The 72,089-nt window shown below is 32.0% G+C and overlaps 3 protein-coding genes across 5 annotated transcripts in view; all 3 read left to right on the forward strand.

Annotated features, from left to right (window-relative positions):
* Positions 1 to 224: 224 nt before the first annotated feature.
* LOC128171062 (receptor-type tyrosine-protein phosphatase alpha-like) lies at positions 225 to 35,184 on the forward strand. Its single transcript, XM_052836823.1, has 27 exons — positions 225 to 303; positions 5,317 to 5,383; positions 13,308 to 13,556; positions 17,039 to 17,290; positions 18,422 to 18,559; positions 21,832 to 21,969; positions 22,260 to 22,394; positions 22,958 to 23,095; positions 23,314 to 23,411; positions 24,217 to 24,332; positions 24,809 to 24,858; positions 25,341 to 25,609; positions 26,369 to 26,456; positions 26,744 to 26,817; positions 26,952 to 26,988; positions 27,560 to 27,657; positions 27,984 to 28,112; positions 28,455 to 28,600; positions 29,331 to 29,466; positions 29,812 to 29,958; positions 30,251 to 30,344; positions 30,645 to 30,718; positions 31,122 to 31,256; positions 31,623 to 31,742; positions 31,921 to 32,060; positions 32,542 to 32,677; positions 33,300 to 35,184. Exons 2-27 carry the CDS (start codon positions 5,332 to 5,334, stop codon positions 33,375 to 33,377), a joined length of 3,267 nt encoding a protein of 1,088 aa, XP_052692783.1. The 5' UTR covers positions 225 to 303; positions 5,317 to 5,331; the 3' UTR covers positions 33,378 to 35,184.
* Positions 35,185 to 36,939: 1,755 nt separating this feature from the next.
* Positions 36,940 to 58,416, forward strand: LOC128171050 (multiple epidermal growth factor-like domains protein 10). Of its 3 annotated transcripts, none has more exons than XM_052836811.1 (13): positions 36,940 to 37,003; positions 44,152 to 44,226; positions 44,664 to 44,891; positions 45,812 to 46,066; positions 46,199 to 46,336; positions 50,808 to 50,945; positions 51,272 to 51,412; positions 52,215 to 52,355; positions 52,709 to 52,846; positions 54,922 to 55,013; positions 55,485 to 55,612; positions 56,078 to 56,127; positions 56,746 to 58,416. In XM_052836811.1, exons 2-13 carry the CDS (start codon positions 44,172 to 44,174, stop codon positions 57,075 to 57,077), a joined length of 1,836 nt encoding a protein of 611 aa, XP_052692771.1. In that variant the 5' UTR covers positions 36,940 to 37,003; positions 44,152 to 44,171; the 3' UTR covers positions 57,078 to 58,416. The 3 variants fall into 3 exon arrangements, with proteins under 3 accessions (XP_052692771.1, XP_052692769.1, XP_052692770.1); XM_052836809.1 differs by lacking the exon at positions 36,940 to 37,003 and adding an exon at positions 38,562 to 38,611; XM_052836810.1 differs by lacking the exon at positions 36,940 to 37,003 and adding an exon at positions 39,931 to 40,018.
* A 3,027-nt stretch (positions 58,417 to 61,443) lies between these two features.
* Positions 61,444 to 72,089, forward strand: part of LOC128171061 (receptor-type tyrosine-protein phosphatase T-like) — a 14,421-nt gene continuing 3,775 nt past the window's right edge. The window contains exons 1-19 of the mRNA XM_052836822.1: positions 61,444 to 61,495; positions 62,991 to 63,230; positions 63,349 to 63,603; positions 64,207 to 64,341; positions 64,728 to 64,865; positions 65,161 to 65,304; positions 65,514 to 65,651; positions 66,203 to 66,300; positions 66,660 to 66,775; positions 67,040 to 67,083; positions 67,339 to 67,607; positions 68,451 to 68,538; positions 68,839 to 68,912; positions 69,037 to 69,073; positions 69,531 to 69,628; positions 69,946 to 70,074; positions 70,412 to 70,557; positions 71,142 to 71,277; positions 71,899 to 72,045. Coding sequence (XP_052692782.1) covers positions 61,444 to 61,495; positions 62,991 to 63,230; positions 63,349 to 63,603; positions 64,207 to 64,341; positions 64,728 to 64,865; positions 65,161 to 65,304; positions 65,514 to 65,651; positions 66,203 to 66,300; positions 66,660 to 66,775; positions 67,040 to 67,083; positions 67,339 to 67,607; positions 68,451 to 68,538; positions 68,839 to 68,912; positions 69,037 to 69,073; positions 69,531 to 69,628; positions 69,946 to 70,074; positions 70,412 to 70,557; positions 71,142 to 71,277; positions 71,899 to 72,045 — 2,484 coding nt within the window. The remainder of the gene's footprint in view (positions 61,496 to 62,990; positions 63,231 to 63,348; positions 63,604 to 64,206; positions 64,342 to 64,727; positions 64,866 to 65,160; positions 65,305 to 65,513; positions 65,652 to 66,202; positions 66,301 to 66,659; positions 66,776 to 67,039; positions 67,084 to 67,338; positions 67,608 to 68,450; positions 68,539 to 68,838; positions 68,913 to 69,036; positions 69,074 to 69,530; positions 69,629 to 69,945; positions 70,075 to 70,411; positions 70,558 to 71,141; positions 71,278 to 71,898; positions 72,046 to 72,089) is intronic.

A 72,089-nucleotide genomic window follows, 5' to 3' on the forward strand; every position in this document is an offset into this window, starting at 1 on the left:
AAACAATCGATTTAATAAAAACTTTTTTAAAAAGATCAAAAGAAATTAGCTCATATATGTAAAGAATTATTGAAACACTTGTTATCGTTCTAAGTATGTACTGTGGAATTATTTTGTGTTCCTCCTTTGTTGGTGATATTTCAGTAAGTTATCTAATGGTGTGTGGGGAAATTGTTTGAGGGTTATACATGTTAAAAAGAATATTGCTTCCTGGTCTTGTAAAACGCTTCTTCACCGGGGGATCTCAGTTGTGATTTTTTTCGTCTTAAAATTTCAATTTTGGATGATTTGACCAATCCAAAGGTGAGTCCATTTTCTCAGTTGTATTGTACTGAAAGTTTTGCTCAATTCATTTCAGTTTGGTTATAAAGACCCTTCTCATAAGTAGATAAAATGTATCAAGGAAACAAATTTTTTTTATAAGCAATGATTTTCATTGTTGTTCTATGTGTATTATTGTTAAAGCTGACTGAGTAATTACCTAACATATATATTAGACACGTAATACAAGTAATATGCGATCAAGATTACTTTAATTTAGTAAGAAGGGCAAGATGATTCAGATAGGAAAGATATATATGTTGTGTGTTCATTTCTGATCGCTGGCAGTGTGCATGAAAAAATGAAAAAAATTTGTGATATTATAGTAGTATTTATTGAATTACATGTACATTTTGTATATATCGATTATATTTTAATTTATATTAAAAATGTCTTCTTTTTTTTCTTAAATTTCCAATCCCAAAATTTTACAAAAATCAATAACGTAAACATTTACGACTTTTCTACACTTCATTCAAAGACCCCCCCCCCCTCCGTTTCAACACCCCCCCCCCTCCACCCCCTCCCCTCTATAAATTAAAGTACATGCGTTATTACATCATTGATAGCTGTTTTTTCAATAAAAATGGATCACTTAACTTACCTTGTCATGGGTCATATTCAAAAGTGTTTTGTTTAAAACCATTTGGATTGTGCACACAAGTACTATTCTAAAGGGGTTATTAAAATAATGATAAACTTGTCGTTTTGGAAATCAGGACTTCAAACAAGCTGTTGGAATACCCATTGGTACCAATTGCGCTCCATTGTTATCAGACCTATCTTTGTATTCATATGAAGCATACTTTATTATAATAAACTTTTACGTGAAAAAATAAAACATTTGCCATGGCCTCAACTCAACATTCAGGTGTATTGACGTCGCATTATAAATCAATAATTGGTACTGCCATATTCACGTCGACTCAAGATACCCCAGTGAGCTTGAAATAAAAAATACCACAGAGTCAGTGAAATCTGTTTGTGGCATCTGTTTTACTTGAAAGAGACATTAACGGTAATCTAACAACAAAACTTTATGATAAACGTGATGGCTTTAGTTTTTCTATAGTCAAACTTCCTTACTTATGTAGCATTATACCTTCATTACCTGCATATAGAGTTTGAATCTCTCGGTTCATTCGATTCGCAACGGCATGCTCTTCATATGAACAGTTTCTTGAGGCAAGAGACTGACATACTGTCCTATCGGAAACAGTTATATTTTACAGGAAACCGTTATATTGCCCTCCCGAAATCGTTACATGTGAATCACCATTGCGTGCAATAATTATGCATATTATTGACGTCCGGTTCAAAATTAAGCTACGCAAACGTATACAGTTCCTCGAAAATCAAAATATCAGAACAGCGTCAGCTATTCAGAGGACCTTACTGAAGTTGTCTTTTTTGAAGAAAAAATATCATTTTGTGAATATACTGTCTATCGCTTTTATAGCGTCGTCTTTGCGTAAAACGATAACGGTCACAAAACATCTCACATTGATTTTTAAGATATGAAGATGTGTTAATTAAATTCACTTTATAATGAGGTAAATACGTTCTTCGACTGTCTTTCCGGGTGAATACCAGGACATATGTAGCTTGGTGACGGTATAGTCTTCAGCATTGGGCGACATTACACATCAGGGCTTACATGTTACTTCGGGTAAATATTCTGGTATGTCGCCACCGAAGCCATGTAATATGTGTATAATATTCGCCAGTTAGATCCCTGTGTTATCTAAAAAATTATGTAGCTGGAGCTCTTGATATACCGGTACATATATTTAATGCAAACTCCATTATCCCTCGTGACTATGATATCATACATGCTTTGCTGTTACGGTTCCAATCTTGCTCAATATAACAATATACAGTCTTAGTTGCATCCTATTATCACTTCAGTGTTATATTCCTTGTTCGGCGTTTAATCTCTCTGTCTCTGTCTCTGTCTCTCTCTCTCTCTCTCTCTCTCTCAGAAAATAAATTCTCTGGAGAGGCTAGGAACTTGTAAGTGTTCAAGTATAAAAGGAACTATTTACAATACATATTTTGTTCTCTGGTTTTTTCTCTTTATTCTATTTTTTAAAGATAAGTTTTTGTAAGTAATTTAAAAAAAAAAACTGCACACGATCACATCATGCTTCTTTTAAACTGATCACTGAGGAAAGGAAAATATGTCATTTAGATAATAATGTATTGTATAATGATGTATTTTTTCCTGCTTCATAGTAATAGATATGATTTAAATGATACATTTATCTATTCAATTTTGCCAAATCCTTTTTTCTAGAATATAGTCACAGACGTATTAATTTCATTATTCTTTGAATTTAAGTATTAATATCATAGGAAAATAACTTTGAATATATGATAATATGGTCATGAACATTTTGTAATTTCATATTGATATGTATACTTTATTTAACAATTTATGAATTATTTTAAACTTAAAACCTAAATCTGAACACAATCTACCCCCCCCCCCCCCTTCCCGTTGATATCAAAGTAAACTTTCCACTTAATACCACCAATTACCTTTAAGCTAGTAATAAATTAATGAGATAGTCTAAATACAGTATTTTAACCTTCTGTGATTTAAAGCAAAACGTACATTCACATATCATGCAAGTCTAGCATTATTCCTGATGATTGTGCTTTGCAAACTTGATGGTTTTGTGTGATTACATGTATCTTCAACCTTATTGATTCACTTTCATTCGCTTTTGCTATCAATCATATTTTGTATTTTTTTTTTCAATTTTGTCATTTCATGCATGATTTTATTGCCTCTGCGACAAAACAACATTTCTTTTTCAAACTGAACACTGCTGACTAGTCTTTGTGGAGTATTGGTGATGTATAGTCTCTGAATATTAGGCTATGCTCGGATGGGGAGTGATGAACATCCTCTTTTTCTTACACGTTTTGTTTCAGCAAAAGTAGCTTCATTGTATTTACCTCCCCGTCCGTAAAAGCTGCGTCTTTGAATATTTAAATTATGTACTTTCAATGAGTCGGTGTACTCCAAATTGATTGACATATACCATCACTTGAATTTACTTTGCAGTAACTGTTATCACTTTACCGAAAGTCCATGTTGAAAAGTCCAAATTTTTAAATGTCTTAAAATACCATAATCTTAATTACATACTGTTTGATTACGGATCTTTCTTCTTTATTTGCTCCTAAAAAATTGGAACTGCTTTATTCGCTTCAAATTGCGCTCTAAATGTGTTGTCTGTGCAAATATATTCTTTCCATTGGTCATTACAGTCGTCAATGTTAACATCACAAACAAAGGATAATTAGTATAAGTATATGACTTAATAGTTCAAGTATGTTGGACCGTTTGGGTTAACGCTGAGTTTAAAAGATATATTTTCCGTCTACTCTGTTACAACCATCGTTGAAGGAAATGCCATTCTTTTCGGAGGCAAAACAAGTATAAAATTATGTCACTTTATAACGCTACACTGTTCAAAAGAATTGTTCATCCTCATCGATTAAACAGATGGCTATAATAAGTGTCTTTCAAAGAACCTGTAACAGTGCTGCTATCGTGAAAGTTGACAAAACTATCCTATCCTATCCTATATCCTGTATCCTGCATCCTATCCTGCAAATAAGCTCTATCCTATCCTATCCTATCCTATACCTTTAAAATATAGGAATGCAAGTTAAATGAAACGAAATTTAAGAATTAAATGATTTTATCAAATAATGTAGTTCTCAAAATGAATAATTAAATCTTAAAACCGAATATTCTTCGAGCGGGATAACTTACTTATCTGTGCTACGGTAAAATTAAATCGTACGCGGGATGGACACAATAACGTAAACAAACAGGTAAGCGATTCGATTTTTGATTTTACTATATTTATGCATAAAAAACAGATAAATAACTTCGATGCACTTATTGAGGAACTGTTTAGTCACATATTTTTATCAAATTATTTTGTTATCACATATAACTGAGCGTAATTATCATTATTCGAGCGATTCGTTCGGCGATAAATGTAAACACGATCTGGAAATAAATAATTCCTTTAGGAAGTTTATATCGTTTATAGTTAAACCACTCGGAGTTATTTTTAAAGTATAAATTCTTAAGCATTTATAGCTAGCTAACATTTATTAATTCGATATGTTCAGGTTAATATCGAACAGAAATATGCGTCCCTGTTATTGGGGATTGAAGAAATAATATGAAACGTGAAGCAATGTCTGTTTCTTGTATACATGTTTATCTTTTAAAATGCCGAATAGGTCGTTTATAAATTCAAGCTTTTATACTTTGCAGACTTTAAATGAAGGAAATACAGAAATCTATTTCTGACATTGTCAAATGTTGCATCGAATTCTCGCAGTACTCCGTACTTGCGTACGAATTGACAAAGATGTAGCGCCTACATTTTAGCGCGCATCAATGTTATTCACCGCGTTCTTGATATAATAATTATTCTTGAATTGTTTAACTTGTTAAACGTATTAAATTGACATTGAAAATACATTGTTCAGCCAATTTTCGTTTCGCAAAATAACTCTGAAATTTATACTCGAATCTGATTGGCTACAGGATGCAGGATAGGATAGGATAGGATAGGATAGAACTTAACTTTTATCTTTCTATCCTGTATCGTGCATCCTGCATCCTATCCTATCCTATCCTTGTCAACTTTCAGGATAGCAGCACTGTATTGGGTAAAGTTACATGCAAGTCCAAGGGATTGTTGACTTGCATGGGTATTTAATTAAAGCCTATACAATTGCATTGTCATATACACAGATGTACTTTCATGCAATGAAAAGCTTGTTGTATCTGTTTTACTCATTCAAAACTTTGTGTTTGTTCGTATACATTCGATCATTCGATCCATGCTGTCAACGACTTTTCCATAATGTTAAATAAACATGAATATATATACAATAGGTTTTTTACACTCCTTTCTGTAACTGTGTATTTATTTCATGTTTTGTTTTAATTTGTAGGTATTTTCGAAAACGATGATAACGACAACATTTCTATTGATCCTACCATCGATCGCATTTACCTATGGTACGTTTAAAATGTTTAGGGATTTTACATATACAGACTGATAATTCGTTTAACGCTTTAGTCACTGGCATGAAATAGGATGTAACAGCCATATCTTAAGACATTCAGTGACTTTCAAAGGGATCATATTATAAAGTATTTAACCTAATTGATCAATGTATTTTGATTAAATGGCATTATATTATCTAAACGCGGCACAAGTATAGGGCATTATGTTTTCCGTATCAAAAATCGTTCTCAAAAAAGGGGAAAAAAATATCTTTATTGTTATAGATACATACATTAAACGTTGTGTCAAATGTTTGCAAATGAAAATAAAAAATCCGATTTTTCTTCAAAATCTTCAAAATTTAAATCTAAAATGATGAACAGAACAAAAAGTGAAAGAGTTTTGTCCAACCTGACTATTTTTTTATGGCACCCCCCCCCCCCCCAAAAAAAAAATAAAAAAATAAAACAAGCATCCTGAGAGTATTGCATAAGCAATACACGTCCCCTACCGGTTTGTGGAAATTGTGAAAACAATGCACTGTTATGCAGAATATCGAAACCGAACATTAAAAAATTGTAATATAAAACATTAGTTTTTCTCAAAAATATGTCAACCAGACGCTACAAAAACTTGATCTGTAGTTTGACATTTTGAAGCTGTTCAGCAAAATTCATATCATTTCTCAAACACATAAAGAAAAAAAGTGTGGAAAACTGAAGTGGGACAGACAGACGGACGGACAGACAGACAGACAGACGGACTGACGGACGCAGAGGAAAGCTATAGTCCCCTCCGGTGAAAACCGGTAGGGGACTAATAAATAGAAGAATTCAAAATAATAATATTGGTAATGACTATCGACTTAACGAGACCTGGTCTATATGTTTTAATGATTTTTTTTTACATGAGTTTCTGATATAATTTTTTTTAAGGATTGAATTTAATTTCTACCTATGTTATACGATATAACACAGTTCAGGGTAGTTTACGCTTTATTAACAGCGAAGCAGTTTATAAAAAGTGTAAACTGTTCCAAGTTATGTTATACTCCTATAACATAGGTAGAGATTAAATTCATTCCTAATAATTTTATTGTCTATTATTAAAATCCGAAAAAGCCCATTATTTAGTTAAAAGATGTTAATTTGTACAAAATTTAAACGTAACGTCAGACGGATTAATATGTTTTGCAAGCGCATCAAATTGTGACGTAGGCAAGTTATGTTATACGATATATATGAATTTTTTATCCAATCAAATGAGACGTTACAACCAGAATTAAATTATTTTAATGTAGAAAAATTTCTTGAAATTTTATGTCAAATCATGGAGAAAGTAATCCCTATACCTGTATTCAATTTGACATCATTTTATAAAAGATGTCAAAAGCTTATTTAATTCCGTTTTTGGGAGAGACTGTTGTGGCGAGCTTTTCTTGAAGTCTTGGAATAAAAACTCCTTTTTATACATTTAATAAACACATATAAATAAATCAACAATACAACACAATATTAGACTGAAAACAATACACACGAATAGCCTACCACATTGTTAAAAATAACTGACACACAACACATTCATATCATATATACACCTCTGCTCACACTTCACACAATCTGACACCAAAACACACTCTCTTCTCTTGCACTGTCTAAAAGTAAAAGCCACCCATCTAACCCCTATCACTTATCATGCTTATTTCCCTTCCCTAACTATACCTTTTATTCCCTGTACTATACTCTATTTCTATTTAACACCTTCAAACCCTTTCTCCTCTCTCTCCTGCTCGCCAACTGTCTTCTGCTAAACTTACTTCCTCTCGTTCAATATTGACAAAAAGTAAACACTCGGACAAAAACGGAAAATGGATTAAACATTAACAAAAAACCTTGATCTTACAAAAACGGACATACATTAACATTACTAGAAGATTAATCAAACTTATAAAAACATGAAAGTAAACATAAACATCTATGTCCATATTAGAAATAAACATGAAATTGTGATATATATACATGTATTCACAACACTCCCACGACCAACAATGTCGTAACGAATTTAACCAGTCTTTGATCTTCTTCCTCGCCTTTTGCGCGGTTTTTCGTTTGGGTCTAATTTGCGGCGGCTCTCTGACATCAGGTTCATTTTTGGATTCGGTCACTGATTGATCTTTATAGGTCATACTCTTGTTACTTGCGGTACTTTGATTTTCCACTGGGTTCTCACTGTTTTTGGTCTCTGTATCTTTGGAACACTCGATCGGAAAGAGTAGGTTCAACGGTCTATTGAGAGTCTTCTTGCTAGGTAGCAATACCTGTCCGGAACGAATCTCTCCATCTCGGCTTATTGTAAGTTCACAAAGGCGTCCTATTTTCCAGCTTCCACGAGGAAGGTCATCTTTAACTAACACCACATCACCAATCTGTGGTTCCTCGCTGTGCTTGACTCTTCTTTCTTTTAGTCTGTATGCTGTTCTTTCTCGTAAACTTAGCAGATATTCATCGCGCCAAGCTTTCCAAAAACATCTAAATGTTTCTGTCCTTTCTTCCATATCTGCAATAACTTCTCGGCACTGCTGATGTTGGGTAAATACTCGGGATCCTCTGTATCTTCTTCATTACTATCTGGGATACCAGTTTTAGGATTCAGTGTCAGGAAGTGAGCAGGGGTAAGAATTATGTTGGAGTTGATGTCATCACCTACATAAACTAATGGTCTTGAATTTACCACTGCTTCTGTCTCTGCTAAAAGAGTTCTTAATTGTTCGTTGGTAAGACACAGCTTCCCAATTGTTTTCCGAAGGCATCTCTTTACTATTCCTATAAGACGCTCGTAGAAACCACCCATCCATGGGGCAAGCTCTACTATGAATTGCCACTTGATATCTTCATTTGCGATATAGCTCTGAACATCTGGATCTCTGACTGTTGGGGCCCAAGTTTCTTCTAAGATATTACTGGCCAACTTGAATTGTAAAGCATTATCTGAAATGAGTTGCTTCGGCTTTCCCCATCGAGCTATGAATCGTCTCAATCCATGAAGGAACTCTTCTGTGGACATATATTGCATAAGCTCTAAATGGATGGCTCTAACCACTAAACAGGTAAACAAGCACACCCATACTTTCTTGGTGACGCCGTCTGTTTTCACATATATTGGACCAAAATAGTCTACTCCAGTGTAGGTAAATGGAGAGGGAGGACTCATTTACTCTCTTTCTAGGTAAGGGCGGCATAATAGGCATTCTGTATGGTCCTCCTTCATGTCTCTTGCAGATTGTACATCTCCGCAGAATTATTTTCACTTCAGAACGTCCTTGTGGAATCCAGTGTGTCTGACGAACCATAGACAGGGTCTGAGATACTCCAAGATGCATGGATTTTCTGTGGTAACTGTCTATCAGTAAAAATGTTACATGACTTTTCTTAGGAAGTAAAATTGGTGTCCTAGCTCCCTCAGTCAAGTGTGCAGCTCCTAGTCTGCCAACACATCTAATGATTCCATCTTGATCTAATGTTAATCCTAACTGGTTAATCAAATTATGTCTCTTCTTTTCTGTTAACGCAAGTTTTACATCACTGTAGCTCTGGGTTTGGATACTCTTTATCCAAAGTGTCTTTGCCATGCTCAACTCTGTCTCAGTCAAAGGACCAGAGGATGACTTCACTCTCTTTAGTCTCTTAATGAATCTCAGAATCCATGCTGATACTCTTATTAGCTTCATGAAGGATGAGAAACGCTTGTCGTCCATGCAAAATGGATTCTTATATTCAGCACTAACAGTCTCTGTGAATCCGTGAGGACCTTCCCCAGCTAATAGTTTTGTCTCATATATTACTCGCGGTTTCTTGTACTCAGTCCCAATTATACTGTCAAAGTCATTTTCACTGGTAGGGGGCTTCCATGAAGGCCACTCATCTTTGTTCTTTTTCAACCATCCGGGGCCATTCCACCAATAGGTATTTCCCTTAAAGTGTCAACTGTCGTACCTCTGCTTGCAATATCTGCTGGATTATCACTTGAGATAACGTATTGAAATTCAATGTCACTGCAACTCTGAATTTCTTTAACTCTGTTTTCTACAAATGTTGTTAAAGGTTTTTTAGTCTTAATACAGTGTAAAACACATTGCGAATCTGTCCATAGTATTTTCTCAGATATTGCCAGTTTCAGTTGATTTTCTACAAAGTTTATGCTTCGCACACCAAGACGAGGCATGGGAAATTTTCTTTTTGGGTGCTAAACGAGTCTTGGAAAATACTAGGTTACAGATGCTTGAAGTGTCAGTGGTCATCTGCAGGTAAACTGCCGTGGCAAATGCTTTCGCTGACGCATCACAAAAGCACAAAAGTTTGTAGGAAACTTCTCCTGGGAGCCCACAGTATCTTGGAATCTGGCATTGTGGAATTTCTCTTAAATCTGCTGCTATCTCTTTCTACTGCTGGATATCTTCTTCTCCATGTTGTTCATCCCATTCAAGATTTTTCTCCCACAACGCTTGAAGAAATAGTTTTGCCTTTAAAGTACCTGGAGTGAAAAATCCAAGAGGATCAAATATTGATGCAACTCTTTGTAGTACTTCTCGTTTGGTCACTGGTACTGGCGTGTTTTCATAATTCCCAACTGGGACTGAGAGTACATCTTCTGTAAGACTCCAGATTACTCAAAGTATCTTCATCTTCTCTCTTGTTGATTGATCTTCAGGAGGAACAAGTTTTGTAGAACCGTCCACTTTTCATGTGAGCCTTTTTGTATTTCAAGCTGCAGTATGGTTTCCTTTGGTAGTTTCGAGGTAATCATGGAGATAAACACATCCTGGTTGACATCCTGATGTAAAGCTTCCAAGCTGCGCATGTGTCTCTCAATGTCATCATGTAACTTACGCAGAGCTGATGTGTCATTGGTAGCTGACTGAGTATTGATGAGTTCAACATAATGTTTGTTGATAACTGATTGCACGTCTCCAAATCTGTCCTTCAGAATAGAAATAGCTACATCATAGTTTTCATTTGAAAGTGAAAGTCCAGATATGGCTAGTCGAGCTGTTTCTGTAAGTTTGCTTCTGAGATAATTAAATTTCTCAATGTTGGAGAGCTTATGGTTCCTGTGAACAGTAGCTTCAAAGGCATCCCAGAATTCCTTAAACTTAATTTTATCTCCATTGTAGGAAGGTAGTTCTAACTTTGGAAGTTTAACTGCCACTGAGTCTGCCACTGGGTTGTGTTGATGGAGTGACAGCTCTTGAAAATGAATAATTTGTTCCTGCATCTTTGCTTGTAAATGAATAAGGTGATCTAGTCTTGGGTCTGTCATATCAGGAGGTTTCTTCAGAGTTGTGAGTTTTTCTTGTAGTGTTTTCTCAAGAATGATGAGCTGCTAAGAGCGATCATTTGCCTCATTTAATAAAAGGAACACTTTTCCACTGATTTCACTGAATTTCTCTTGTTCACCTTGTTTAGTCTCTTGGCCCTCTATCACCATTGACCACTTCTCCATCGTTTCTTCAAGTTTGGCGCTGAACTCCTTTATCCGTCTCACTGATGTTTCAACATTTCTAAGTAGAGCTGTCGGATCTTCCTCTGATACATCTATCGACACAAGTTTATCAGCCTTTTTAATTTCTGTCTCTATAAGATTTCTGTACCTGGTACAAAGTCCTTTCAAATAGGTTGCTGACATCTTTCTTCTGTAGTCTTGAACACTTAAAGGCTCCTAGAATCTTCACAGCGGGTTCCGGCACCAATCAATGTGGCGAGCTATTCTTGAAGTCTTGGAATAAAAACTCCCTTTTCCTTTTTATACATTTAATAAACATATATAAATAAATCAACAATACAACACAATATTAGACTGAAAACAATACACACGAATAGCCTACCACATTGTTAAAGATAACTGACACACAACACATTCATATCATATATACACCTCTGCTCACACTTCACACAATCTGACACCAAAACACACTCTCTTCTCTTGCACTGTCTAAAAGAAAAAGCCACCCATCTAACCCCTATCACTTATCATGCTTATTTCCCTTCCCTAACTATACCTTTTATTCCCTGTACTATACTCTATTTCTATTTAACACCTTCAAACCCTTTCTCCTCTCTCTCCTGCTCGCCAACTGTCTTCAACTTACTTCCTCTCGTTCAATATTGACAAAAAGTAAACACTCGGACAAAAACGGAAAATGGATTAAACATTAACAAAAAACCTTGATCTGACAAAAACGGACATACATTAACATTACTAGAAGATTAATCAAACTTATAAAAACATGAAAGTTAACATAAAAATATATGTCCATATTAGAAATAAACATGAAATTGTGATATATATATACATGTATTCACAACAACTGTAGGCATTCTAGATATATTTTATTCCTCAAAAATGCATAAAAATCCAAAAATTGTTCCTCATATCCTTCATATTTCACTGGTAATGACAGCTTAACGACGCCTAGTACAGAACGAGTACGCACGCTTTCGCGCAGCGTTTCATTTGTATTGTGACGTCGTCTTTTTGCTCTGTTGACGCCATGGCGTGATAGTTTCAGCTGCAGATATTCGGCGAAATTCGTTGAAAATAGCTCGTTTGATGCGTAAAATTATATCGTGGAATAAACATAAATGTCTTGAAGTATAAACTATATTTGAGCTTGGGTCGAAAACGTGAATAGGGTTCAGCAAGCCTAGCCCTCTGTCACGTTTTCTTAACCCCCCCCCCCCCCCCCCAAACATAGCTTAATTCATATATTTCAAGACAGTAACCATGTAATTATATATTTTTGACCCTTAATATGTGATGTTATATATTTATTTATTACTTAAATATGTTTAGATATTTTAATAATACTATAAAGATCACCATTTTCGCCTTTGTCAAATAAAAAATAGCCATTATCTGACAAATCTGGGCAATTGGGCATACAAAAAACAACGTTGATAAAACCCTTGGAACAAACCAGGAGGTAAAAGGGTTTTATTATTTGACCATTTAATGTCTTTTAGCAATAACTTTAATATGTAGAACAGAAAAAGAAATCCCTAGGGTAGAAGTTTTTAAAAAAATGTAAAAAATGTGCAAAATTGATACATTTCAAGTAAAATCCCATAGTGTCCTATGTTAAAAATTAACAAACTTTGAGATTACCCCTTAAACAAACGGTGTGGTAAATAACTTATTTTTTTATCTTAAAATAATGAGTGTATCAGTAGAAATTCATGTAAAGATTTTCATTCAAAAATCTAGGGCAGAACAAATTAGACCCGGCCTCGTTAAAACATGATTTGTCATCGTGTTTACCAAAACTTTTAGCCCCGGTATAACCTATCAAACAAAGCTAATGTTATCAAGCATCATTTAAAGAATTTATATCTTAAATCTTATAATCTTTCATTTACTAGATCTTGACCTTAAGAATGTTGTCGATCGGTTAACCACAACTTGTGCCATTAAATTACAAATCGTGTCATAGAAATGTCATTAGCTAGTAGTAAGTATTAAACTAGGGATCGCTTGAATTTGCTATTTAATGCATTAATAAGTATTTTAAAGGATTGCAGGATTTTTGACGTCAAAACGTACATATTGCTAACCTTTTTGTTTAAACGACTTTCATGACAGCCATAAATGTGCTGCGAGTGATTATATAATTTTACTTTTATGGACTTCATTGAAGGTCGATATGTGGTCATTTAAACACATATCATGTGATATCGACCTCAGACACAAAAAGTGATATCGACCTCGAAAGTTCCATACTTGTATACTTTACGTTTAATACAACGGAATTGTTGATGTGTTTTAAGTCACTGACATTATTTTGTATAGTTTATGCAATATTCGTCTGGTAGGAATTGACACTTAGATATGACCTATGGGATTATTGTTTTAAGATATTTGATCTGTGTTTTTTTTCTCCAGAAAACATTGCTTTATACAAGAAAGCTAGCCAGTTACACCCATACAATACCCGTAAAAGTAAACTCTCGGCGGAGAATGTGGAGGCGTCCAATGCGGTTGATGGATTATATAAAGACCTGTCTGCTTTTGGACACCAGTGCGTTGTCTCTGCAGATAACCAACGTGAAGCTCGGTTGCATGTTGACCTTCAAGCCGTTTTAGGCATCCATCACATCACAATATATTACAGAACAGACAATGTAGCTTGGGGTAAGATTCAAGTGTTCTCTCTCTCTCTCTCTCTGTCTCTCTCTCTGTCTCTCTCTCTCTGTCTCTCTGTCTCTCTCTGTCTCTGTCTCTGTCTCTGTCTCTCTCTCTCTGTCTCTCTCTGTCTCTCTCTGTCAGTCTCTCTCTGTCTGTCTCTGTCTGTCTGTCTCTCTCTCTCTCTCTCTCTCTCTCTCTCTCTCTCTCTCTCTCTCTCTCTCTCTCTCTCTCTCTCTCTCTCTCACCTGCAGACAAATCACACACAGTGTAATGCAGCCTCCTATCGTAAATCTGGAATTTTTTATACGTCGATTAATTTTCAAATCCGATTCATCAAGCTATATATTTTTTTTATGTTTTAAATTTTTGCAAATGGTCATCGGTGCTAAAAATTAAAGCACTCAAATATTAAATGTCACACATATTGACATGCACAGTGTCAGCTTACATTTGGATCGTATAATACCGCAGCACTGTTAAGGCTTACTATGAAAATAACAGCGGATTGAAGCGTTCATAAAACAATGCATCTTTTATTACAAAATATGTATGTAAAGTTACTTCATTATGATAAAAATGTGATATTTAATGAAACAGTATAGTGAATGCTACTTTGTATGACACTTAGTGTGGTCCCCTGAATTGATAATCACGTGACATTTGTTGATAATTCTCCCAAATGGAGGTCATAAACAAATTTCAATATTACAAGGGCATACCCTTGTTTGAATTAAAAATTGAAATGATAATTAAATTCTACTTTTCCAGTAGATTCAGAAAAGCGCTGCTGCTTTGTACAGAGTTCATCTTTTATTAGAATAAATATCAAAGAAATGAGCTCCAGTTGGAATTAATATGACCTTCGCTTACTATTTTACGTATTTATTAAATCATTCTATAAATTTGTTCGAAGCAGCAACACTTTTAAAAAAATTAAACATTCCCTTAATTCATATCCAAAAGATCGTAATGATATATTTAGCGTATGCTCTTGTAAAAAGCGGAATTAAATAGGCTCTCCGGTGTCAAACACCAAGAACTTGTACATTAAACACTCTAGAAAAGAAATAATACACGCTCTAAAAAATAATCACATGCCGAATCGAAACAATCATAATAGATAAGTTTTAATTGTATAATCATTGCTATGTTAATTTATAAAATTCATTTGTCCATGTTAAAAAAATTGATTGATCCGCCTCTCTCTACACAGAATATTCGTCAAAATTTACAGTATGACGTCTCATCGACAAGTGCACCGCGAGCAGTCAGTTGTTCATATTTATCGTTGTTGGACTTATTTGACTACAAAGCTGCACGCATAGGTAATTTTTAAAGTAGTTTAATATGTTTTCGTCCCCATAACAATCGGAAATTACTTCATTTATTAGCATTTTTGACGACTTGTTGTTGTTTTTTTTGTGTGTGTGATGTCATAGTTAACATTTTCCATACTTCCTTGTTGGCGCAACCACAAAGTTAATCTTAACAGTGCTGCGGACCTTAAATTTTCTCACGAATCGTATATGTTTACTTACTTTATACATTATCGCGTGAGGGTTGATGCATGCAATTTATATCTTGTTCAAATTACCGATATGTACAATAACAGCGACAAACGGATCAAAACTACTGTCACATTGTGAAAAATAATTATTTAGAGTGACATATTGCATCATTAATTCAGTACTAATAAGTTTAATTAAACCTTGACCGCCGGACATTAGGGTGTCACTTGTAATGAAATCATTTATTAATCTTGAGCAATCCTTTTGATTAATGACATATATCTATTATGTCAAGAGTATGTATTCACGTATGTATGTCTTGCCTATTAAGTGGTCGCTTATTCACATTAATCATCAGTTGGAGAATTGACATTGTATTGTCCATGCCAGCTGCAAAGATCGTGTAGAAACAACAAGTTTGGATCTTTAATAAGTCGTTATTAGATATACCGACTTTTGTATTTCTACCGGTCATATACGGTACAAACCAGGCGGTTATACTACATGTACCTAAAGGTGTATTATGATACGGATTTATAATGAGATTATTAACCCAATTTGCAGTTCACACCTTCACATGCAACGGTTTGTGTACACTACAGGAGTATCGGATGGCCATGTGTCAAACACATGTGATATTTTCCTGTGTAAAGCGAGCGAGAACAATAGGAAAATGGCAGCATTCAGCAAGAAATTCAAAATATTGTACAAATGTTCATATTTCGTAAAATTTGATGTCCTGCCGCTACATTGTGAATGGGGTAAAAAAAAAAATAACGCTACATTCTGCGTAACGCTGGTACATATCAAATGTATGAATAAATCACGCATGCATGCATTGTCATCAGTATACATGAACAATTAAGCTGCCAGTCAATCAAAGAAACCGTTTTGAGTGCAGCCCTTCTTCACACGCTGGTTATAGGAGGTAATTACCTGGTTATATAAACAGGTATTATAAATGACTTCTACCTACGGACACCTGTTCATATAATACGGAGAAAAGACCAGAGTCTGCAAAATGTTGATTTACCTTTTTTTTATTGTTGATAATATTTTAGGATTTTTTTTTTTTTGCAAATGCGGAGCACGCGCAAATTAGCTAAAAAACTATATGCGGTAGAAATGTCCATATTTACGTTATTTCTTTTTTACTTGTGTAACGTGTATAATACGTTCAAACCGCGGAATTCAATTTTCCTAAACGTTTTCTACGTTTCTAATGATTGGAATATAATCAACTCTTAACACTATTAATCAAATTAACTCAAACACGATGATTTTATCTAACTGATTTGAAATATAATTTTCCTCAAGCTATCCTTAAGCATGTTTCGGCACTTGGTCTGAAACCACCCGTTTAAGACCCAGTTCTGAACCTAGTCCAAACTATTTTATTTCTTAGTCTTTGCTCCCGGACTATATAAACTGTTTAAGTGTTTCAAATGGTCCACCCGCAGTATTTTAGGGTCCTGCAAATGAAACATAAACTGTACCTACTAATATATATCCGTATCTGTGCTCTTTGAATGGTGTCTTCTCTCCTCTGCGTCTATCAGCAGACTAACCACGTTGCGCAGACGCGCTTCCTATTTATACACTTTGTCAATTCTGCTGATTCATCGCAGGGTCATCAAAACGTTTGAGACAGCTTATCACATCCAAGAAATAGCTTACGATTGAATATATTTGATTGACCCTGATTGCCTTATTTACATAATCAAAGGAATTTTGATTACACTCGTGAAAATTTCACATTTCTTATTTTATGTTCTTATAGTCTGGAAACAGTGTGTGTAATGGCTCATTATTTATTGATTTGTTTCTTTGGATGCAAAAGCAGTGCTCCACGTCCGAAAAATGAAAAGAATTAAAAGTGTACAATAATAGGTCAATTGGTACATCAATAATTTGTTATCCCATGTATTGCATTTAAATATTGATATCTTATTTACTTCATTTTTCCCATACACTTCAAAGGCCCAGGAAATGGTTTCGTATACAGATTCCTAGGATTTTCTGTATACATATCGAACACGACAAACAAAGAGAATGGAGTTCTTTGTTTTAAGGATGACTACTTCACCAAGTACACTATTCCATCTGTGATAACATTGAACTGTACTCACCACGGTAGATACGTCATCTACTACAACAACAGGACATCAAGACATCTACCACCGGACTACTCACAATATGCTTTCAGCGAACTCTGCGAATTTGAAGTATATGGTGCGTTATCTTTCCGGATATTATATTACATATTACAGACAGTAATTTTTGCCTTAATTTAACAATTTTTCTTTTATTTTTTGATGGTCTCAAAATCCTTATGTTGTCTTATATAAATAGTGCCTGTTTGGGAGGGTAACAGTTGAAATTGACACCCCTAGAAAACCATTGTCAACCGGCGCTAAGCAGATATTAACAATGATTGTCGAGGGGTGTCAATTATAACTGTTACTCTCCCAAACAGGCACTTTTATTTATTATACTTCATTTTAGAGAACATCTAACTGCAATATATAGAAATGATATGGATTCTACGGCGAACCGTACGCGCATAGTTTACGCGCATGTAACAATTTCTTGTTTAAAGCAATAGCACGGATTGTCAACTGCGTCTCAACCAACCAAATTTCAGTATTTCACATGAAAGTATAATAAAATATGTTATCACACCTGATAACACTTGTTTTAACAGAATATCAAATTTGATATTTCCCTTCTTTATATAACCATACATTTGGAACATTTCTTTTGCATTTATAAAATAAAGAGTCTGGGACATTTGTAAACGTTTGTGATGATAAGTATCAAACTGTTAACTTCATTGCAAAGAGGACATTTCGGAACAAAAATCAGTTGTGTGATTTACAGATTTTTTTCATTGAAATTACATTCGCTAAAAATATAGATAAGTAAAAAAATAAGTAACCTTGTTAGAAAATCAAGACAGTACGCATTTATGTTGACAACTAACCACATTTAGTAGTGACATGCAAGTTGTCTTTTGACAGAATTAGTTTTAACATAATTAGTATAATGGCTGCATTATGACATACAATTTAGTCCTAAAGGAAAACTAGACAATAAGAAAATAGATTATCATGGCAAATGGAAAAGAGTATAGAAGTACAAAAAGAAGCAATTTCTTCTTTCAACTGCCGGTCTTTATATTTCTATGTGCCTGATTAAACTTTTTCATATAAACTGATAACAATCATGCAATGAATGATGCCATCAATAGCTTTAAGCTGAATAAAAGACGGGCAAAACTTCTTTCATTAATCCTTTGCTGTAAAATTATGTAATCAAAATGTTTAAAGCAAAATGTCTGATATGTCATCGTTTATTCCATAGGATGTCCTAACCCTATATTTTATGGTGAGAGGTGTAACCTGCCCTGTCCACCTACATGCAAAAACCGTCGTTGTCACATAGAAGCGGGTAAATGTTTTGAGTGTGAAGATGGATATCTTGGCTCGACATGCAACCTCCGTAAGTACTGACGTTGACATCCAAAATCAGATTCATAGCATTATGAGTTTCATCATGCAATTTACATGCCAGTATTATAACAATTCTTACATAATCCTTTCTTTAAAAAAAAAATTACCCCATGGTAAATATACTGAGTTGGGTGAAAGTGGAGGGGTGGGGGTGTCACACTGACACATATGTTTTTCCTTGTTGCATTTTAGCTCATCTGGAGAGTGCTTCCAAATTGCATTTCTAATTACTAATCTGTATGATTTCGTAAACTTTAACATTAACATTTTCCTTAGAAGGACAATTTCTTAAGTCCATGTAGATTAAACTACACTACATGTTTAGTCAGTGTTATTGATTATATAAATCGGAAGTATACTCAAAGATGATTTCTTCCATTATCATGTGACAAATATTTTTTCTAATATTTTTGTTCATCTGATCTAACATCAGACTAATAGCACACATGCACATAAAACTCTTTACATTTTGTTTTTTTTTATAAGTATAGCTTTAATGGCTTCCGTAATTGAGAAGTAGTTTTCTATTTCATTTCTGAATAAAATTTCAAATACTTATAAGTGTCTTCCTAACACATGCGGTGAATACATTAAGCTTCTTTGTTTAGGAAATAACACTCCGCGCTCTTTTCTTTTTATTTTTTCTCCTGGTCTAACTCAAGAAAAAATAACAAAGCTAAAAAGTTCACCGGGACATGGATTTTGCTGGTACGTAGTCAAATATTCCGAGAAGCCCCTTTTTGAACTTGGTTGGTACTTGATCAAATCTTCTGAGAGACCCCATCGGGTTTTTAAGAAGATTAAATCACATACTAAGTTTATATTCCGGGGAACTTTTTAAACTTTACAATCAATAACTTTTATTTACATATTTAAAAAAAAATATTAATCATAAATTTTATAGCAGTCAATTTTTTTTATTCGGTATTTGAATAATTTAAAATACTAGTTTTGAGCATAAAATTAAGAAAAATATGACATATAACTAAATGCGTATATATGTTGAACGTTATAATTGTTTAGAACAAATCAACACGAAAGGGACTTTGATAAAAAAAAAGTTGTGTGTTAATCACATTGACAATAAATCAACACGTAAATATATATTTGTAACATTTATGTTTTGCCTCGGACTAGAATGTCTCGACGTCATTGGATGAATCGCGTCACGTGGTTGCCTCATAAATTTCTTTACAGGGCAATTGTCAAAATTTAAACGGCAACATGGCGGACGTAACGTTATTTAAGCTGATTTTTTACACAAACGTTCAACCATACCTTTAACTTTTAAGCCCCAAAATATTTAGATTGACCCCCCTTTGCCCGTGACGTAATATTATGATCCTACAATAGCATCGAGGTTTGCACAAACGACTGACGAGGAGGGTAAAAAATTAAAGAATTAAGCTATGAATTTAATCGTTATATATTATCTTGTGTTTGTTTACATATCAAACTGTAGGTCCTTGACAAAACAAAACACTTATTAGGTTCGTTACTGACTGTTTACAGAAATTTGTGGTGTCGGTAAAGTCCATAGAAGGCTCGGCTCCGCCTCGCCTTCTTTGGACTTTACCGATCCCACAAATTTCTGTAAACAGTCAGTAACGAACCTTATAAGTAATATTGTTTTCCCTCGGACTGAAATGTCACATTTTCATTGGATTAAACATGGCACGTGATTGCCTCATATATCACTATGTAGGTTCTGTGAGGATTAATATTAAGCAATATGACCGTCATTGGCCGCCGCCTCACCTATTCATCTCGATATTTCATATTATTTAACACAGAAATCGTGTTTAGTAAGTCATTAAAATATTTAGAGTAGTGGCCCTTTGGAATTATTTTTTAAATTAGAGTAGTTGCCCTTTGAATATTGACGTCACATTGTTGTGTCTAGAGCAGAACAAAATGGCAGCGTCTAAATTTGCTCAAATCTCTGCAGAACTGAAGTTTAAAATTGAAGAGCAACAAAACATTGTAAGTAATATGGCTGAAGCAAAGATTTTTTAAGCGTATTTGAAAGGTGGTATTGATAATTTTGAAGAGTTTAAATGAGTTTAATTGGACGAGATGTAAGGCATATTGTACATGGCTTTGCGTAGATCACCGCTATTTGTGAATGAATATGTCGCTTGATAGTCCTCGGGAAAACAAAACACTTATTAGGTTAGTTACTGACTCACTACGGCAATATATTGGCTTCGCCTCGCCATCTATGAGATTGATCAACCCAATATATTGCCGTAGTGAGTCAGTAACTAACCTAATAAGTAATAATATACATCACGGCTTGTTCCATAACTTATCGAAGAGTTTTGTGTGTTTATCTAAGGTAGCAAGGGACAGTTTCGAATAAAGTACCCGTCAATATTTTTGTAATAATGAGAGTTGCTGTACTTGAAGGCTTAAGAGTGTTGCTAAAATTCATGAAATGATTTTTAATGATTATCATTAGTTAGAGGGGGGGTCTGTTGTTGAAATTGATATGCAATATGTAGGCCCCTTATATTAGGTACATGAGAATCAGAAGTAAAATGCGAAACCTGCGGCTATGACTGTTGTGCTGACTTTAATTTGCACAGTGAAACAAGTAGTCAAAGGTCAAATTGACGAATTTTATTATGACGTCACAAACGTTGAACGCTGTAAACTGCAACGTCACAAGCGAAAATCAAAGTTCACGCTTGTGGCTCTTCCATTAATATTAACTTAGGATAAGATAGGAATTTTAAGGTATGAATCACATTTGCAGACAAGGCAAGAAGTTAAAAAATGTAAATATAAGCATTAAATGAAGATTTTTTGAAGTATACACTCTCATAACTGCAGCGGTGTGTGCATACAAATTTTCATAACGCGCTAACGCGCGTTACTCAATTTGTATGCACACACCGCTGCTGTTATGAGAGTGTATACTTCAAAAAATCATGATTCAATGCTATAATGACAATCGAACAACAACGACAAGTATGTATTATAAGCAATAACTATACAGAACTCTTGAGGAGTAAAAATAATTTTAAATTTTCTAAGAAAAATATGTTTTATCTATGATACAATGTTTTAATAAATGACGAAACATCATGAAATAAATAACGCATAAGAAACACATGCGTATACTTTCTATAAACTATTGATTATTTTGTATGAAGTGGTTTAGATATCATGGATGTTTATTGTAAGCACATAATAAAGCCGATTTTTATTACTTAGTAACTCATGATAACACTTTGTATTATAAATACTTACTTGCAGAATGTGGTTCCAACACGTATGGACCAGCATGTTCAAAAAGCTGTGGACACTGTTTGAATGGAGAACAGTGTCACCATATCAACGGGGGTTGTCGCAATGGGTGTGAGGCTGGGTATTATTTAAACATGTGTGAAAAAGGTAAACACAATAAAACTGTTGTATCCTATCAATACATTTATTGATTTACTTGAACTTGCATTAGCTTGCAAAGAAGAAAGAAAGTAAAATCCTTACGATTATAGTTAAAAACAAAATACAAATATTATCAAACATTTAAATAAAACCCAGATGCTTTTGAATATGTCTTTTAATAAAGAATGTCTTCTCTAGAAAATTCCACCATTCAACTATAAAGGACCTTTTTAAAAGATCTTGCTGTATACAAAGTAAACATGTTGGCAGTGGATATTTTTTTTGTATTGTTTTAGAATGTCCTCTAGGGAGATACGGAAGAAACTGTTGGCGAAGGTGCAGTAAAAATTGTAACAGGTCATGTGACAGAAAGACTGGTGTGTGTTATGGAGGTTGTAGAGACGGATGGCAACCTCCTATGTGTAATAGAGGTATTTGCTGTACCATTCTTATTTTAAGCAATTTTTTTTTAACAAATATCTGTTTGTGTTTAAAGTGAAATCGAGTTTTGACTTTCAATCAAAGCATTAGTTTAAGTGTGATTATGTGTAGTGAAATATTTAACACTCTTTTCTATATGTGTATGTATAAATATTCACCAGCATATTTGATCTGCAATTTTATCTATGAAACCTTTACAGTGGCGTGGTCATTGTATTATAATTTTTTAGTTATTGATAGTTATGGGCCCGACTAAAAATGTTTTTACTTCATAGAGAAACCAAGACATCAAATTAAATATTTATTCATGTGACAAGTTCATAAATTATTCTGAAAATAAATATCTTCGTAATTGTTTTAATGAAAATAACAGAATTTCAATTTTGTGCTGATTTTTTCATAAATATTTTAACGGTAATCCAGTAATTAATTACGTAGCCATTTCTAATGTGTAATTATATTGGTGTGTAAATAAATAGTTTTAATATTCTAATCAAATCTGAATAAAATGTATATCTATTGAACTGAATTAAACCGTTTTTATTTATGCTAGAATGTGATGACTCAAATTATGGAAGAAATTGTAGCAAATCGTGCGGTCAGTGTTACAAAGGAGTTCCTTGCGACAAGATAACAGGATTGTGTCTCTTGGGGTGTGCTTCTGGCTATGAAGGAATCTACTGTAACAAACGTAAATAGTAACATTACTAAAATTATATGTGGGAAAGCGTACATATATATATTTAAAAGTCAACACATTAGATTAAGATTTATTATTTTTAACACCCTTATGTAGAGTGATCTTAATGAAAACAAAATTTGATTATTATATGCTTATAATTATATCAGAAATGTGTTGGAAAATATATGTTATAATAGAAATTTAATATGTTTTAAATATACCTGCAGCATGTGACCATACGTTCTATGGACGTAACTGCAACTTGACTTGCAGCACGACCTGTGTAAACCAATCATGTAACGCTACGAATGGAAAGTGTTTAAAGGTAAAATTTTGAAGTCCAGTGCCATTCTTAAAGTACAACTTCGAGTTATACAAATATGTAATTGTTTTACTTATCTAATTATTTTAAAAAGCCCACCTTAGTACAATGAGTTTAAGTGGGTTTTCTTCGTCGATCCAAGTAAAATTAGTTTCATCTAAAAATCACCAGTTCGATTTGATAAGAATTCAAGTAAAATTGATCACCGATCAATGTTATATTTAAGTGTTATATTGTTTACGTTAGTCGGTATGATCAATAATAATTAAAAAGATATACGTTTACATAAAAAAATATAAAATGCCTCTGTTGTCTCACATGGAATATAGCTATTGCGAGGAATGCAAGCTACTGTGGATAACTGCTAGAATGTCACAGACAGAAACTTTCAACCATTTATTTGGGGTTTTTTTCAGAATGTGTGTTCCATTGCTTTAAATGATGATAGTAGATGTATAATGTAGAACTTCTTATAATGTCTTTTTTTTTTCTTTTTTTTTTTTTTTTTGCTTTTTTTAAATGAAGTTATTTTACGATATATAATTTCTAAAAGCTTTCACACACAATACATGTAGTACCTGATAATAAAACATGGTTTAGGAGTCAGCATTACACTATTACACGATATTTTCCCGATACATGGTCATTCAAGGAAAAAATAAATCCTCTTCAAACTCATTATTTGTAATTATGTACATTTCATTGGAATTTGTTTTTACCATCATAAAACTTTGAGAATATTTCAGATCATGTTTTACATATACGGTTAAAAATAAACTAAATACAATGATTTTTTCTAACACTGTAGGAAATAGCTCAAGCCAATGAAGAAAAAAGACACAATACGCCTGTTGCCATTGGCGTGTGCTTTGGAATCGTGGTTGTTCTAGCAACAGCTGTTGTTGTAATCATTGTGTATAAAAGGTAAGTTTTTTTGGAATGAATTGTTGTTGATATTTTCTGTTGTTATAGTTGTTGTTTTATTGCTGTAAGTATACTTGTTTCTTATGTGTTTGTTTGTTTTGTTTTCTATTTCTTTTCCTTTTTCGTTTAAAAGACGTGTTTTTGAATCAAAAATTTGTAATGATAACACATTTAAGTACAATTGCATCACACATAGAACATTAATCATATTTTTATTTTAGAAAGTGTATCTCAATTCTTTCCATGTTGCCTTTTTAAATAACTAACATAAAACATATTTGATTACTTACTTTTCAGACTTGTTGAGCACTTTAGAGTTTTCTGAACTATCAGAATGATGATATTTTCGTATAAACGCATTTTAAATTATCAGACTTATGATATTATTGCTACTAAAAATATGTTTCAGTGTTTCGTCTATATATCACTTAGTATAGATTTTCGACCAATTTTTATACCTTTACATTTCAATATAGAAAAAGACGACAGGATCAGAATCAGCTTCCCCCACACAAACCTAAAAGATGTGAGTGTTAAAGTTCAGATCAGTTTCGTTTTCTATATCTAGGGAATAAGGAATCATTCTTTGAGTATAATAAGGTAATAATTTTAGTCGGGCCGTGATTAAATCCAATAAGCCGGAAGCCATCGTGCGATTAAATATTGAAATATAAATAAGCAAAGCCTGCTGGCGCCTCAATTTGGCGCCATTTGAAGTTATCGGTTATATAGTACAAAATCGATTCGTAGTGTTATCAGAGGCAAAGACACTAAAAAATGTTAATATTATTTGTTTATTCAAATTACTAAATTAACATAGTTTTAAATGTGTTTAAACATAAGATTTGTATTCGCTGATATTTTTCATGTCTGAGTATCTGAGAAGACAAGAAAATTGTTGATGTTGAAACCGCAAATTAATAGATAGACATTTTTATGTATCTTCTTTTTAAATCTGAAGTTGAAAAACGAATGCCTGTTTGCAATAGAGTTTATTTTTTTTGTTAGGTATGCAGTACGAAAATACTGATTTGCATTTATCAAATCTCAACAAAAACAAGCAAGGTGCCGAGAGCTCAGCAAGAACTGAAACGGATAAAGCCTATGTTGACTTGCCTCCTGATGTTGACATCGACGAGAAAATCCACCAAGAGAATCCTTATGGGGATATGTATGTTAATGAGCTATATTGCCCCGACTTCTTAACAAAGGACATCGGTTCTGTCATTATGAAAAAGAAAAAGGCTGAAAATGATGGATTCAAAAGAGAGTATGCTGTAAGTTTTCAAACACTTCTGCTTCTATCAAAGGACGGCACATATACAAAATGAAATGTCTAGCAGCATTTTTAAGAAATATTTCTTAAAGAAATGCCATACAGTTTGTTTTCAGTCATGCCTATATCTAGTAAGTAGTTTATGATATTTTGTCATAGTTTGTTAAATAGTTGCTTAAATGTCTACAGTAAATTCAGTCAGTTAATTGAGTCTGACATGTTAGGAATATGTATTTTACATCATTAAGACTTCCAAAACTCTTCAATATCATAAACACTACAATAATAAAGATTTCTGTTGGTTTTTTTAAAAGGATAATTGCTTAAAGTTGTTTTTCTAAATTAGTTCGTATAATTTTGTAATCTCATGAAATGTGGACTATATAAATCGTAATTAAATAAATTATCCGTTTGAATGGTGTTGCAAATCAGACATACTTTTTTTAACGATCTAATTTGTTTAGATATGAACTCATGTTTAAGCGTGTATGACTTATGTACATATTTTACAATATCGATTGTGAAAGTTGTAATCAATCCTTAGCAGTAAGGACCAGTGGTTAGAAAATGTGGCTTTGTGTAACTGCAAATTCAATTTTAAATTTTGAAATTTTAAAATTTCAGTTTTAATATTCAGCATAAATCATGTACACAATGTTGTTAATAAAAAGTGTCCTTTGTGACAAAAAAGAAATTATGAAAGATGATATCCGACTGGTTTTTTGTTTTTGTTTTAATTTTCATCGTTGTCGTTTTTTAGTCACTACCATACGGTGAAAGATACCCATGTGACATCGGAAAACTCAACGTCAACGTTCCCAAAAACAGATTTAAGGCGACGTTTCCCTGTAAGTATTTGTACAACAAAATTTCTAAAAACTTAGCCGTAGAATACCTAGTATACTTTTAATCTAAAAGCTCCTGATTGGACAATATGGTAAACATTTTTTTTTTTCAGTTATGTATATGTTTTCCTGTTTGATTTTAATTCATGGTGTGACATTTTTATACATTGAAAATTATATGTTCATAACAAATTGAATAACTTGACCACAAAAACTGAACTCTGAAAATAAAAAAAAATGAATATCACTGATCCTTTTATCATTATAATCGACATTTTTAATCAATCTAGATGATCATTCAAGAGTGATTCTAAGGAGGAATGCTGGATCAGCTGACGATTATATAAACGCTAATTACCTTGATGTAAGCATACTTTTAATTTTCTTTCTTTGTTATCTTAAAGACAAATCCGTAAGTATTGTTGGTAATTCAAATTGAGCAATTGCCATCAATGCATGACATAGTTTGTCCCAATTATAAATATATATTTTTTATAGGGAAATGATCGCAAGAACGAATACATTGCATCACAAGGTAAAACATGCATTAATTACGCATTGTATTGATAATAATTATAATTATACAGATTTTCAGCTGTCAGTATTTTAAGCTCCCTTTAAGACAGTACCGACCTAACGAAACGTAAACCCCAACTAAACCCTGGGTTCACTTTTTGGGGTCTACTCTGGGTTTACTCCAGGCTGACTAGAGTAGACCCACAGTAAACTCAGGGTAAACTCAAAGTTAACTCAGAGTGAACATAGAGAGTAAACCCCAGTCAGAAGTATACCCCTGAAAACAGACGCTACATGTGTATTTGCAATATACAAGGGGCACGGAACACAGGCGGTAAGATAGAAGACGGGTCTGCTTCACACTTCTCTGCGTACAATGGACGCCAAAAGCAAAATCCAAGTAAACCTAAAGTACACCTCGAGTGGACTGAACGTATAATCCTAGTGGACGCAAATTTTCAAAAAGTACACCCAGAGAAAACCCCAAGTAGACCTGGGGTTTAGTTGGGGTCTGCTCGAATGTTAGGGTTTGGTACTGTCTGAATGGTATTTTTATTTTACTAATCGAGCAAATGTGATTTTAATTATAGGACCCAAGGAAAGTACTTTGGCCGATTTCTGGGAAATGGTTTGCCAAGATAAAGTCAAGCAAATAATCATGTTAACAAATCTAAGGGAGGGAAGAAAGGTGCTATAACATGATAAATACATGATAGAATGCTCTATTTTTCAACTCTATTTTTCTCTTGGCTCATAAAAAATTGATCGATAAAATTGATATTAAACCACAATAACAAAATATACATTTTGGAAGCAATTTGTGTTTTCCAAATTAATCCACCATATCTTAATAAGATAATTTCTTTTCTTCAAATAAGGTATGTGTGAATTCTGCTAATAAGGAAATTAGTTGAAATGGTCATGTTACTATTTACATTTGAATCAGCATGAACAACTTCAGTTCACTTCAGTTTACTTTTGATATTTTTTAAAGAAGTATTTTACTTTGTTTAGTTGAAATGTCATCAATATTGGCCGAACCTTGGTAATAAAGAAACATATGGCACGGTCTCTGTCAAATCGATGCAGGAAAAACACTATGCCTTTTATATTGTTAGAAAATTTCAAGTGTTTCAAAAAACTGTAAGTGATTGTCTTTTGCACTACTCTTCATTTTTTTATGAAAAAATTAAATAATCAAATGCATTAAAATGATTTTATTTCTTTTAAAGTCTAGAAATGCAGTTTGACCGACATTTCAGTAAATTTTCATTTGATTAATCTAAAAAGTCAGTGGTTGCTATAAACACCATATGTACTTGTCATTAACCATTAATTGATACATAGTTTAGGATCCGTTGACAAAGTATGCATTAAAAAGTCATTATTTCATGTCACATGTTTTCAGCAAATGTAATTTGATGTTGCATTTCATCTAATGGAATAGAAATGATGATACGGTAGAGATATAACTTCTTTTTATAGATGAACCCATTCATGGTGACCCAGTTCCACTATACCACGTGGCCTGATCACGGAGTCCCAGATCCTCTGTGTTTGGTTATATTTCATAGCAACGTTTCCCATGAAAAACCAAATGGAGACCTTGCACCTACTTTAGTTCATTGCAGGTGTGTGAAACTAACTAAAATGGTTTAACAAAATCGCGTTCATTGACAATAAACAGTAAACTAAGTTTTTTGTGTAAACAGTTGTTTATTGAAAAGGTTATGGAAAGGATTTAAAAATTAAATTATGAATAGTTTGATATTAATTTTAAAAACCAGCACATTATCCACATTAAATCTAAAATTTAAAAGTTTCATGCCGAGATTTTATAACTACCTCGGCCTAAGTTTTACAAACTATCCCGAACGTCATCAGCGAATTAGATTAGAAAAAGCCTCTCAATTGTTATGAAAGTCTAAATTCCGGTCAAAACGATTTTATCTCTTTAATAAGCTCAATGCGTTTCAATGGCAGCCCTGGTGCACATCGTGTTTTATATAAATTTATTGAAGATTAGGATTATAAATCATATTAAACAAAATTAGAATATAGGGAATATGACTAAACAAATTGTTTTGAATAAGACAAGTGTATTTAATAATCAACAAACAAAGAGCTCTTAGTAAAAAAAATTAATAATGTCAGTTTTGAAATGTTTTTGAAATATCATCTGATAACGCGTTAGCTTAAATATTTCAAAACATTTCTCGATTTCGGATGTTATTCTGCTACATTTTTTTAAAAAATCGTACTTTTTTTCAAATAGAAGAAGAAAATTGAATCCATATTTGTATGCATATTTTATTTTATGTACATCAGACTTCTTGTGTGACCATTGTTTTGACATTGTAGTGCAGGAATAGGTCGCACTGGTACGTACATTGCCTTGGACTCCCTCTATCATGCAGGGAAAAAATCTGGAAGAGTCAACGTTGCAGAGTACGTGAAGACGATGAGGGCCAACAGAATGAACATGATACAAACTTATGTAAGTAAATTAATGCACGATTCTTTAAACATGCATGGTTGTGAATTTGTGAATTTGTAATATTGTGATTTGCTTTTCATTTTTAACATTTTTTTTTTAAATGTGTCATTCATATAGGAACATGAAAAGGCGCATTATCTAAAGCCAGATGTATCCCTTAACTTCTTTTAAATCAATCATTAAGTTTTCGAACAATTTTTACGTAATTGCTACTCATGTGATAAAAAATCATGCAATATAAAATCTTCATCAAACAAAAACTTCCACAAAAAGTCCGACTGCATTACTAATTTACGCTGACGATAGATGCATGGAAGACATCCAATATTTTTTTTTCACTTTTAGGAGCAATATATGACCGTTTTCTTGGCATTACACGAAGCTTTTAAGGCTACGCCGGATCCTCAAGCCACTGTCAAGTTTCGTCAAAGAGTTTCACAAATGCTAAAAGATGTTCCTGCAAACTATTCCGGGCTTAGAAAGGAATATGAAGTAAGGAAAATTCGGATTTTGATAATTTATTAATTAATAAGTATAAATGAATTAATTTATAATTTTTGTAGTGCATTTTTAATAGGAGTTCAACATGCGTGATTTCCTTCAAAATATATCGACTGAAATTAATTTTATAAATTAGAAATCTTAATTAAGAAATTTCTTATACACAAATAGTTAAAAACTATATATAAATGTTCAATATCGATATTGCATTCATTTTACTTTGTATGTTGTTTTAATTTGGTTATTTTTTTCTCTTTGTTATGTATACTCTCTTTTTTGAAAGCTTTTAAGAAAGATATGTCCGGTGTTTACTAATGATGATTACAAACTCGCCAAACAAAGCATGCCGAAGTTGAGGAAAGATGCTATTTTACCTCGTAAGTTTACTTCTTTTATTTTAACGAATTGTTGTCATGTAATAAGCATTTATTAATCAATGTGCTTACAATGTGCATGATGAGATCATTTTGTTTTTTTTTAATTTAAACAGCTTATAAAGTTTAAATAAATATCATCAGTAAATTAAAAATTGGTTTGCTTACTTATCTTTTATTATGTCAACAAATAATAACGACATATACTTGAAATTAGATTAACCTCGTCTTGTTGCAGAGAAGATTTAAACTTCATTTCCAAATGCAAATGTTACAAATAATTTTTTCATTTTTTGTTAAAAGTTGATAAGTATGGACTGTATCTTTCATCGAACGTTCCTACAAGGGGGAGTTTTATCAACGCTATCGTTGCTTCCGTAAGTTTCCCAGAAAGGCAAACAGTTGAGATCCGTTTTTGAAATGAATTAGGGATGCCATGTGTGTTAAAATAAAGATCAAACATTAGTCAGTACACTGCAAATCGACAATTGTTCTCAGTATTTCAATTCAAAAAGAAGTTTTGACTTTGTTTTAAGTCATAATTTACAATCAATTCAATAAAAAACCTGTATTTCAATACTTTTATATAGCTGGATCCAAAAATACTTCGGATTGAATTTTTATTGTATTAATGCGTAAATTAAAAAAACAAATAAGTAAGCAAATGTTAAATAGTTAATTCATACCACGATTTTTTTTTATTTTCGTATTTACACTAGACACTTTAAAATCAATAAAGTTTCTTAATTGTTCAACTTTAAATGATATTTTTTTTTAAAGTCATACATCAGGGATAGTGCGTTCATTGTTACACATTATCCGCCACAAGAGGACGCTGTTGATTTTTTGCGCCTGATTACTGACCATGAAAGCAGTACCGTGATTTGCATGGATCCTTTGAATACAATTAACTCGGTTGGTTTCTTCAGTTTTAATCTTATTTGGCAATGCATACAAAGTTCCTTAAAAACTGTTTGATAAAAAAAAAATAAATTTTACTGCGGTGTTTTTCCTATTAAAACAATTCGTTTGGGTGGTTTCGCCTTTTTATTTTGCTATCAAACATTAATGATGATGTATAATACATTGAAATATCAACGTAAATAAACTTCCACTTTCCAGGTTTTAGAATTAATGACAGATATAAAAATTAAGAACTGCTTTTATCTTATATCCAAAACATTAAAGTTTAAAGTATAATAAAATGAAAGGTAACAGAAATACTTATTCTGATAAAAAATATTGATTTGCAGGTAATAAACACTTTTTTCATTGTTTTAGAGTAAGTCTTGGTTGCCCTTGCCTTCGTCAGAAAAGATCGTTTCTCCCTACAAAGTGGTTAATAATTCCAGCAAAGACAATAACGTCAAGACATCAGTTATTTCTATTCATAAAAAAGGGGTAAGATAACAATTGCAATTTGAAGAAAGGCAATTTACCATGAAATTTTAAACCTATAATGTTGATTCTTTAGTATTCAATGCATAAGAATCAAGAATAAAAAAAGGGAAGCAATATGAATTCATTTTGAAAATCGAAGATAGTGGACTATACAGTTTTTACAAATATTTTTTTTTAGGAAAAGTCACGCGATGTTACGATAGCTGAGCCCAAATCTGACCCGAAGTCCCAAAATGTAAATGGCACTTCCTCCCTTCGGAGCTTGATCTCGTTCGCACTGAGTTGTCCTGATGAAAGCCCAATTACTGTCGTCAGCAAGTTAGTACTTCACCTTTTTATAAATATAAATTACCATATAATTAACTGATAGTTATTATTAGTTGTTTTTCTTTGGTGATTGTCTGAACTATCTAGAAAACAAGTGATTAATATACATATTTTATTTTTGATGTAAGTTTGGTTTTGGGGCTGAGCTTTATATTGAAAAAAAAATCATATTCGCTGACTCAAAGATTCTAAATCAATAACATCTTCCGAGGGTTCTGAACTTTAATATTCTCCAATATTATCACCAGGGTTTTAAAATAGCTATATATGCAATATATGTCTAATCATTGTCGAAAAGTAAAACAAAATAAATGATTGCACTGAGCAGGGAATCCAAGTAAATGTAAGGTGCATAGTCAGGGCACAAACGATAGATGATCTTTTTAACTATGATAATTGAATCATAAATTTTCTGTAAATTCTTATATTAATTATGGGACTGTATTAAGTGGCCGTATTAATATCGAATCAGGGACGGTGCTTCAATGTGTGGTGTCTTCTGTGCTGTGTTTAACTCCATACAACAAATCACTATGGATGACAACATTGATGTGTTTACAACAGTCCGACAACTACAGACAAGGAGACCAGAGTTCTGTTCGACACAGGTACGTTGTTGTTATAATGTAAAATTTTACATTCATTTTCCACAAAATACATGTTAATAAAAAATTCCTTAATATTAAAATACCAACTTGAAGTGTATTTAATTTCAGATTTTTTTTTCTCCAAATTTGGAAATGTCATATTACAGTATAACTGTTTGTGCTTTGTGATAGCGATGAGTCCATAATTGTAGACATGTTGCACACTATCAATGGCATGCTTCAATATAATCAGTTACATATAAAGAGAAAATTGTGATTTTTTTTAAATCTAAGTTTCTCTTGATTTTCTTGTTATACATGTATATGTGATAAAACCTATAGTTTTCATGGAAATAAATGAATAGATATATTCACTCACTGATAAATTTTCTTGTAAACTATTTCCTAAAACGCAGTTTTCTAGAATCATAAGATTCATTATTATCCTTTATATCAGTAACTTATGTTCAAGGACCAAAAAAAAACAACACAATTCGTTTTTTCCAAAGTGTAGTTAATTGTTTGGGAGAAATGTTTCTCAAACCTGGTGGTTTGCAAATTATGATGAAGCCAGAATATTCCACTTCACTTTGTTTCTGTTTATCTTAATTCAATTGAACTTCCAATCCTCTTCTTTTTTCAGGATGAATATGGTTTGATCTACCAGACTGTTTACGACCATCTGATAGCTGTGTCAGATAATGTTTACTATAACCAGTGATCATTTTTGGCAAAAGGAAAAGATATGAAGATGATGAGCACTGACATTATTTAATATTTTATTATTATTATTATTTTTTTTTTTTTTTGCTTTTTTTGTTCTGTTTATCTACTGTTCTAGCCATTTTAAATATTGTGTATTCGTTGTTTTCTTTGCTTGTGATGGTGATGATAACAGTGATGAGGAGTAGAGTGATGTTGAAGTACAGTGAACATTCTTGCATATTTTTTTTTTATTCAAAACTAATTTTTAAACAGTTGAGATATTTTTCACTTTAAATGAATGTTTACTATAACCAGTGACCATTTTGGCAACAGGAGGATATATGATGAAGATGTGCAATGACGTTTTAAATCTTTGCTTTTCTTGTTTAGTTTATTGACTGTTTTAGTCTGATTCAATATCGTATATTTGTTGGTTTTTGAGCTTGTCGTGGTGATAAAGAGGATGAATTATAATGACAATTCTTATATTTTCTTTAACTCAATAACTAATTTTCAAATCAGTTCAGATTTTGTTTACGAGGGTTGATCCAAAAGTAATGTCACAGATACGATAAAATCGTGAAAAAACCGCGTAAAATGACAAAAATTCGTGCTTTAAATTATTTACCTAATTCAATTCAGACCTGAAGATTTTAATGCATTGTAATTATTATTTCTGAAGATATTATATTTTGTAGAGCATTAGGTACATGTAACGATAGTCGCCGCACGCTAGCGACGTCAGATCTAGATCGTTGGCGTTCTGGTAGAATTTCGTAATTTAATACTCTATATAAATTTGCCCCGGTAGTCCAGCACATTTTTTTCATCAATTGTTTTCATAAATTTTTTTATATAACTTATTAATATATAACTAATTAATCTTTTTCTAATCGATGAAGTAGTGTATCGGATTATTTAATGTGCGATCAGTTTGTCAAGGTCTCTTCAAGAAGTCATAAACGTAGTTTTATTTATTTATCAACATGACATATGCTTTTATCAGGTATTTGAACCACGTTTAAGGTACCCTGTTCACTTATTCTCAATTTTAGGTTGATATATCAATTCCAGTACATTTCTAGTGATTTCTATCCATCGAAGTATAAAATGCACCATATCACTATTCGCAGGTCCAGCCTTTTTATCCCTTCATCTAGAGACAAAAGGCATTGGGTAGATATCCGAAATGGACAGTAACGGTCCCAAATTTTTCAAAACAGTTAGAAACATAATAAAAGTTAATAACATATCTGTTTTGAAATAGTGTGTTGTTTGGAAGATTTTCAAATTTTGAAGCATGTAATTTATTCATATAAACAAACCTTTAAAAAGGCGTAAATTCATGACGAGGCGATATCACGTATATACCATGCATCTAACATCAATATCTTGTTAAGTGTTCAACGACATTTCATAAAAAAATTAATGAGAATTTAATTTTTGATAAGGAAAATTTTGAATGCATCATTTTATACAAAACAGCGCCAATGAGAATTGCAGTGCATAGTATGACATTACTTTTGGATCAACCCTTGTAATATTTTGTTTTCTACATATACATAAATTGATAATATATTATTCATTTTTTTTTAATTTATTTTAGCCATTAATTTATGTTGTATAATCTTTAACTTATAAGCATGCTTTTTTTAACAGTTTAACTTAGATTATACATATATGCACGCTTTATTACCAGTTAAACATTTATTATACAACTATTTTGCATGTTTGATTAACGTCTTTGTTCATCACTTAAAGTGTTATACAATTGTTTTTATGTTGCTTTTATCCAAACCCATTTTAGCTTTTAAGTCAGTGAATAAAAATGGCTACCTATAGACTTTTCGTCAATATTCCTTCTTATCTAAAAAAAAAATAAATATAAAGGCGATATATGATGTATTCTATACACCTTTTTTTAAATTAATGTCTGTTATAGCAATCTTATGAGCCCCTGAAATAGTAACTTGAAATTTGCGAGGTCCTTTGCTTCTGGCCTAAAGTGCAAATGTTCTCTAAAAAGCTTTGAAAAAATCTACTAAACCACCAGGCCATCAGTTATTTTGAGACCAGATCCCCATATTTGAGGGGAAAATGGTAAAAAGGGTAGAAATAAATTTGTATTAAGGGTGACGTTTACTCAGAATGAAAAAAATCCACGGATGAGTAAATAACACCCTTATATGTACAATAAAAAATATTATACACACATAACATCCATCTATATATATATTTATTTTCTGTCAACTATGCATTTTATAAATGTGCTTCTGTTTTTCGTAATAGTTTTTAACTATTTTTCTCACATCATATCCATTTTACTCAACCAGTGCAAGTACGAGTCAATTCATAATATTATTCAATCAAAACCAAACAAATGGGATCACAGAAAAATAGTTACAATACTTTTTCCCAACCCTTATTGCTGTCTATAATGACTTGTTGTGGTAACGAACAGTGTTATAACTCAAAGGTCTATAGGAAAATTACAAAACAGGAGGAAAGCAAAGACGAAACTCCTAAAAAATAGAAGAAGGATCAGGTGCAATGGAGGAGTAAGCATCCTCTAGATCTGCCGACCGGTCACATCCGCCGTGCGCCCAATGTTTTATCAATAAAAATGTATTTATCAGGGAAATTGTCTTAATTTTGGAAAAATATCATGATCGGGAAAACGGAGTTATGTTGTTAGGTTACCCTCAATATGGTGTCCATTTCCAGTAAAACACCCAAATATAAAACATGTGACGCATACTCTGTGGCACCATTTATTTCAAGTTCACTTGCCATGGATATATCGAGTCGACGGAAGTGTGGAAGTAACAATTGTTAATTGATAATACGTCGATATATGTGAATGTTGAGTTGAAGTCCACAGCGAGCGAATTTTTCATGTACAAGTTGTTTAACCAATTCTGCTTCATATGAATACAAAATTGAGCAATTCTTTGTAAAAAGTAATAGTAATCTATTCTATATTTGTATTCCCCTTTCCACGTTTTTATATTTTTAATCTTTATTTTTCGGAAGAATCTATCACCTTAAAAAAAGTATAAATCTGCACTTTTCTTAAACTACTTGACTGTACAGTAACATCTATAAGTATACATGAGTTTGCATTGCTATGATAGACACTAGTAGGAATATTAAACTTGCATGCTGAAGCTAGTAAATCATTTATCTGATTGAATATAGGGATAATTTGTGTATCGCATTTCATTATTTGCCAGCGTATCTTCTAACGCTGTGTTTTAACACTCTATTTCTAGCCATTTTTCCGCAAATGCACTTCCGATCAGTTGATTTTTTTCTTGTTTTCTTCCTTTACTTCCTGTTTTGACTTAATCTTACAGTAAAATCGCCTGACACTTTATTAAAAATAACTATTTTGAATATAAAAAACACTACGCTGTGTAAAACATCCTTAACTAATTAAGCACATTCTTCCTCTGAAATAGGGGGGTATTTTAAACAAGGATTGCACTTGACAGGTGCACATTATAAAGATATCCAATCCAAGTGATGTGAGGCGTATCTTATCCTGTGTAACAAGCACTGTCGGTAATATTTGAAAGCAATTTGATAATCAGAGTGTTTATACCAGCTATTCATGAGGATCTACTCATGAGGGTCTAGCAGGTAAAAAAGGCGTGAAACTCAACTAAAAAGCGTAACCATTCTATTGTATTAAGCAGAGAATCATTTTTTTACCGCCAAGTTAAATTCAGATTTAACATTCAACAGTTAATGGCAATTGTTTTTGTTAAGAACAGACTGTCCTCTACCGAAATCTGAATTGAGACAAAATAACATAAATATTCCAAAATAAAATAGTCGGTAAACTGAAGCGTCCGGATATCTGGAATCCGGAAATCTGAAGCCCCATCGTATTTTGATATGTATTCATAAAAGAAATGTATAGGAAGTGTCAAAATTATTGAAAAAAATACGTATTTACTCAATTATCTTGTGTTGCCTACAAACGTTAACATCAGTAAAAAAAAACGAAAATCTGTGTTTAACCAATGGTTAAAAAACTTAACCTCGCTCTGAATAATGGTTCATTTTAGCCAAAAGTTAAACATTGCTTAAGCAATTAAACCTGTGGTCAACTTTTGAGCAGCATATTTTAACCACTGGTCTGAATTTAACAACTAGGTAAACAATTCAACCAGTGCTTAATGTTAACGAGTTTTACAAGTTCACTTTTATGTTACTGTTCTATGTTAATTTAAATTTTTCTCTGTCAGCAATGCAGCTTTTGCATGCTTACGTAATATCAATATAACAGCTGCTGAGAGAGTCCAGTGATATTTTTAATTCTAAAAGTTTAGGAAACTTGAATATATAAAACTACTTACATCTGGTAATAATTTTCAGAATGTCATGTCGCGGGATTTTAAAATATATATCATAAACCTGAACAACCTCCCTGAATTTTGAATTTAAAAAATTCGGAAATGGGAATTAAAACAAAATAATGTCTTATTTAGAAACAAACAAAGCTGTCAAGTCTTAAATAAAAGTAGTATATATCCAAAATATCATTTTTGTACTAAAGTTAGTTTTAAAAATATTTTTTACAAATATTTATTTTGAAATAGGCGATGCAAACCATTACATGAGACTGACGTCTTCCAGATCTAAAATTAGATTTTAGTCTGACGTCTGGTAATAATGAATGCTTATTTTTAGCGTTTAATATAAACATTTTGATAAAAAAAAATTGCAATCGAGAGGTTTGAAATTTAAATTCATTTAAGAAATCCATTGCACCTTGTCCATCATGTGATCCACTGAAATTATTGCTTTATCAATAACACTTTAGATGGTTATATCTTTTGTAAACTTGTTGTATGCAATCAAGCAAGAGAAATGGAAAATATATATTGCATTAAACTTTCATTGGATTATTAAAGTTCATTCAGGTAATAAAAGCCATATAAAGAGGTTTTTAATAAAATACCATTGTGCTGCAAACTGATTCGTTTAAAAGCATTATTAGTATTATTAAAAGTATTATTAGCACCTCCTCTTTAGTAATTAAAAACTTCGGAGACTTATGCTTTACAATTTATTTTATCTATAACTAAAGGTTTACCTCGTGTTGCATAATAACAAAAACGGATGATGTCTTTTAAAGAGAACATTTCCTTCCTGGTTAAATATATAAGGATATACAATTGTAACAGTTATAGCAGTGAGTTGTGCAAAACCGTCCTTGATTCAAATAAGGAAAGCCACCAGGTATCAGTTGCTTTTATAAATTGCATATATCTGGTATTTTTATAAAACATGCATGACAGTTTGCGATATAGTTGATCATCATTACTTTATAAAGTATGATTGATTTTAAATCTAACGAGAAAAAGCGCAGATTTTATGACAATATTTCCTTTGCAATTAGTTTAAGGTTTGATTGGAGTAACATTATAATTGGAAGAAATAAGTGTTTTTTGGTATATCAATTCAAAAAAAAATTAACTGAACATTCAGCATTACTCCGCATGTATTTATTTATGTTATATTATTTTGCACATGAATCGCTTTACTGTTGTTTTGATATAGAAAATAAACTGTTTACTTATGATAACTAATACAGAGAGAACTGTTTACATGTGACAAGTGATATGTTATTAGGTTTTAATCATTTACTGTGTATAAAACGAAGATATTTTTAACAAGTGCATAAATATCGTTTCAATCAAAATAAGAATAGCACTAAAAAACTTTCTAGATCCCCCTTTCCTTTATTGAGATTGATAAACAACTTATCAACTGAAGGAGGTTAGCAATCAGAATTTGGTCTTTTTTCTATTCGTTTTTTACTTGCGTAAGTAAAGTTGATATTATGAGACAGCTGAAAACAGGAATGAAATAAAAAGATTTCGTAGTGCGTGGGTATAATATAATTATACGGATTTACGTTGACAAAAATAAGTAAAGGATAATGTCAGTATTTCTCGTTAAAGGTTGTGCTTCCTGGTCTGGATGTATAGCTCCTCTTCACATACTTTTATCAGAAGGGTTTATTTCCTCATAAGAGGGATGGATAGTCGTAGCCATTTTCGCATATATATATATATATATATATATATATATATATATATATATATATATATATATATATATATATATATCTATATCTATATATATTCTTTACACAGAGAGATATGTATAAGGGTATAGAAATGTGTTCAAATTGTATATGTGAATTTAAAACAGAATAGTATTCGAGTAATTCAAATTTGGAACTGTGAACAATTGTCTTTTTCTGTTGTCTTTTTGCATATTTATTTACGTAAGTAGTATATCATAGATTGTAATATGTTGTTAATCTGGAATCTTTGTTCGGGTAAAAACAAGTTGTTTTTTTTCTTTATTCACATTTCTATTATATTGTTTTAAATATATATGATATGTCAAACAAACAAAACTCGTAGTTTGCCCTGAAATGAGAAGTATAATATATCTCTCAATTAAAGCTGAACACCGCTTGTAAATAGGCATTGTCACACAAGTATATGGACGCTTCGATTTCGTAACATCCGGTTACACACTTGAAACTCCTTTCATGGTGTTTTTATTTTATGCATTTATTCCTAATTTAATGTGCATATTCTGTTTGGAAATAACGCATTGACCTGCTTTTATGTAAGTATTCTCCTGGCTTGAAAAAAAATGCTTAAAAGGACTAGATGCATCAATATACATTTCTTCTCCCCAAAAATTGCAGTTTTATAAAGAGCTTCAGAATAAAGTATGGCGGTAGTTGAAATCACATTGAAAAAGAACGTAAAAGATGATCACCAAAGTGACACATATCATAATGTAGAAATGACCATATGAAAAATGTCTTATTTTGATACTTAAATGTTTTGTTTTTTAGCAAAATATGATTGCTTTCCGAAAGTGTTTCAACTGGAAAACATTGAGCGCATGGTTGCTCAAGAATCATTTTTAACTATAATGTGTATAAATATATGAAAAAAATATGTAAAAAAAAGTACTTGAGTAGACTTGCATTCTATATCTTTGTAGATAGAATATGCAGGAAAAATGACAATACCTTTTATTGTAATCAACAGTGGCCCATTTTAGTGACGTCATAGGTTAACATTTTTTAGACATTGATGACTTATATCGAGATTAATGTGATACACAACAGATTTTGATAGGATAAAATTGGGGGAGGGGGTGGGGGTGGCAGACATTTGACTATATGTAATATAGACCTGTGATAGTTTCATAGCGACCGAGAAACACGGCAAGAAAAGATGTATGTTAACAAAGGTTAGTCCTCATGACCAAAATTCTTTAAACTGCTAAGAGTTCTGCAGCTTAATTAGGGGATGTAGGAATTGTGGTGATAAAAGAGAGATACTGGGGACAGTGTTTATTTGCGAGAAAAATTTGTTAAACTGCTTAAAGGTCTGCGACCTATATAAGGGTTGTAGGAATAGTGGTGATGAAAGAGAAATATGGCGGACAGTGCCTATTTACGAGCGGTGTTCAGTTCTAAACGTACACAAATAAAGGAAGTAAAAATATTTCACGTATACCAATGACATATAATCAAGAATAATAACGGAGTTGTTATTCATCAACGTTTACAAAAACTATATGCACATTAATATGGGATGAAAACAGAATAGTTCGTATAGATTAGAAACGGAAACTATTTATCAAATATATAATAATGGTCTTAATTACGAAACATCAACTACAAAATAACAATAAAAATAACATTAGCTGGGGAAATACAAAATTTCATGGTTAACAAAACATGTTTTTGTAAATTAAATTGCCGTTATACATGTATATTTTTTTTCTAAAAAAGAAAGCAGATTGATTGATAAATTGTGTACCCTTTTGGTACTTGCAAAAGCGTCAGAATTTGTGTAAAACACAAAGGATTTATCGTTTACAGGTTTTTTTGGTTAAAATTGACTTAAATCGTATCGCATAGCCCCCTAACTCCGTCACTACCCTAACTCCGTCACTTTCGGGAAACGCCTCGACGTTGGAAATCAAGTGCTATTATGACGTCATTTTTTGCAAGTCAAAAATCTTCAATAAAATGTCAACAATTAACAACGGTTAATTTTAAGAATGTGTTCAAACATAACAAAATTACACATTGTTCATTTTATGCAACAATAATTGCGTGAAATCAGCTAACACCTTTTTCACGGGTGCACTAAAATGACGATATTTCTGACACGCGGGCCTATTTGATTATATACCGTGGTCAGTCATTTTAAGAGAGGTCAAGATGAAACATTTTACATGTAATTTATTTTTTATTAAAATTATCAACACATTTTTTCAGTGCGCAATATCGTTTATGCACTACAGTTGATGATAACGTCAAATCGCTTATGCCGTAATTTTTGCCTTATACAGGGCTACAGATATATACGGTATGTCAGTATTTAGAATATGCTACATTTATTAAAAATGTAATAAATAAATAATATAATCATTACTATATTCATTATTGATATGATATATTTGAAATATGTAAGGACATTAATCAAACGGCATCCATAGGTCATTGTGCTTTTTGTTACAAGGGCCCATTTTTTTATTCTGGCGATCATTTCACTTTGATGAAATGATATACAATTTAAATTGTATACACCGATTTTGATTATTATAACTTGGCCTAGATACAAGTTGAGTTTAAACTAAATTGTTAATGTGTCTTCATTCCCTAGCGTATCATAGATCATGTTAGTGACGGAGTTAGGTTCCTAAGTTATGATAGCACGTGTGATAAACATCGTATTCAGAGGGCTTATTTGAATAATAATAAAAACTATTTTTGTTAATAATTTTATAAATTTATAAATGTGTCAGGTTATATTTAGTGATTGCAAATGATAAAAACCGCAAAAAATAATTTACAGAAAAATGCGGGATGTTTTCTGCTTATGGTGACGGAGTTTGGGTACTTGGGGATATGCCTTTACATGTAACACCTTTGTAGCAGTCTATTGCTGTTAAGCGTAAAAAAAAACTCACTTTCTTATTTTCAAAAACATGTAAGTTTATACAATTTACTGAAATATTTACTTGAAACAACAATTTCATATAAGGAGAAAAAAAGCTTCGTCAGGCTTATAGTCATGTTACAGATAGCAAATCGTTGTTAGTTTATGGATCATTACACTTAACTTTTGTTATTATTATAGTTTAGTACACATGTACCATGTATTACGGCGGCATGCAGATTGGTTAGTCTTACAATATCGAGCACCCCAAACAAAACTTGGGATTTTGCATTAAATGTTAGAAGTAAACGATTATTAGCCGGATGTGAGCATAATTTTTAAGAGTTAAGTAATCAAAGTTTAAGCTACCTGGAATTAACCTTTCGCTCCGTGGAATTTAGAATTAAAGTGGATACTTTCAAATGTAATTCGAGATGCGGAAGGTTACAATTGTAGGATTCTAGCGTTAAATATGCATTTGCCGACCATTGCGATCTAAAAAACATTTGGCCGTATAAGTGAATGAATTTGAAGCAATACGTAAACATGTAACTCGTTGTTTAGTTTTGTTAACGTTAGAAATAGTGGTTAGAATATGCAGACCGTACGCTGGTTGAGTGATTGTCACTTCAGTTACAGATTTGGTTCAAATCCATTTTAAAGTAAGATTGTTTTTGTTGTTGTTTTTTTTTTTGTATTGTTTGGTTTTTTGTTTGTTTGTTTGTTTGTTTTTTTTGTTAACACATTGTTCAGGTCTCAATTAGATCTGGCATGGATAAGACGTAAAAACACGTGAATTACGTCTGAATTTGTTTTGTCACGTATGGATAATTACCTTTAAAAGTAACTGAAGTGACAGTAACCTAATTTTTCACAATCTCGACTTACCTCCCCCCCTCCCCCTCCAACATTCATCCCCACATATCATTAAAAGTAAATCATGGAAATATAATTTTTGTTTTCCTTTCAATGGCATTTGCGATATATTTTGGAAGAATGGTTAAGCTGTAGTTTTAAAGAACTAGGTACACTTTCAGTCATATTTTGCCCCTTTTTAGAGCTATTTTTAAAAGTATCACCAAAAATGGAAATGAAACATTTTTTTTTTACACAAAAATACCCATAAACTAAGAATCTATACATAATTTCCTGATTAGACTTTAACAAGGGTAATTGTGACGTCACAAACAGTACATTTTCCCATTGTTTTCATAAAACTGAGCAGAAGACGCCAATTCCTTTGAGGTTTTTTGAACCAAAAGCTATGTTCGCAGCCATCGCCCACGATAAAACTCACATTATAACTTTATCATGTTAAAACACATAAAATATATTAATTTTGTTGTTGGCTACGGCTGCGGACACATTTTCCTTTTCAGAAAACTATGAGAAAATGAGCCATTTTTCACCATTTTTGACCAAATCTTAGAAATGTGCCAACATGTTGAAGTCATTATTATATTTTGAAACAAGATAAAAATGTATAACCTGGCATATCATATACACACATGTTCAAGATTTTAAATGTGTATTTTCAGGAGATTTAAACAACTTTTGAATTTTATGGCAAATATTAAAAGAAACCGTCCCTCCCTTTTTGTCTATACCCTATGAAATATACCTTAATTTCATTTTACTGGTAGCATTCATAACAAAGTTTAAGAGAAATTGAATTTAAGTGCATCAATTTAGAAATCCATATGAACATTTATTTGATAGTTCAGTATGCTTATTTTAAATGGGCTCACTGGTGTATTTATGATATGCATCGTCATTTTCTTTTTCTTTTAGAAAAAAAACACGAAAAGGCCATGCTTTTACAAACCATAGTGTGCTGTACTTTACCAGTGATTGTATACACTTACGGTATTTATTAATCTCTCTTCCTATCTTCTTTTATTCGAGTGTTATTCATACAGCTACGAGCACTTGTTTATATGTAAAATAACTCTTCTTTGTAACTTATATTTATTTCCTTATATTCTATGCTCAACCCTTCTCAATTTTTTTTACCATTTAAAACAGGTCCCAAAACACACTTTGTTCTTTAATTCATTACAATGTGTAAACATTAAGAGGGGATGTTTTAATGATTAATCAATTTTAAAAGCAATAGTTAATCAAGAATGCGGTTAAATTGGATATTACGTTTTCATTTTTTTAATTACTATTTCATTTCTCATACAGCGGAATTAACTTGGACTTAACTGCTTCGAATGCGTTTTGACTACGTTGTTATATTTACCCTGTGATGAAATGTTTCAAAGCTCTTTATAAGAATAAACAATTTTCTTGTTTTTCAGAAAACATTGCTTTACACAAAAGCGCTTGGCAGTTACATCCCTATGAATATAGGAATTACGACGCTTCCAGAGCGGTCGATGGGTTAAAAACAAATCTTCAAGCTACGGCATATCAGTGTACTATATCCGAGGACAACTATAAGACAGCACTCTGGCGTGTTGACCTAGGTGATATTCTCGGTGTCCATCACATCACCATATACTATAGAACAGACAACTTACCTTGGGGTAAGCATTCTTTAAATAACACTGAAAATATGTCGCTTGGATAACATCAGTAAAAATGCCAAGTTGTTACAATAGACCTGACAAAATATTCTTTTCTCTACCCAGTCTCTCTCTCTATCTCTCTCTCTCTCTCTCTCTTTCTCTCTCTCCTCCTCCTTCTTCTTCTTCTTCTTCTTCTTCTTCTTCTTCTTCTTCTTCTTCTTCTTCTTCTTCTTCTTCTTCTTCTTCTTCTTCTTCTTCTTCTTCTTCTTCTTCTTCTTCTTCTTTCTTCTTCTTCTTCTTCTTCTTCTTCTTCTTCTTCTTCTTCTTCTTCTTCTTCTCCCTCCAATTCAACTTCTTTTTTCTCTTTATCTAATTCTCTCCCTTTCTCTAGCTGTCTTTTTTTAAAGATATCTTGTCAACTGTGAACAGTTTTAATTAAGAGACGTTTCATAATGCATCAGAACTTTCGGCAGCTGGGTTACACGGTCAGTTTGAGGGTATAGTCTTTGTCAAAGCTGCTTTCTATACTAAACATTTTTTTTTATAATCAGAAGCTTGTTTTAAGGAAAATCAATGTTACAGGTAGTATTAATGTCCGGTATATTTTTCCGTGTGAAAACCATTTTTTTTAGGAAACTACTAAAATTAAACAATTATTTTGAACAGGTCTGCTTCTTTAACTTAGCGGAAAACAGCGTAAATTATTTTAGCTATGTCAGCATAATTCCGATTCCCTTTATTAAATTTGTTTCATTTTATTGGTTAGATTTAGAGATTTTTTTAGAGTTTCAGTAAGAAGTAACAGAACGCAGTATAATCCATTAAACCAAGATGTTTACATTAAAATGTCAGAAACACATTTGCATTTGACATATTCACTTTAGCTTTAACTGAAAAATAAGTCAGGTTGTGATTTGCATTTACATAATTTTTAAAAGGACCCCGTAATGGATATGTCCCTAGATTTCTGGGATTTTCTGTGTACATATCAAACACGACGAAAAAAGAAGACGGGGTTCTCTGTTTTAAGGACAACCAACATTTTACCAATGAAAATATTCCAGCTGTGATAACATTGAACTGTACTCACCACGGTAGATACGTCATCTACTACAACAACAGGACATCAACTAATTTACCACCCTACTACTCCAAATATGCTTTCAACGAACTGTGTGAATTTGAAGTATATGGTAAGTTAAGATTGCAATACACTGTTTTTAGATTTTAAAAGTTATATTACAGATTGATGAATATAGTGTTTTAGAGTGCAACCTCTAAAAATTAAAAAAGCCTAACTATATTAGTTTATATTGTACATAAAGGTTGCCCGAATCCTAAATACTTTAGCGAGAACTGTTCCCAGCCGTGTCCAGCTCATTGTAACAACAGTCGCTGTCACATAGAGACCGGTCTTTGCTTTGGTTGTGCAGATGGATATCAGGGACCGGCTTGTGAACAATGTTAGTATATCATTGAACTGATTATTAGAGAAAAAAAATCATGTTTACCATTCAAATGGATATGTCATTTAAAGCATAGTTGAAAAAAGGTGATAGTACAAGTACCTCCCAAATGCCAATTTTTGGTTATTTTGAAAATCAAATAAAACTACAGCACCGAACTTCAAGGTTTAATTGTTTAGTAAATAGGTCAGTGAAATAAGCTTAAGTATTTCGGGGCCGTTACATTAATCATTTGCAATCTAAAACCGGCTTCCCTGCCGCCGTGAATATTTGCAAATGAGTTGCATAGTTTAGTATTCTGTAAAACAATTTTATTCGCATTCAAGAAATTTACGGCGAAATTTTTAGAGCCTTGCCCTTGTTACTAATCATCACCGTGAATCAATCTTTCAAAAGATTTGCATTCGTTTAGGTTACGCGGGCATGTTAAGGCTTCCCGATTGATTTTACAGCCATATGTAGAAAGTCTCTTGTCTGTACTTCATACGATATGACGTCATACTTAACTTTGACGTCACGATCTGCATTCCTGTCGATAGTTCTCAGGGAATGTTTCTTAACGTTAAAAGTGAATTATATCAAACCAGTATAATACCGCATGTTTCCTTTACACAGATGCTGCCGTTAATGTGAGACGTACAGAATTCATTCATATTAAAAACCAGTATCAAATAATCCGCAGTTTTAAAGCTTCGTTTTAAGTAAAAGACTGGTTTGGAGACTCTCCCTGCTACGTGTAAACAACTGAATGAAGAAATTTTTATGCATGTAAAACCAGCTTGGCGCAGGAGAAAGATCAACACAATTTTAGAATATTTTACGTAATATTGGTAGAGAATATAAGTACCAATGTGAATCGTGCTTCGGAAACCTACGGATTTACCCCAATTTTTTGTAAATCGCTTTTGATTAGTAAAAATGTGCATTATTTTGATGATTTTGTGGAATGTTTCAACAATATCTTCCATACACGAAATATATATTTTTTTCCCAAGCAAGAACTTTAAAGTATATGACTTAACAAATGATTTTTATTAAAAAAATGTATGATTTAATGTCATTAATCACCTGCACCGATGCGATTTATATAGATCATACGCATTACTAGAACTCGCCCGTCACGTGATTACAAAGTACATATGACGTCACAAAAATGCATAAAATGCAATGTTTAACATTGTTGTCAATAAATGTATCATAGATTTTAAGAAATACTCCCGGTCAAAGTATTTTTACGATGATTAAAAAAATATCGTTTTCCTGCTGTATTTTTACGAAAGCCGAGAAGGATCATTCGAGATTCGAGATTCGAAATACGAGATTCGAAATACGAAATTCGAGATTCGAAATTCGAGATTCAATATCTAAATTAACCAATCAAATCAAGGATATGAAAATATGTATCCTAGCGACATCAAACTGTTCTAAATAAAAATCATACGTACATGCTTTTATATACAAATAAATGCTATGTTCACTTCTCCCTACCTAACTAAATAATTATTTGTATTTACTTTTACACAGAATATCTAAATAGACTACCGGGTAGTAATAATGCAGTGTGCTTCGCGGATCTAAGTGATTTTGTTTGCCCTGGTGCATTTCCACCTGATGCATTTGAACCCTAAGGTATTTCACCACCAGTAATAGTTTAAAACCCGGGTTTATTCACCCCTTTTGTGTAAAAATGCGGTTATGGTAGAGAACTTCATAAGCGTAGCTAATTTTTTCTGTAGGGGGTCCTAGGCCAATTTTAAAAAATTTTACTATGTAAATTACATAAGCTCCAATTTTCCCGAGGAGGGGGTCCAGATCCCCTGACCCCCTCCTTTCTAGATCTCCGCATGAAGATTAGTACATGTATCTAAATAATCTAAATATAAATAATCTGTCCTGTTTCACTAATAAATATAAGCATTACTTATCGTTTTTATGTATGCATACAGTGATACACTAGTACTATGATTATAAACAAATCATTGAGATATTATCACATCATACGGAATTATTAATAAATACAATTTTTTTTCCTTTTCCTCAGTAAACAACTTATTATGAGTCTTACTTTTGGAATTGTTTTCAATATAGAAGGATACCTACTCTCTACAATTAAAGGTAGGGATGATAGGGTGCCAATTTGTTCACATTGCCGATTTCTTGTGCAGAGAACAGTAAAACCCTTTATTTGATTGTGCATGAATATTTCAAAATTAATTGTCGTACATGTATTTTGTTATAATTCATTCATTGATATATCAACAAGAAAGAATAAAAGCATATGTTTCACAGCCAAGTTAAGTTTCTCTGTAGTTTCCTACCCCCCCCCCCCCCCCCCCGCACCAAAATTGACAATAATTACATATAAGTCATACAAATGTTTACTTTTTTTGTAAGTAAATCTCTAAAGATGTAAATAAGCACTGCAAACAAAGATGTGTGTATTTAATATACTACTACATTACACTTAGCCAGATAAAATGTAATCAGGATGAAGCTACAAGGGGTGAGTGGTGCAAATTTACCAATTTGTCGCCATACACACAGAACACCAAATAAAGAAACTGTGAGTGGTGTGTGGAATGCATAAAGATGGCGGCAAATTATCTCAAATAATCAGTGCAAAAACCCACAAATAGGCTGTTATTTGTTACATATCCTGCAAAAACATTGATAAAAAATGTTATCGCCCCATATCATAGCCGATTACTAGTAAGTTAATGTGTACATATGGTCAACGTACATGTAATTCTAATATACAAGAAGGCGGACGTATCAGGCGGGGATCCAGAAAATTAAATTTCAAAAATGATCGGTTGAATTGCTTTGAAAATTGTTTCAAACTATCGCACGGGTCAAAATGCGTGATAGAAGCTATGTACAGTGTAATTGGAAACTTTAATTTTATATCAATATGTAGTATTACCTATTATAACAAATAAGAGTATAGCACAACTGCCACAAGCAATACATGTCCTTTACCGGCACCACCTCCCTCCCCATAAAAAATGAAACAATTGTCGTTTTAATTGCTAAAATATGTGTGGTTCAAGATTTTTCTAAAGGACATACCCGATTAGAATTGAAAAAAAGAGTCGTACGTTTAAAACTAATTTTGTCAAAACTTTTAGATTCATTTGGTTATATTTTGGTCCATCTGGGTAAATATATGCACCAGCGCAGCTCTAATTTATACATAATCAGGCCAGAATAACTGACAAATTAATTAGGACTATAGATCCGCCCCCCCCCTCTTGAAATGTATATACTGAAAACAGATTATTGGCGTAGAACATCCGCACACAATTTAAAGAAAATTTCATTTTTTTTTTATCATTTTCGCTAGCTAATGTAAGACATCACAAATACCCCAAGCCCCCTCACGGAAAAGGAAATGCTAGGAGATGAGAGAGAGAGAGAGAGAGAGAGAGAGAGAGAGAGAGAGAGAGAGAGAGAGAGAGAGAGAGAGAGAGAGAGAGTCGATGTAAATCACAGGTGCGCTAACACCGTTAAAATTAAAGCTTGCTAGTTGGTCTGCCCTACCCTAGCTACCTCCTCTCTTTTCTCGTTTTAGAGGCTTAATTATTGTCTATATATGCTTGTAACAAATCAAATCAATTTCAACTTCTAAATCAAACTGAATTTGACACTACAAAACTCTCTCTGTCTCTGTCTCTCTCTCTCTCTCTCTCTCTCTCTCTCTCTGTCTCCCTCTCTCTCATATCGACAATGGCATTGCCATACCCTACAATACACTATTCTTATCTGGATTTTTGTCTTTGAGGTTGTAAATCATTATATCTTCTATGGTTTAAAACTTTATCATAACCTATATTTTGACATGTCGATTATTTTTTTTAGTTTCGTTTCATAGCTAAAACATTTAGATTAAACAGATCTGTCTTCGCGAGCCGATTTTTACACAGTTGGGGCGAATACACTTCGGGTTAAAATTGTTCGGAGGGAAATACATACAGGGCAAACAAAACCACTTAGATTCGCAAAGCCAACAGTGTTATTTCTAATTTAATTGTTTATACTGTGTGAGGTTAATTCATCAATGTTAATTTAACCATTTTATAACCACTATATAAGAGCTATTAAGACATTTATTTGTAGGAAAGAGCATGTACGAATGATCTTTATTTAGAACAGTTTGATGTTGCTAGGATACAGGTTTCAGATCCATGATTTGATTGGTTAATTTAGATATTGAATCTCGAATTTCGAATCTCGAATCTCGTATTTCGAATCTCGTATTTCGAATCTCGAATCTCGAATGATCCTTCTCGGCTTTCGTAGTATTTTAGCATCGGGACGCCTTAACATTGCTGCGTAGTAAACGGATGCTTAGAAGCGGTTATTACTCGGTACGAACGTGTTTATCCCTCGTTAAACCCGAGGTAAAATTTAACTGATAAAAAAGTGGTTTACAGAGTTTCGTTTATTTAGTATATCACCATACATGTAGATTGTCAGAATAGCACGTATGGAGCCGGATGTTCAGAGAAATGTGGACATTGTCTGAATGGAGAACATTGTAACCATGTCAACGGGACTTGTCACAGTGGGTGTGAGGCTGGGTATCATGGTATTAGATGCAAAAGAGGTAAAAAAAACAATTACAATGTGTATTACATGTAAAACATATTCAAAATTAATACATTATTTTTTGTATTTTTTTTTTATTTCATCTACGTGGTAAACATTAAAATCACTGTTTCGTAATAAAAAAAGCAATTATGTTATTAAGCTTTGCATGATTCGTTTTAAAATTTCCGAATTACAACGACTTTTAATCAGATGTCAATTTAGGGGAAAAAAATATGACATGGAATATTTATAGTCTAGTGTATTCAAGTTACAAAATCGAATAAATTAATAACAATTTTGAAAGACTGAATATAATTCCTTATTTTTTTTGTTTTGTTTAAGAGTGTCCTTCGGGGATGTTCGGAATTAATTGTTTGCAAAACTGCAGTGAGAATTGTAATAATGAATCGAGTTGTAACGGACAGACTGGAGCCTGCATAGGTGGCTGTATGAGTGGTTGGATGTCGCCACTATGTACGAAAGGTACACTGCTGATGTTATCCTAAGTGTGGAGATTAGTGATGCAATACACTTGGTTGCAAAACACCAGAGTTGCGTTTCCCCAAAAAACATAAGGGCGAAGTCATGCATGTTTTTAGTTTCATGGACAGATTTTTAATGAACACTGTTCATTAAAAAAGCATACATTTACACTGGAGGACTATATATTTATGGGTTGAGGCTAATATAGCCCTTTTAATTGAACATCATCATTATACTGTAATTCTTTGTTTTCTTTGTACAGATATACACTTGAAGTATATTAAAATATGTTTAATTTTGAAGTGCCCACAATTTAAAAAATATGAAATCATAAAGTTTACCTTTTCCCGCCATTTTTGTATTTTTAGCATAAAACGGCTTGATTTCAATCAACTTAACGAAAGATATTGTTTTACTTTATGGCAATCTTTAAACAATAAACGTTATCAAAAGGGTAAAAAAAGGAAAAAAATAGAATGTCAAAGGCAAATATGAATTTTAAGCAATTAAATAGTTCAGGGTTTTTTTTCCAAACACATTAGATTTTCGACTTTGACTCGTTTATAAAAAAGAAAAAAGAAGAAAGAATTTGTTAAATTTAACTCCCAGATAAAAAAAAGTATTCAATTGACCTAAGAATCTAGTGATGTAAAACTTTAACATATTGGATAAATATGGTGGTTTTGAAAGTTACCCTAAATAAATGCCTGTTGTAAAATTTATTATGATTTCATAATCATTCGTATTGAGAAAAAAAATGAGAGTAACTAACATATAATGTTACATTTTCAATTGATTTTAGAATGTGTTGCTGGAAAATACGGACAAAATTGTTCGCAAGACTGTAGTAGAAATTGCAAAGATTCAATGGCTTGTGACAAAAGCACTGGAGAGTGTGATGGAGGATGCGTTGACGGATGGAGATGGCCCATGTGTAATAAAGGTGATTTAATCATATGTAGAAAGGTTAATACTCATTATTCATAATGATCTTAGAATTTGATCGCCACAAAGTGACGTCATCGTCTTGTTTAAGCATGTGGAATATCTTACTTGAAAAGAAATATTTGTTTATGATGTACATCTTATGAAGTCAACATCTTGCTATAAAGATATTACTTATTTTTGGGCGTACGTAAACAAAATATGTACAGAACTATCAAAAAATGAATAATATATGCAAACAGTTTATACGGACATTCAGGAGATGAAATGAAGGATAAAGTTTATTTAAAAACATAAAAAAAAATTCACGATATAAGAAACAATTGTATGGATATTTTTTTTTTATAATAGAATGTGACAACGGAACGTATGGGACAAATTGCAGTAGTAACTGTGGTCACTGTTATCAAGGACAGTCATGTGACAAGGAGACGGAGGCGTGTCCTGAGGGATGTGGGGCTCGATATGATAGGATGTACTGCAATATAAGTAAGATAGAGAGATAAATAAAACAAATAGTTGAAATTCAAGCGAAAAAAATCAAAGTGATAATTTTATCTTAATAAAAAATACGTTGTGGAAAATGTAAATATTAATCGTCGTACTTGTTTTATGGACATTTTAAAATATACAGTTTATAAAATGAAATCCTGAAATACCTGTAAATGAATATATATTCTTTTTTGAAATTCTTTCGTTCTCTTATATTCACAAATATAATATATGTTTTAGCTGGTTTAATATGTATAATAAAGATATATTTCTTAAAGGGTAATTATAGCCTGTAGCTCCCGGTCTGAAAAAATCGAATTGTCTTCAAACTGATTTTTTTTTCAGACTGGAAGCTACAGATATGCAGCTAAGTAAATAACACATGCTTCAAGTGTAAATTGTTTTTTGTAATGCAAGCTTTTAGGAAAGCCCAATCGCTTTCTCGAGCTTTTCCGACAACGAAGCGGATAGCGAGTACATTAAATATATTACTAGTTATTTGATTTCCTCTCTAAAATTTTGTATGTTGTTAACTTAAATATAGCTGATGATGACTGCTGGTTTTTGGTCATTCGTTGATGTTTCGAACTCTGCATCAAAAAAACACATAAAAAAAAGTCATAATAACCCTAATGACTGTTACTTAAAATTATCGCCTTTGGATTCTAATAGTAATACTTATAAATATTAAGTCATATTATATTAAGTCGGTGTGGACTTTTTCAATGTATCTACTTCCAAATTAGCCAATCTTTAAGACTCTGCCTCTCATTTGTCCTGCCTCTCATTGGTAAAGCTAAACCCATCTGACAAAAGTGTTCGTTTAATTTTACGAAAAGAGGGATAATTCAAAACCGGATAGGAATTTTCAACATGTATAAAATGGAACATCACATGGCATATTATCAGATCTGAAAATATCAAAAGACCAGTTTTACAGAGAGAACATTTTAATTTACTCACAAAATCTCAAATGTTATGATATATGGTTTACATGTACTTATATGCAAGCATTTTGACATATTAAAGTGTCTAAACTTCGGCACCCAGTTAATTTTTGGGCCTCACAATGAGTTCAAAGTTTACTGTAAGTTTATATCCCATATAACAGTTGTTTAAGGTCTTTGTATCATTTACTTCTAGTTCGTTAGCAAATAACATCCCATAGCATATCATTTAACAAAATTTGAACTCGGTTTTGATGCCATATATTGCAAGATTAATTGAATTGAATTACACAATACTTTCAAATTTAATTCTTTTGATTCAAAAGATATTTGTATAAAAAACTACGGTTTTGAAAGAACATAGAAAGAAAAAATATATTTGCATCAAAACATCTTTCTTGCATATCAACAGTTGTTTTAATTTTTTTACTTGATGTTTGTACATATATTTTTAAGAAGTTTTAAAGTTTTAGGTTGAAATGTTTGGAAGAGTTCTGTACACGTAGGTGTGTTTGTTCAAATCTCAATGCACAGTAAAGCATACCAAAGCAATCCAATGGATTAAGACCTTTGTTTCGATTTCTCATAACAGAGCATTCATTGAAAATGCATACCGTAACATATCATGTTTATCTTATGTATTGTAAGTCCTTTTAAGTTATAAGAATAATAATGGAAACGTGTCATTTTTCAGAGCATTATTATAAGGTATATTCCTTTTCAGTATCCTGCCTAAATTCCATTATGTAGATTTGTAGTGCACTTTATTGTTATTAACCGAACTGTTATATAGGGACCCCATTGGAAACAAGCTTTTTTAACAAGGTTTTTTGGGCTATCCTTAGGTAAAAAAATTTATTTGTATGTTATGAAATCTATATGATAACAATTTTCAACAAATTTATTCTAATGGACTGGACTTGCATATTGCTGTGATAATGTCGATTTTTATTTTATTTAATGTATTTTATATGTATAATCATGGCATTCGGTAATATATTTACCTTAATAAAATGAAATGAAATACTAAAGGTATAAAAAGAGATGCCAATGAATGTATTTCAAACCACAATACATCATAACTGCGTTTATACGTGTATCTATATCAACATTGTTTTCATATAGCATGCCCAAGAGTGTACTACGGGCCCAATTGCGACTTACTTTGCAATAGTTCTTGCTACAAGCATCGGTGTGACTATGGAAACTGTAAACAGGTATATCAGTGCATGAGTCAATAATGATAATATAGATAATGCGAAAAAATAATGTTGTTTTTTGCATGTTTATTTTTAGAACATAACACAAATGTATTAAATGCGGGTATCTTTTGAAAGCAAATCTGATTTTTATTGCTACTTCCTTGGCGTATTCATCAAAGGGGGTTTGATACTAGTGCCAACATTTACTATATATCGATCGTGCTGTTTATACAAGAAACATTATTTGCCAACTTTAACAACAATGGGTTTATTTTTTGTGAAGAAAAGTATTTCTAATACTAGTACTTAATTTTTTTTTTATTTATCAATTCAAATCCTATGTTATACTTTCATCTACGTTTTCCCTTTGTCGTTCTACCTTTTATATTTTGAATTAGTGCAAATTGAGAACAAATGTTCTCTCTCTCTCTCTCTCTCTCTCTCTCTCTCTCAGTTCTTTTTCTCTTTAGTTATAATTCATTTCAGGAAAATGAAGAAAATGGCGTTAGAGGATATCAAAGCGGATACATGACCATGTTTATTCCTGTTGGGGGATCAGTAGGATCAGTAGGAGTGTTGACTGCGATTGCAGTGACTGTCATAGTATACAAAAGGTATTATTGTTGAAGTGCACATGTAAAAAAGTATATGTATATCAGACATGTATAAGCTAAATGAAGACTATTTTGGCCAGGTTTGGGGCAAATTACATTGTACAGTAAAGCATTATCTTTACTTTATTAATTGGGGTGTTAAATAATCATTAGCATTACTCAATGTCCTTGAAGAAATACATTACATTACAATTTCAAAATAACTGTTTACATTATTTAATGATTTTTTTTATTTTATCTAAACACACCTCATATAGGATAAGAATGTATGTTTTATTATGAAATACTCTATACAAAAATCGTTTGTGTCCAGTTCAAATTGATTACTTTTTGTTTGGTACTTTAGGTATATTTGAATTGTTTTTTTATCAATTTAGAATTATCAATTATTTTTTTTTCGAGAAAACTAACAAGCATTAATAACTGCTTTAATACTTTTTTTTAAATATTAAATTGATCACACAGGCGGCGTGGAAAGAAGAATCATATGTCGCGTACAGTATCAGAAAATTCAAGTAAGTAGAGTACAGCATTTAAAATAGACTTCAAAAAGGCTTGCTTACAAATTAAAATGTGATTGTAAAAATTAATTATAATTTTCAGATTTTAATTTTATCATGAAAACGTGGTTAGTAACTTATTAATAAAACTTAAATTTTGCAAAAAATATTTTAGTTACAAAACGTATACGAAATTCAAGTATTTAATATCCCAACTGAAAAATGAATGGCAGAGAGTGCATGATAAAATTTAAATTATGCATGCAATCGAGGATAGAGATTCACATCAGGTTGATTAAAACCAAAGCTGATATTTATTAAAGCAATTAAAGAGGGTTGGATGGCCGTGGTCATTTTAGAGTATCTTTATATCCTTCAGAAAAAAGAGTTCTGAATAACGAAATAGAAAAATATTATTATTTTAAAGCTAATATATATACATGTACATGTAATATTTTACTAAATGATACTCTCAATAGTTGATAGCTTAAAAATCACATTTAAAAATCCAAAGACATTCTGATAGGTATTTTGTTGACCACCCAGTCTCCCTAAATGAACGATATCAGAATGGAACGTGGATATCAAACAACGGCGTGTTTATTGAATCAATGCATAATTATGTGTTTTCAGAAAAACAGCCGAACAACAAGGACGTTTCCTCTCGGTGCAACGATAAAATTCAAGATCCCAAGTGTCATGGAGAGTCATCTTCACAAATGTCGGAATATTACTGCGAACTGCCGGAAACAGGATACAATGATAATGCAACTGAAAATATTTATGAAGAGGACGTTTCCTCTCAGTACGACGATAATATTCAAGGTCCTAAGTGTCATGGAGAGTCATCTTCACAGAAGTCAGAATATTACTGCGAACTGCCGGAAACCGAATATAACGATACTACAATAGTGGAAACCGAATACCATGATACTGCAATTGATAATATCTATGAAGCGATCTGATTTGATTTTTTATGAATTTAACTTATTCGTTACAGTTTTTTTTCACCGATTCCGATATTCAATAAAGTTCATGATTTTTTTTATACCAGCTGATTAAATGTATGAACTGATTTCACTGATATGGAAGCCCAATATACAGATGAAATAAATGAAGCTGTGTCAATGTGATTACCATGTAAAGAATTATGTCTCATCTCTCTATGAATCGAATAATTTGTATGTATTAAATTTATTCGGTTTTATTGCAACGATTCTGTCATTCAACAGAATTAAATATCTATATGTTTTATTTTTTACAGGTGAATGTATGTTAACTATGTTTTTTTTTTCAAACGATACATGTATAACTTTAATATTTAGGTTACTTTCGTCATTTGACACATTAGTTGTTAAGCAATGCAGACTAAGTATAGCCACGCAAGGTGAAGACACCACGTGCCTGATGCTGTTGTAACTGCGCATTTTAGGCGATGTGACAATATTTACATGCAGTTGGAAAATATTAACGAAACTTGACTTGTAGTTTTGTTATAGACAAAACACATGAAGATGTCGATATTTGAATGTTTACTAGATTCATTAACTATGTATGTGAAGAAACAAATGTTTTGCATATTTTTTAGTTCTCATAAAACGAATTATCAAGTGAGCTTTTTTTATTTCCCCGTTGTCTGTCAGTCTTTTTTCTGTTAACTTTTCATGAATTTCTCTCTCAAAAACCACTGCACCAAAAATGCTAAGCAATATCAGTTTATTTTTTGCAGTAGTTCATACAAAAAAAAAAAAACTTCAAACGCTTTCATTGAATCGTGATAACAGTGTTTGTGTGTTCGTAACGAAAGTACATAGTTAGTGTTTTGTTCTACATTTTACTGATATAGTCATTGAACGGATGCATTTCTTTATAATCTTATAACAAAAGAATCTATGTAGATTAGAATACGCCATTGTCATGGATACTACCTCCAGAAATTGAGGAAGGGACTAAAAAAGCTGTTTGCGCGGATTTTTCCTGTTTCTTAAGTTGATTAAAAAAAATCACTTGTTCCGATTTTTCTTTTTCTATATGTTTGTTTTACATGTATTTGTTGTATTATCTTATCAAGAATAAAACCGACTCATTCTTCTTGGTATTTGTATGTTAAGAAATTATATTACACAAAAAAAACTTGTTAGAATGTTGAATAATTGCTCACCGTAAATAACATTATATCATTAATTTCAGTTGATAAAATACTTTTTACGCATTCAGATTTTATTTTTTTATGCTTATCGTTGACAATGCACGTTATATAATCTTTTCGAAAACCTTGTCTTTCTGTAATTGTTGGGACACAGAATCACGTATTTTGGTATAAATGAACTGTACAAAACAGCGTTTGCTCTTTTGTATAGAAAAGTTAATTGATATGTCAGTTTTAGAAGAAAAATATCGAAAAATCTTTAAAATGTAAAGGGAGGGTGTTTAGAGTTCGAAGAAAATGATGTTACGATTCCTTTAGTGCCCGTATCGTATATTCCATATTTATATAAGTAATCATTATGCTGGCTTGAGTGCTACGAGAGAGAATATTACTTCCTGATCTTGTACAAACGCTTTTTCACAGAGGGATTTCAGTTTCAATTTTCTTCGTCTCAAACTTTTATTTTGGATTAACTAGTCAATGTAAAGGTGAGAGCAGTTTATTTATTTGTTTCTGATTCGTTGTTTGACATTTTTTAATGAAGAAATTGTTAGAAGCAGAACCACCCCCCCCCCCCCTTCCTATAAGCAAACACCTCCTTCCCATAAACAGAAACCAAATATTGAAGGAAGATATTTTTCCCTATAAAAACCGCTTTTCATTATTGTTTTATTATGCATTACCTTTATAGGAAAATGTGCATTCATTTTAAATTTTTCTTTTTTTTTTTTGGAATTACAAATGTTTAAAACGTTTGGGTCTCTTCTATTTAACATTTCACATCTGTTCAACTCATTACCCATATGTAGTTGAACACATGTAGTGATTATTAAAGTAATTTCCAAGTTAAAGTTTAAAAAACCGTGCTTTAATGATGGCTTCAAATGCCAGTGCATAATGAATAAATAGCAAATGTAAAGATTGTTACACAATTTTGAACTAATCAAATTATAACGCAAATAAAAAAAAAGAAATAAAATTATTGTTTTTTTCTCTAAAACTTTGCATACAAATAGACATACATGTCTCATATATGAAAGTAAAAAAGTAGGAGCCATATCCCAAACAATTGATATATGACATAGAATAAGCTAATTTTGGTAAAAAAAAAAGTCGAGTTAATCAGTGTTTGACTTCTATGAAATATAAGCTGAATATGCCAAAATATATATAGATATATTGAAATATCAAATTATTTTTCAGAACAAAAAAAATATATCATAACAAACAAACTATCTGGAAATGAAGTCTGCACTGAAAATTAGGAGACTAAACTAACAGTTCTATAAGACTATTATGAAAACTGTTCATTTTCTTCTTGAAAACCTTCAGCCACAAATTATAGTCCCTTTCTAAACTCTGCATATAAACAATTTGATAAATAGGTTTATTTGGCATTGTTAAACATAAATATACAAATAGAATTAATATATGATTCAAAATTTTAAGATAAGAAGTGAAATAAAACTGTAACCCAAAGGAGAGGAGCGAACCTCTTTAATGATATATTACTTTATGCTATGCTATGGTCTGCTATGAGGGTTTAACAAAAAATAAGCTTAAACACATTTTAATGTAATATGATAAGAAGACAACGTTTACTTTTAATCTGCAATCTGAACACTTATTATGACGGTATGTAATTATCTTTTTTTATTCTAATAATGCCACGTCCAATGTTCGCAAATAAAACTATAAAATCACACATAATGTTCTTAGTTTCCTGTATAGATAAAAAAAAATTAAAAATCGAGTTAAAATCAGGTTTTATGCTATTCTATGATATGACGAATGAGATTCTATGCTACGGTATGATATTTCAATGCTTTGTTTTGAGATTCCAATGCTATGCTATGGTGTATGTTGTAAAAGACATGCTTAAACTGACTGTTTAGTTACTAAGCACCTTTAGCTTAGTCATATTTGCATTGTGTCTCTTCTGAATAATCAGATTACAAGGATGAAAATCTTTTGACTAAAGCAAAATATGCATCAATGTTGGTTTTTTGTCGGGTTTATTGCGTTGGACGTTTCCAAAGTACATCAAATTATCCTGAATATCTATACTCGGATTATTTTGATTAAAAACCTCTCATTTTACTTTGTTTTTTACACATTTTGAGAAAAAAAAGATTTCTCGGAGGGAGTCAGTCAACTAACATTGTGCAGTGCAATTTCATAGCGCATTTTTTACATTATTTTTAAAATTGAACTTTATAATCTAGAAATTAATAAAGGTAGATAATTGAATAGGTGTATACATTTCTTTTCCAAACGGACCCGGTAAAGAAAGTGTTGAGGTATCAAACAAGTATAATAAGGTATACAACATTCACCTACTTATACTAGTGACTCACTTTTACCCTCACAAAGTTTTCTTTTTTTAAATATAATATGGTTTAGTTTACTTTTATTCCATAAGGATGAAAAAGTAATATACGTGGATCAACAAGATAATAATTATCCGTTTGGTCTATAAATGATACATAAAATAACATGTAGCATACATCGCTAGATAGCCGTATGTTTTATGATGCAAATGTTATTTGAGCCTGCTCGCTACAGCTCACTACAACATTAGCATGTATTAATTGCATTCTATTATCACTTTATATCATAAAGCATACTTATATGTTCCCTGTTTTTAGTTTAATCTCTTTATTTCTCTCATTCCGAAAGAAAAAATATTAGTTTATAAAATTAATGTTAGAATTCTAATATGTTTATGCTTAAGTATAAAATGAAATATTCAATCTACAAATGTTGTTCTTTTATCCGCCTATTTTATGGTACTTATTCTATTTAAGTTTTGAAACTAATTCAAATAGTTAAAACTACCCACAATCACAAAGCACTGGCTCCTGCACTACACACTGACGAGATATAAAGATCCATCAATTGAATGAAAGCTAGTTTATCCTTAGTTTTTTAATCAAACGAAAACAGCAGAAAATGTACATTGCTACATGTACGTTACAGACAAAGGTGATTTTTAATGGGTTGAGAGACTTGCATGAGTAGTTTTTTTGCAAACATATGAAATTTACCGATACACAAGTGTACAGTAAATAATCATTTGTATCATAATTTGTTTTTTTTTTCCTCTTTATACAAAAGCGTTTTTACCTCTTTCTGTTAATGTGTGTTCATTTCGTTTTAATTTGCAGGTATTCTCACAAACGATGATAAAGACAATTTTTCTGTTTACCTTACCACTGATTGCATTTACCTACGGTATGTTTTGCGCTAGAATGTTTAGTTGCTTTTAAACTAAGAAACTGAGGAACTGAGGGTCTGTACAACGCGGAAGTCGATGGCATGATGAAGAATCTATGTGCTTAGATCACTGTAAACTTAAGTGATATTTTGACACATTGAATAACCTTGATAACGTTAAAAGATTACACCAATTTATTGTTATCTCAAGATTTACGTTCTAGAAAAAACGGACAATAATCTAGTCTCACACATAAATACATTAAAAGCTGTGATCAAGCCAACTTTGATATAATTTCTGTTAAGGAGATTTTTAAAATCAAAATCTAAAATCTGGAATAATTTTTTTTTTTTTCAGTTAAATAAGTGACAAATTTATACAATGCTATTTTGACTAATATACATGAGTTAAGTTGAATACTCATTATGATTGAAAACTGAACCAATGGAGAAAAAAAACGTGAGGCGTTAATTCGCTTTGCATGAAAAAATTTACAGGTACAATGAACATCAAAAGTTGCAAATGGTTGGGTTTTTTTATCCTTGTTCGCAATCATAAATTACTCTTTTATGTGGAGTAACTAAAAAATATGTACATGCATTTTTTTAATAAATGTTTTGCTATTTTTACTCAGTTTTTTTTATCGTATTTTAAGCAATTGAAACTACTGCATCGCACTGCTTTATGAATCAAAGTTCTGAGGTAGTGAGAGCTGGTCTCTGTTGATGTGTCTTTATGCATAATGTGTAGTAAAGACTGAACATCTCTCTCTTTCTCTCTCTCTTTTAAGCTTTTATTGTCGGCAACGCGTCAGAGAGAGACCAAATTTTGTAAATGGCAATGAACAAAAATATGTCTGTCTAGTAGAAAATAATTCAAAAGTTGCTGCCTTGAATTATTCAACAAGCGTTATAAATGCAATCCCCAATTCTTCAATGCGCTGCAAAGTAGGTCATGGAAATTCATGACCATTGTATGTGTCCAAAATGCGTAGTTTTGTTTTTAAAACACGTAATTTATAAGAAACCTAAAATGATAGACAATTTTCTAAAAATTAAAAAACAAAACAAAAAAACAAAAAAACACTTTTAACAAAAAGTGGCTCTTTTTGTAACTATTTAGTATAGCGGAAGCTTTTACTTTGACGCTGTTGGTTTTTTGTTTACTTTTGAAGTTGTGCTATTTATAGTAACATTGGCGATTTTCCTGCCTACAGCCAGGACTCAGCTTTCAGCAGAGCCCGGCTTAAAAATAAACGAAATAAGAATGGGAAAATGTAATGGTTACTATTTTAGTTTGGGTATAAAAATAAATGTATCAGATATTTATAAGGATTTTTATTTATTATAAGTCAATAACATTTTTTTGATTAAAAATTTATTTCCGGTAGAAAATGATACTTAGATATGATTTAATTTACCATGAACAAGTACGTACTTATTTACTTTCTATCATGATATTGTTTCAAATAACACCGGACGGTATATTTCATTTATTTCTTTTTTTCTTCAGAAAATATAGCTTTAAAAAAGAATACTTGGCAGTTACATCCCTACGCTGACGAGACATTAAGATACTCTGCAAACGCTTCCAAGGCTGTTGATGGACTCAAAACAGACCTCTCTTATACTGGACACCAATGCACGGTGTCTGCAAATAAAAAACGTGAAGCTGAGTGGCGTGTTGACCTTGGAGCCGTCCTGGGCATCAATCACATCAGAATTTATTATAGAACAGACAACATATCTTGGGGTAATATTTTTGAGTGCATTTTTTTTTATCATTTAACGAACGGTTCAATTTGATATATAGCCGACATTTGGTGTCTCTTTCTTAAAAAAATGTATGACCTATTTTCTTCATTATAAAGGCCCTGCTCACGGATATGTACCTAGATTCCTAGGATTCTCGGTGTACATATCAAACACGACGGATAAAGAAGACGGGGTTCTCTGTTTTATGGACAACCAAAATTTTACCAAAGAAAATATACCAGCTGTCATTACATTGAACTGTACTCACCAAGGTAGATACGTCATCTACTATAACAACAGGACGTTAAGACATCTACCACCGGACTATTCGCAATATGCATACAACGAACTGTGTGAATTTGAAGTATATGGTATGTTACCTTCTATTCAAGTTAAGTTAACGAAGGCTTGAACACAGTATAAAACACATTAAAAAACCAAATATGTTTGATTAGTCATGAAAGCTTTCAAAAAGATGAATAACACAATATTTTGTTAACCATCTTAAGTTCATTTTATTTACACTTTAATGAAAAATGTAAATTAAGCAATCGCTGTTTATATATATTTATATATGTGGAGGCAATTTTTTAGACCCTTAAAAAAAATATTTGCAATAAAAGTAGGTGCAAGTAGTTGCCATGACGACTTTATTTTCAGGATACAGATTTGGTTTACTTCATACTGAAATAATGCGACGTCATTAGATAGCGCGTGTCACCTCCCAATCAATATTTTTTTTAGGCAAATTAAAACATTTATACGACAAAAATGCAAACTCAATATCATTTGTTGGTGTACTTATTAATGACAAGTTTATTCCTCGCAAAAAAAACATTTATTGGCAATTCACCTCATTCTTAATGGGCATTAACAACCCAAAACATCCTTGTAGACAGCCGCTAACAAACCTAATAAGTTATGATATACCGTTTTAGTTATCCTATCTAACGTCACCATTTGTTTTGTTATAGGGTGTCCACTTAACTATTTTGGTCCGACGTGTAGCCAGTCGTGTCCTGCTCAATGTAATAATAGCAACTGTCACATTGACACTGGTGAATGTTTTGGGTGTAAAGACGGATATCGAGGTCCAAAATGTGGAGAAGGTATGTATTGCTGTACAATGAAATTCTTCATGCAATTTGATAATAATATCGTCTCTGTGCTTGCCTCAGATAGTTTTTTTCAAACCTAACCACCAACCTCGTAATTTGAAGTAGTGCAGTTTTTTTACGTGTAAAAATGGCGACTCTTGATTTCCATGTGAATTTAAAACACTTGATTCCCCTGGTAGCGTGTTTCGGAAAAAGTCTGAGGAACGCTAGTAAATGATATTTGAATATATGTTTTTACTTTTGCAATGCATCTTCACAACCAGTTAATAAGTCATTAATCATTAATAAATAAATAAATTACATAATATTGAGATGAAATACGCATCCCGTCCGACAACGTTTTGTGGTAGACACTTGCACATACATGTACTTTGTAGAATGCGAGAACAACATGTATGGGGCCGGATGTTCGGAAGAATGTGGACACTGTGTGAATGGAGAACAGTGCAACCCTGTTCACGGGACTTGTCGCAATGGCTGTGAGACGGGATATTATAAAAAAAGGTGTAAAAGAGGTAGAGCCAGCAACACAATGCACACTGATACATCTTAGCAATAGCATTGATGATTGATTTGCGTTCCCGGATTATATATAAATCAGATAAAATAAGTGTTAGGTTAAGGTCCCACTCATATCGAATTTTTTACATGATTTCATATAAAGAATGTTTGGTCAAATGCAAATCATGAAAAAAATCCAACTTAAAAAGATAAAAAGTAGTCATGAATATACTATAAATTCTAATCAAAAGATTTTTTTTTTAAATAACTTTATTCTTTCAAATTCTGATTACCACGTTTTGTTTTAAGAATGTCCTCAAGAGTTACATGTATACGGAAGAAATTGTTCGAAAAACTGCAGTGAGAATTGTTTTTCAAAGACATGTGACGGTAAAACCGGTGTTTGTAAAAGAGGTTGTTCAAAGGGATGGAAGTTACCCTTATGTAACGAAGGTATTTATCAAACTCTCATTACTCATTTATTTATATTTGAAACACCTTTATAGATTTTAAAATCACCTTATTCATAATTAAATTTATTTTGGCTATTTATACTCTACGTAGATTTTAATGTTTCTTAAAATGTACGTGTATGCTGTAAACAAATGACAAATGCACCTCCATTTATTTTGAACTTTGAATAAAAGGTTCTTTATTGCTAGAATGCGATGACTCAACTTATGGAAGTAACTGCAGCTATTCGTGCGGTCACTGTCAAGATGAAGTTCCTTGTGACAAAAAAACAGGAAAATGTCCCTCGGGCTGTGCTTCTGGCTATGAAGGAATTTATTGTAACAAAAGTAAATTGCAAGAGTACAGTGCAAACTTGTGAGCATGTAAATCTTTCGAATAGGCATGGGTTTATTTGACTCATTCATTGATGAACAAAATTTATATAACTTTCATATACATTAGCAAATACAGGGTGTACATAAATGCTGATACTCTCTTGAATAAAATGAAATTCATTGAAAAATACCAAAAGGATAAACAAAGAATACAGTTATATATTATGTAGGTTGAATGCCGTTTGCACGCTTACACAGCAGAACAGGGAAACGAAATATAAACATCAAAAAAGCAATATTACATAATATGGTTTATTCGACGTCTTTTGTTTTTCGAGCATAATAAAGAGGGTTTTTTTTATGACTAATTGTCATTACACCATGATTTACTCTTATGTTTGTTTCCTCTTTATATTTCTTTTCATTCACAGCTTTGATATTTAAGACATTAAAGTTTTATTGATGGATTTGATCTTTTAAAACAAATTTTATTAAGTAGTATATGTATTATTATGTTAAAGAAGAAATATATATAACTGAATCTGTATTACATTTTCCTATAGCATGCGAGCATAAATACTACGGACTTAACTGCAACTTGACTTGCAGCACCACCTGTATCAACCAAACATGTGATGCTGAAAGTGGAATTTGTGTGATGGTAAATTTTTAAAACCCATTGATTCATTCTATCGACAAAACCCAAAATACAAAATTGAATCATAGAAGTATGTATTCACTTAATTATTTAGGGTAAACTCACTTGAACCACAGATAAGATTTTTTTCTGTTTAGTTTTGTTTTTGTCTTATTTTTTTTATACTGAAGCGATTTAAAATACTTCAAGCAAGTATGCAACATTAACTCTGACAACATGTGCAACATCACATTGTTTATACAAACGTGTATCTGTCTTGTAAACCCTGATTATAATACAATGAAAATTTGAGAATATTTTAGATTATGTTTCTCAAATACGGTTAAAACTAATAACAATTAGTTCTTCAAACATTTTTATAGTCAGCTCAGGCAAAGGAAGAAGACGGAAACTTGATCACGCCTGTTGCCACTGTAGGGTCCCTGGGTATCGTGGCTGTTGCGACGATAGGTGTTGTTGTAATCATTGTGAAAAGAAGGTAGGTTTGTTCGAGATTTTGTTGTTGTTTTTGTTGATGTTATTATATGGGTCCTCTTTGCTTTTGTTTTTGTTTTTGTATGCTTAAAAAATCTGCTCTTTTTAGCAATTTCTTTTTTGATCAAACCTTGTAATTATTATTGATATCACTACAGTGGCATCACACAAAGAACATCAACCTTCATGTTATTGATTTTCGTAAGTTTAATTAGATCACTGAGTAAAGGGTTTCGATAAATCTATGTAAATTTATGTTTTAATATAGAAAAAGGCAACAGAATCAGGTTCCCCCACAAAAACAAGACCGAAGTAAGTATTTATTTGACATCACTACTTTTTATGTCTAAGTATATGATAAGACAAAATAAACCGAATGTTGAAACCACGAATTATTACAGTTAACAAAGTGTTTAAAGTGATCATATATTTGATGTTTTACTGAAACTGTATTGTCCCGTAGACACTTTTTAAAATCGATTTTAATGAGTTTTTTTAAAATCTGATATTGAAGAACAAATACTTGTTTGCAATCGAGTTTAATTGTTAATCAATTTTGTTTGTTAGGTAAGCAGTACGAAAATACTGAATTTCATTTATCAAATCTCAACAAAAACAAGCCAAGTGCTCATGACTCAGCAAGAACTGAAACAGATAAAGCCTCTGTCGACTTGCCTCCTGATGTTGACATCGATGAGAAAATCCACCAAGAGAATCCTTATGGGGATATGTATGTTAATGAGCTATATTGCCGAGACTTTTTAATAAAGGACATTGGTTCTGTCATCATGAAAAAGAGAAAGGCTGAAAATGATGGATTTAAAAGAGAGTATGCTGTAAGTTTTTCAAACACTAAAGGTTTTTTTTAAAAAGTCGGCACATCTAACCGCATTTTAAAGAACCATTTCTATCAAGAAATGCCATACAGGTCGTTCACAATCATAGTTATATAGTCAGTTAATGCAGTTTGACACATTATTAATATATATTTTACGTTACGGGAATTTCCAAAACACTTCTTCAAATATAGGCACGCAAAACTATAAAGATAAGCATAGTTTTGTTATAAGTTTTCTTAAAACTGCAATCGCTTTACAATTATATTTCAAAAGAAGTTAGTATATTTTTGTAATCTTCTTTCGATTTGTGGGCTACATAAATCTTATTTTAAATTATCTGTTAGGATGGTGTTGCGAAACAGACAAAATTCGTTTTAAAATGTTATTTGTATGGATTTTAGATTACGTTTATCGGAATATGTCCGGTGTAAAAAACGTAAAATATCGATGGTGAAAGTTGTAATGCACAGGATGAAGCTCTGCAATTCAGTCAACTGAATGTTAACTGAATGGTCTGGAAAGGTGACTGAATGGCATAGCTATGCCATTCAGCCACATTTCAGTTACCTTTCAGTCATTTTTCAGTTGACTGAATGGCAGAGGTTAATCCTGTGATGAGTCCTGCGGAGAAAGGAACTGTAGTTAGGAAATTTTGTTTTGCGACTGCAAATTCCAGTTCTCATTTTAGAATATTTAAATTCCATTTATAACATTTAGCATTAATCATGCACACAAGGCTGTAAATGAAAGGTATTTTTGTGATAAAATTTGTTTAGAAATTATGACAGATGATATTTGATTTCGTTTGAAATATGATTGTAAAAGTTTTCGTTGTTTTAGTCTCTACCATACGGTGAAAGATATCCTTGTACCATCGGTAAACTCAACGTCAACGTTTCCAAGAACAGATTTAAAGCGACTTTTCCCTGCAAGTATTTGTAAAACAAAATTTCAAAAAAGTGAATTCTGTTTAACATAAAATACCTAGTATGTTTTTAATCTTAAAGTTCCTTACTGATCAATGTGGTAGATATTTTATCAGTTATGTATATATCTGTTTTCCTGTTCGATTCTTACTCATGTTGTGACATTTCTGTACATTACAAATTCATTATTTAAAATGAAATGAATAACTTGAATATAGAACATAGAATACACTAAAAAAGGAAAAAAAGGTATGACCATTCCCACAGTCATTAAAGTTAATATTTCTTTTGAATCAATCTAGATGATCATTCAAGAGTGATTCTAAGAAAGAATACAGGATCAGCTGACGATTATATAAACGCTAATAACCTTGATGTAAGCAACATTTTTATTTTATTTTTTTATTTTGAAGATATATCCATAAGCAGTGAGGTAATCTAAATTGACAATTTGTCATCAATGCATAGTATATTTTGACCGAATTATGATTTTTTTATAGGGATACGAACGTGAAAACGAATACATTGCATCGCAAGGTAAAACATGCATTAATTACGCACAGTATAGATGCTAATTACAGGTTTTCAGCTGTCAAGAAATATTCTAGAAATATTCGAAGCTTTTTTTTTTTACATACAATACCGATCAAACCCAACCTACCGGAAAGTAAATCCCAACTAAACCCTGGGTTTACTTTTGGGGTTTACTTAAAATGGGTGGGTCTGCTTTACACTAGTGCGTGCAGTGGACCCCAAAAGCTAACCTCGAGTAAACCCAGCGTAAACCTCGAGTGGATCTAAAATAAGCCCCTGGTGGACGCAAATTTTTTGAAAGCGGACGCAGAGTAAACATAAAGTAAACCTAGTGGTTAATTTATGTCTGCTCTGGTGTTATGTTGGGTGTGATCGATAATGTACTTTAAAACAAAAGATACAGTCTTTGAATTGTATTAATTTTCATTTGACTAATCAGGCAATGTGATTATAATTTCAGGTCCCAAAGAGAGTACTTTAGCTGATTTTTGGGAGATGGTTTGCCAAGATAAAGTCAAGCAAATAATCATGTTAACAAATCTAAGGGAGGGAAGAAAGGTGCTGCATTTACAACAGAATAACATTATGATAAATTGTTCTATTTTTAAACACTATTTATTCCTTGGTTCTTTATGGTTAGTCAAATGATATTGAACCATTAGAATAGTATACACAGTGTGCTAGCAATTTTCATTTTTGAATAAACCAACAAATCTTGATTAAATAATATTGTTTTCTACAAATCAGATATATAAACCAATTTTGCTAGTAGTTAATTGGTCATGTTACCACGTACATTAAAATCAACATTACCAACTGCATTTCATTTCAATTTTAGTTTGATATTTTTTAAAGGAGTATTTTACTTTCTTTAGTTGAAATGTCATCAATATTGGCCAAACCTTGGTAATAAAGAAACATATGGCACGATCTCTGTCAAATCGATGCAGGAAAAACAGTATGCGTTTTATATTATTAGAAAGTTCCAAGTGTCTCAGAAAGCGGTAAGTGCTTGAATTTTGCATCACCTTTCAATTATTCACTAAAATAATTAAATATATTAAAATGCATGTTGTTTCTTGCCTAGTCTAGAAATCCAGTTTGACCGACATTTTCTTTCATGAAACTTTGTTAGAAATGAATTATATAAAAACTCAGTGGTTGCTATACACGTCATATGTATATCGTCATGAAGCATAATTTGATACATTTTTTCAGGATACATTGTCAAAGCATGCATTAAAAATACTTCATGACGCATCTTATAAGCCAATAAAACTTGATGTTGTATTTCATATAATCGAATAGAGATGAAGAAGCGGTAAATAACTTTCTTTGCAGATAAATTCATACATGGTGACCCAATTCCACTATACCACTTGGCCTGATCACGGAACCCCAGATCCTCTATGTTTGGTTATATTCCATAGCAAAGTTTCTCATGAAAAACCAAATCAAGACGTCGCACCTACAATAGTGCATTGCAGGTGAGTTAAACGAACATAATTAGTTTAACAAGATTGCGTCCATTGACAGTATCTGGATGAGCTTACTATATCAGTTACTCATCTTTTGTTTGGTGTAAACAGTTGTTAATATGTAATTCAAAGGTTATGGGAAGGAATTTTTTTTAAAATCATTATTAAAATACTCCATGTGGCTGTTTCAATGACATCTCAGGTACATTTGCCTAGCGTGTTTATACATAAAACGAATAAAGTTTAGGACTTATAGCCATATGAAATGTTTCTAAATATTTAAGAAATACGATTAAAAGTTAACTTTTAACAAGAGAAATGTACTTGATAAATCAACATAAACGGCACAAAGATCATTATAAAATTCCGAGCTGTTAGTGGAATAAAAAGTCGGTCTTGAAATGTGGTTTAAAATATGATCATTATGACATGCTTCGGCTTTTATATATCGAAGTATGTTTCGACATCTGGTATTATTCTACAAATTCGTACTTAATTTTTAAATAAAAAAATTGAAACAATATTTTCATACATATTTTATTACACGTACTACAAACTCTCTTCTTGTGTGACCATTGTTTTTGACATTGTAGTGCTGGAATAGGTCGCACTGGTACGTACATTGCCTTGGACTCCCTCTATCATGCAGGGAAAAAATCTGGAAGAGTCAACGTAGCAGAGTATGTGAAGACAATGAGGGCCAACAGAATGAATATGATACAGACATATGTGAGTCAAGTAAAATCAGATTTAACAAAATGACTGGTTGGTGGATAAGTGAATTTGAAATATTTGTAACTGGGTTTTTGTTTGTTGTTGGAGTTGTTGTGTGTGTGTGTTTTTTAACCTTTTTGAAAACAATCTCATTTATATTGAGACAGGAAAAAGATCTTTGCCTAACACCAAATGCATTCCTTTTTTTTTTTTAAATCCTTTACTTAGCCTTCAAAACCATTTTTATGCAATTTCTATTCATGTGATCAAATAGCATGCAGTATAAAATCTTCATATTGCAAATAAAAAATCTGACTGGATTACCAATTAAATGTGACAATACTTGCGGTAAGTAAATTTTCTGATATTGTGATTTGTGGTTTTTTTTTTTACTTTTTAAAAATGATCTCATTCATATTGAGACAGAAAAATGGACATTAACTAAAGCCAAATTTATCCATTTTTTTTTAAATTAAATCAATCACCTAGGTTTCAAACACTTTTGTAATATCAACTTATGTGATCAAAAACCACGTAGCATAAAATCTTCATATTGCAAAAATAATCTTACATCATTACTAATTTACGGTAATGATATATGCATGCAAGACAGGTTCTCTTTTTTTTCACTCGTAGGAACAATACATGACCGTTTTCTTGGCATTACACGAAGCATTTCAGGCTGTGCCGGATCCTGAAGCCACTGTCAAGTTTCGTCAGAGAATTTCACCAATGCTAAAGGATGTACCGGCAAACTATTCCGGGCTTAGAAAGGAATATGAGGTTAGGGACTTTTTTTCATATACAATTTTAGTAGTGCATTTTTG

This window comes from Crassostrea angulata, chromosome 2 (assembly GCF_025612915.1).
Source record: "Crassostrea angulata isolate pt1a10 chromosome 2, ASM2561291v2, whole genome shotgun sequence".
NCBI lineage: Eukaryota > Metazoa > Mollusca > Bivalvia > Ostreida > Ostreidae > Magallana > Magallana angulata.

What these genes read in the sequence shown, in the direction of transcription:
- LOC128171062 (XM_052836823.1), top strand. Translation starts at nt 5,332, where the DNA reads ATGATAACGACAACATTTCTATTGATCCTACCATCGATCGCATTTACC. An exon ending in TTCAAGTGTTTCAAAAAACT is followed by an intron (nt 28,113 to 28,454) that starts GTAAGTGATTGT and finishes TTCTTTTTATAG; the next exon opens with ATGAACCCATTCATGGTGAC. An exon ending in TCAACGCTATCGTTGCTTCC is followed by an intron (nt 30,719 to 31,121) that starts GTAAGTTTCCCA and finishes TTTTTTTTAAAG; the next exon opens with TCATACATCAGGGATAGTGC.
- LOC128171050 (XM_052836811.1), top strand. Translation starts at nt 44,172, where the DNA reads ATGCTTTTACAAACCATAGTGTGCTGTACTTTACCAGTGATTGTATAC. An exon ending in TGGTATTAGATGCAAAAGAG is followed by an intron (nt 50,946 to 51,271) that starts GTAAAAAAAACA and finishes GTTTTGTTTAAG; the next exon opens with AGTGTCCTTCGGGGATGTTC. An exon ending in TACAGTATCAGAAAATTCAA is followed by an intron (nt 56,128 to 56,745) that starts GTAAGTAGAGTA and finishes ATGTGTTTTCAG; the next exon opens with AAAAACAGCCGAACAACAAG.